Raw genomic sequence first — 68317 nt, forward strand, 5'->3', positions numbered from 1 at the left:
TATTTAAAAGTGTTGGGAACCTACACATTTTGTACCCTACACCAAAACATTGTTTTCTTGGTGTAGGAAACGTTGTTATTATGGTGTAGAAAACGTTGAATATGTAGGATCATGTGCATGAATGTTTTTATTGTGTAAGGTGCACAATAGGATATACTCATTAAATGATTAATATTTATTAATTTAAATAGCAAAATAAAGGGTAGACTAATTAAATGATTGGTTTAAATTACCTTTGTACCCTTTTATTCTTTTTATTCTTAATTTGTGATTCTTCTCATTTGAACTCTCCACTGTACTATCATTTCTTCTTTTTCACACAGTGATAACTCATTTTTTATTTTTATATATTTATTATGTTTTTGATTTTTTTTAATGTTTTTGTATTTTTTGATTTTTAAGAAAAGCAGTAAACTATTTACAAAAATTCTTATGAAAAAACAGTTATTCAGGATTCCTCATCCCGTTGAGTTCGACTAAGTGTTCAAAGAGAGCCCTGTCAAATGCTTTAGTATAAAGATCTGCCAGGTTATCTTCTGTGTCGACTCGATGTAATTCAATTAGTCTCTTTTCAGCACAATCCCGTATAAAATGATGACGTATGTCAATATGTTTTGTGCGATTGTGTTTCACGGGATTATTAGTTATTGAAATTGTGGCATTATTGTCTATCATAATAGGAGTACGAGTGAAATCCAAACCGTAATCGTGCATCTGCTGTTGTATCCAGAGAACCTGAGAGCAGCAACTTCCAGCAGCAATATATTCAGCTTCACACGTAGAGGTAGACACACAAGATTGCTTCTTGCATTGCCAAGACACAATCCTGCCTCCTAAGAACTGACAACCACCTGTTGTAGACTTTCTGTTTGACTTGCATCCTCCAAAGTCTGAGTCAGTGTAGGCAACAAAATTCAGATCACTATCAGTTGGATACCACAACCCAAGTTTAGGTTTCCCCTTCAAGTAACGGAGAATCCGCTTCACTGCTTTCATATGTGACTCTTTTGGATTCGCCTGATATCTGGCACACAAGCATACGGCAAACATGATGTCGGGTCTTGAAGCAGTCAAGTACATTAGAGAACCAATCATTGCCCTGTATTGAGTAGGATCAACGTCTTCAGTGCTTTTGTGATCTGGGCCAAGATTGTGATTTTTACATATGGGTGTGTTGAAAGTAGAGCAATCATTCATTTTGAACCGACTCAAAATGTCATACACATACTTTGTTTGATGAATAAACATCCCATCCTCCTTCTGTTCAACTTGTAATCCTAGAAAGTAAGACAGCTCACCCATAGCGCTCATTTCGAACTTGCTCTTCATCACCTGCTCGAACTCTTTACACATGTTTTCATCAGATGACCCAAAGATGATGTCATCCACGTACACCTGTACCAGCAGAAAATCTTCCTTCTTCCTCTTGATGAACAGTGTACTGTCGATCTGACCTCTTTCAAAACCATTCTTGATCAGATGTGTAGACAGTGTCTCGTACCACGCCCTGGGAGCTTGATGTAATCCATACAATGCCTTATCAAGTTTGTACACCCGATCTGGATAATCTGGATCAACGAACCCATCTGGTTGTGAGACATACACCACTTCTTGGACTTTCCCATAAAGAAACGCACTCTTCACGTCTAGTTGGTAAACTTTAAAGCCGTTGAATGTTGCGAAAGCTAGAAATAAATGAATTGCCTCCAACCTTGCCACTGGTGCAAACACTTCATTGTAATCAATCCCTTCTTGCTGATTGAAACCTTTGACAACCAATCGAGCCTTGTTTCGTGTGACTATTCCTCTTTCATCCTTCTTGCACCTAAATACCCATTTAGTGCCAATCTCTTTTTCACCTTTAGGAAGGTCAACCAACTCCCAAACTTTCAACTTCGCAAACTGGGCCAATTCCTCTTGCATAGCTTCAACCCATGAATTGTCTTTAAGAGCCATATGAATGTTCTTCGGCTCTACTTGGGAAATAAAGCAACTATACAAGCACTCGTTCACAATCCCAGTCTTCTCAAACGACACAAATAAACAAGAATTCGCTGCTATGCTTCTTCTCGTCTGAACACCTGCAGTAGGATATCCAAGTATCATGTCAATTGGATGATCTCTATTTGCTCGTGTAGTTAGGGGTGTTCAAGATCGGATTATCCGGTTTTCGGATATCCGAAAACCGGATATCCGAAAATTTCGGATAGTGAATATTGATATCCGAATCCGTATCCGAAATTTCGGATATCCGATTTTCGGATATCCGCAATTTCGGATACGGATTCGGATATCCAAACGGATATCCGAATGTATAAAAAAAATCAAAAAATCCGTTTCGTGTATAGATTAAAACTAAACTTATATTCGATTTTATAAATTTCCAACCTTTAAAACTAAAAACAATCATAAATTGACACGAATACAATTATTTACTACTTTTTTACTAACTTTTACAATACTTCAAACAAAATATAATGCTCATATACTATATATATTTATAAAAAAATAATTAGTTTTCGGATATCGGATAATCGGATTATCCGAAATTTTTGAAATTCATATCCGAATCCGAATCCGAAAATTCGGATTATCCGATTTTCGGATATCCGAATTTTCGGATATCCGAAATTTCGGATATTTCGGATACGGATTTTCGGATATTTCGAATTCGGTTTCGGATCCGGATTTTTTTGAACACCCCTACGTGTAGTAGCAACGACATCGACTTCCAGATTGTCACCCAGGTTTGATCCAACCTCCCCCTGAATGTTCTGATTTGCAAACGGATTAATGAAATCGTCCCCCTGATTGGGTTCAGGTTCACTATCGCTTGAATCAGTATCAGCAGCATCTTGGGAAGTATCCGGAGCATCTGTCATATCAACATTTGATCTAGGCATGAACTCGCCTTCATCATCTCCATTTATCACTGTTTAAATCAGCTGAGACTCATCTTCATTGGAAAACTCAGGAATATTAAATGATTTAAAAACACTTTCATAATCATATAATATAGCAGGTCCACTCGTTGGTTGTTGAGGTTTGTATGAAGTAATTTCCACATTAAACACAACCTCAATTTTACCAGTTTTTAGATTAAAAACCCTTTTATTCGGTGCGCCAGGTACGTAACCTAGAAAGTAGCCTTCGTCAGTCACCTCACCGAATTTTTGTTTATCTTTATTACGCACAATGGTGCAGGGTAATCCAAATGGTTCAAAGCCTTCTAAGTTTGGTTTCTTGTTAAACATCAACTCATGACAAGTTTTGTTAAAACGTTTAACAGTTAAAACTTTGTTTAGGACGTAGCAGGCTGTATTCACAGCTTCTCCCCAGAAAAGAACTGGTAGCTTAGAATCTGAAAGCATCGTCCTAGCGGCTTCAATCAACGTCCTGTTTTTCCTCTCAGCGACTCCATTCTGTTGAGGCGTATAAGCAGCAGAATATTGATGTTCAATTCCCTTGCGAAGACAATAGAGATCCAAAATACGATTCTTGAACTCCGTGCCATTATCACTCCTTATCCTCTTGATCTTTGCATCATGGACGTTTTCCAATTTTGTAAAAAGATCTATCAACATCTCTGCTGTCTCATCTTTTGTACCTAAAAAGAAAACCCATGAATAACGTGAGTAATCATCAGTGACAACAAGACAATAGTACTTTCCACCTATGCTCCTCACATTCACTGGACCGAATAAATCCATGTGAAGTAATTCATAAGGGGCATCTATGGAATTTACGGTTTTAGACTTATGAGGTTTCTTGTGTTGTTTTCCCTTTTGACATGGAAGACATTTATCTTCCACTTGAAACCTCTGCATTGGAACCCCTTTCACTAGCTCATGTTTAACAAGGTAATTCATTTTTCGATAGTGAATATGGGCCATGCGTCTGTGCCACAACATCGATTCAGCTTCAGATGCTTTTGATAGTAAACACGCCACTACAGCAGTCGGATCCTTAGCACCCATGTCCATGACATAAGTGTCATTTCTCCTTGGCGCTCGCATCACTATCCAATCGTCCGGTATCTCCAAACCTGGTTTCAACACTAATGCTTCATTCTTGGTAAAATGGACCGAGTGACCCTTGTCGCAAACTTGTGACACGCTCATCAGATTGTGTTTAAGCTGCTCAACATAATTCACTTTGTCCAGTGTGATTTTCCCATTGGTCACTTTTCCTCGTCCAGTTATTCTACCACCTTTAGCACCCGCAAAATTCACATGTCCACCATCATAATCTTCAAACTCAGTCAACAATCTCGCATCCCCCGTCATGTGCCTGGAGCAGCCACTATCAACATACCATAAGTTGATAATCCTCCTTAGCAGCTCCTGCACACACCAACCAAAAAATTAGTTAGATTGGGGGACCCAAGCCTTAATGGTCTTGGGTCGTCCAAATTCACCAACCACTGGAACTTCCATCCAATATCCATTACTCCTAACTGGAGTCTTGGATCTCAGACCTATTATGGAATTTGATTTTGATTTCCACTAGGTCTTTGGTCCTAAGGGTTCCTAAATGCGTTTGGACTATTTGACCTTTGAAAATTTTGATTTTGGTACCTTGAATTTTGATTCCAAGAAGCATTATTAGGGCTGTAAACGAACCGAACGTTCAGCGAACAGTTCGTGAACCGTTCGGCGGGAAGTTCGTTTATGTTCGTTCGTTTAATAAACGAACGAACATGAACAAGAAATTCCGTTTTATTAGTTAAATGAACGAACATGAACAAAGGTCTCGTTCGTTCAATTGTGTTCGTGAACGTTCGGTAAGGTGTTCGTGAACATTCGTTCATTTGCGTTCGTTTGTGTTCGTATGTTCGTGTTTTAATTAAAGATTTTTATACTTTCATATATTTTATCTATACTTTTTATACTATTAAACTAGGAAATCCTCTTTCACCTTGTTTATACACCATTTCTATTTCTTTTCTCATTATTTACATCTACGAATATGATCTACCTCCGTTCCACAATAAGGGATTCAAGTTCTAGTGATACTCTCTAGGCCATCCACCTTTATCCTTCATCGCGTTCGCCAAATTTATTTGTGTTCGCTTGTGTTCGTGAACACGCTTATTTCCTTAATGAACGAACACGAACATAAAATCTCGTTCGGTAAGTGTTCACGAACCGTTCGTGAACACATTTATTTCCTTAACGAACGAACACGAACAAGACCTCGTTCGTGTTCGTTCGGTTCGTTTACAGCCCTAAGCATTATTGTTGTAATTTCTAAAGCCATTGTTATAAAAAGTTCAACCACCATCATTTTGCTATCGATTTTGATATTGACTTTGACTTCTGAAATTATTAGAATTATAATTGTTCATTCTTGGTGAACTGTTTCTAGGTCTCTCATTTCTGCCTGGTGGAGATCTAGGCTGAAATCTTGGTTAATTTCTTTGAAAACGAGGAACTTGTGGAGTTCCTTTTTCAGCCTTATCTACACCAACAACAACATTCTCTGGTTGCTTAGGAGCAGACTTATTTGGAGAGTTGGACTCTCTCATTTGCTTATCACCACTCTTCTCTGGTGACTTCTCTCTCTTCCTTTCACTCACCTGTGCTTCACTCTTTTTATTAGGACAGCAGCTTGCTACATGTCCTTTGGTGTGACATTTGAAGCACGATCTCTTTTTCGAAGACTTCTTATCTGAAGCCTTTGAACTAGATTCAGGTTGTGATGATGATGCCTTAGAAGAATTTGGTTCAGTTTGCTTAGTTTCAGAATTTTTTGTGTTCTTGTTTTTAGCAAACTCTACATTAGATTCATTTTCAATAACAGCTGTTTCGTTTTTCATGTCACTTCCTTGAACAAAATTAATCTGTTTAACAACAGTTGGATTCTTATTCTTAGGATGTGAAGTTTTCTTTTTCAAAACAGGTGTGCTGTTATTATCCTTCTTAGCATCATCACATGCAGACTCGTCACCTTGTCTTGATGTGGAACTACTTGGTGCTGTTTACATAAATTTGGTTAGCTCATCTTCATCAGGTAGGAATGAATAATCATGACTAAGAGGAGGTGGGACTTCATTATAGCCTTTGAATCCCAAACTACTCTTGTCATTACTCTTCTTGAACCCACCCATCATGTGTTTCATAACAAAAGTAGAGTCCCTGAATTGACTTAATTTCTTTTCAAGTTCAACAATTTTGAGTTGTGCATCTGACAACTCTTTGCATTTTTCAGAAACCTCTTTTGTTTTCTCAGCCATCATGTCATGAGCTAAGTCTATGACTTGAAGCTTTTCTTTTATTTTGCATGCTAAAGCTTCAATTTCACTTTCATACCCTTTTATCTTCTTCAAGTATGAAGTTACGTTTCTTTTAGCAAAAAAAATTGATTCTTTAATGTTAGACATTTCGCTTACCAAACTTTGGTTGTGTGTGGACAACCTGTCAACCTCACCCTGTAATTCACGGCATTTTATACACACAAAATTAGACTTTACCTCTCCTGTTTGTTTGTCAAGGTTGGCCATTAGAGCCGCAAACTGAGCTTCCATTCTCTTGTCTTTAGCATCTTTTTCTTCAGCTTCCCTTTCATGGTCAGACTTCTGCTTTTCTTCTTCAGCATCTGTTGTCTGATAACTCTTCTCTTCTTCAGCTTTACTCTCCGTATTCACCTCAGCATCCACTTTCACTTCAGCATCTCCCAAAGTAACTTCAACATCTTCAACTGGCACTATCTCTGCCATGAATGCCTGAGTGGCATTTTCATTATCTTCTAGATGAATACTCCAATCATAAGAACCTTCTCGTGCTGTAGAGATCAAAGCCTTTGAGCTAGAATTGTTTGATGCATTCCTGTTGTTTGAACTTTGACTTGAAGTCTCTTGTTTTTTGTTTCTGACATTCCCTAGCAAAATGCCCATAACTTTGACAGTTAAAGCACCTCACTTTGGTCTTGTCAAAACCAACACTCCTCCCTACAAACTTCCTTCCTGTTCTATTCATAAACCTCTTCACTCGTCTAGAAATCATGGCCATTTGCCATTGCAAATCCATCTCTTCAAGATCATCAGGGTCAATCTGATCATAGTCTTCATCTAAAGTAGCAGGATCAGATATCTTCCCCTGAATGTAGTTCTCATAAGAAGCAACAAAGGAAGCAAGTAGAGCCAAATGTTCTTCAGCAGACTTCACACTCATAGGCATTGACTTAGCACTACTACTCTGTTAGAAGCTGATGTTCTTTTGGCTCCTATTGATCCTCCCGAAGCAGCTACAAAACACACATCACCATCCTCATTTACTGTAACCTGCTCATTCTCACATGATAGAAACGCAGTAGCAGAGTCGCTAGAAGCGTTGTGAGATGAAGAAGATGTAAGCCCATTGTAAACCCCTGGATCTTGAACCTGATCATATCCAGTGTCTTTCTTCTTCATACTGAGCTCATAAGCTCTCAGCTTGCCAATGACTTCTTCAAGCTCTATTGTCTCATAATCAGCTTCTCCCTTGATCATGAGAGTGTAGAGATCCCACTTGGTAGGTAAGGCATCGAGCAGCTTGTTATTCTTCTCTATGTCAGTATAGCAATCGATCTCATAATTTTCCATTTCTGACATCAGATGGTAGTAACGAGTGATGATGTCCTCAAGTGACTCATGTTTCATGTACTTGAAAACAGCAAACTGCTTCCTCAGTAGGTCAATCTTGTTCTTCTTGACATCAGCATTTCCCGCGTATCTTTTCTCTAATGCATCCCACATATCCTTTGAATTTGTGTACTTCTTGAAGGTATGCTTGATGCTATCAGGTAAGGACATTTTGATTGCAGCCAAGGCTCTCTTTTCAGCCTCATACATCTTCTTATCATTTTCTTGCATGTTCACATAGGATGTTATACGTGGTCTGCCATCAAAGTCGTGTGTAGGGTTTGTGTACCCATCTTCGATACATATCCACATGCGAGTATCCTGATATTCAATGAAGGATTGAAAACGATCCTTTCATGTCAGATAATTTTCCACCTTCATCATCTTAGGCGGTTTGTTGGTAGTGCCAACCTCATGCTCCATTCTCAACAACTCATTCAAACTAGACATGTTCGACATTTTTAATGTAATAGACTGATAAAACCATACAAAATTTTTCCGAAAACAGTGGTTACCAAAATTTTTTTTTCCTAAAAATACAAGGAATTCAATGGTGCAGACGGTTTCTTCAGATGAGTTACGGTTCACTTTCTATTTGCAAAACACTGAAATTTTATCGACGCTTGCCAACTGAAATTCCACCTTTTTAAATTTGCTGATAATTTCGCTGGTCTTGAAAATTTTACGCTGGTCCTGTTAATTTCGCTGGTTCTGTTAATTAATTATGCTGATCTATTTCGCTGAAAGGTTAAATTTGCTGACAAGTTCGCGGATCAATTTCGCGATTACGACGACTGGTAAATTCGCCGAAAACCGTAGTAATTTCGCTGAGGATAATTACACGGTTACCAAAGTCGCCTTTGGATTTAACTTCACCGATAAGTATGCTGGTTAATTTTGCAGATCAGTCAATTTCGCCAGATCAATCAATTTCGCCAGATCAGTCAATTTCGCCAGCCAGTAATTTAGGAAATTCAATCTTTTTTCAAACTTCTGAGATTTTCAAGATTCTATCAACACTTTCCTGCAGAATCGAAACACCAAAAATATCAGTAATTTCCAAAAAACAATAAGAAACAGAACGAAGAACGTGAAGAACACGAAGAACAATCTTCGAATCTTTAAGTCTGTCAGCCGAAAACTTTTCCAGAATCAACAAAATCTTTCCAGAAAACCTGAAAAACACCAAACAAACAAACCAGAAGATCAAAACAGCCAAAAATTTTGAAAATTTTATCAAACCAACAGAAAAATTCGAAAATTTTAAAACCCTAATTTTCAAAAATTCGAAAAACTCCCTGGTTCTGCAGAACACAATTCTGAACTGAGCCTTCAAGAGCCTAATGCTCTGATACCAATTGTAGGTCCCCTTGTCGTATGGATCGTCACAGAATTGTCAATCCAATCAAGAGTGCGGAATCCTCTTGATCAGAATATAGCAGAAAACGTGTAGAAACAGAAATCAGCAATTCACTTTCAAACCGGGTTTCTATTGATTATCAATCAAACTGAATTACAATCAACTAAACCCTAACAACCTTCAAATTCGTCCAAGCCTAGAGACTCTCACGAAATTCCTCACACACACTGTATTGCCTAATTTACCTAAACCCTAAAGCCTAACCTTGTTTATATAACACAAGGTTTACAACTTGGACTAGGGTTTCCTACATGGGCAAGGCCCAAATCGTCCCCCCTAGATCCAATGTGGGTTTTGTTTAGCCCAAACTCTATTATCTCACTAATACAAAGCTAAACCCGCTAACCGTTTATCGTTTAACTAATTACAAGATATCCAAAGACCAAATCTAAGCTGTTGTCACAGAATATGCACCAACATCACGATAAGAAAAAAATATCAAATCATCAGACATGGTGTCGCAACCCCCGACCCCTGCCCGGGAGCGGGTGCCGCGAGACTCAAAGCTGGTGGTATCAGTGTTTATTAATTTGGCAGCGGAATACATCAGGACCGTAGTTAGAAAATATTTTTTTTATCAGAGTTAAACACCAAACTTTTTATAACAAATCATTGGGGTAAAACCCAAGTTCATTTGACAATACATTTGTAGGGATAAACCCTAATTATTAAAAACAAAAGCTCCTTTTTATTTAGGTAACTTTTATAACCACTTTTCCAAGCCTTCAGTGCTCTCCAGCTGGCTTCTATTGGCTTTCACATTTTGTTACAGTATTGAGGGCATCCGCAATTACATTTGCTTATATCTACTCAATTACTCATTTAGTACTGTCAACACCTGACTTGTGGTCATATTACTCATTGGCTAACTCTTTGTCCAATGGTAACGTCTTTCACATTTTGTATACAAAACCCCAACATACCGACAGTAATTGTAGAATCACAAATACTCAATTACTGTTAACTGTAATTTAAAACATTTGAGGTTTTGGTAAAACATTTTGACTCACAAAAAGATTTACAAAAAGAGAATGTACTCACATTGTTTACTAAGGTAAAACTAAAGCTTCCCAGTGTATCTCCTGGTTATTAAATTAAAACCTTATAAAGAAGCAACTTATATGTGCATATATATCTTGTAACTTTAGCTTTGGGAGGCTTTCAAAAAAAAATGGAAATTTTTCTTTCTAACCCTAAACTTTTAATTTTTTGACAATTTAAGTTTAAAGTTTTAATTTTTGTTTTCTTTTAAACCCTAAGGTTTTAATCTTTGACAATTTACCCTAAAGTTTTAATATTTGGCAATTTAAGTTTAAAATTTTAATCTTTGTTTCCTTTTTAACCCTAAAGTTTTAATCTCTGACAATTTAAGTTTAAAGTTTTAATCTTTGGTAATTTAACCCCTTTGATTAATTTGATTTTTTCACTTCTAATTCAAAAGTTTCCATCTTTTGCGATTTAACCACTTTGATTTTTTTTTACTTATGTGTTGTAATATTGGCTTTGGGGGGTTTTCAAAGAAAAAATGGTTATGCATATGGTTGTTGTAACCTTGGCTTTGGGGGTTTTTCAAAAAAAAAAATTGATTTTTTACTTTTCACCCAAAAGTATTTTATAAATTACTTTTAACCCAAAACTATTTGTTTTTTTTTTTACTTTTAACACAAAACTTTTAATCTGTTGCAATTTATCCTTACAACTTTTTTTACTTTCAACTTTGGTCCTTTATATTTTTCATTTTCCGTAAACTTTTAGCTTTATCATTCGTTCTAAATTTTGTGACTTAACACACCACAACGTGCGTCTTTGGTTTAACGTTTTTACGTTTCGTTCTAAATTTTGCGGGTGAACGTTTTTACATCGTCTATTTTTTCCTGTTTGATAGGTTCAACATAACGTGCGCACACTAAATCGACTTAGTTATCACTAAAGAATCCCCGCCGCATTGCGGCGGATCTTAATTCTAGTTATCTATTAAAATTAAACAATGCACATGTGTTAGTAAAATAACCCAAATCACATTAACCGTACAACTCGAGACAGAACTCCAATGACTGAGTCAGGCAGAGCCTTGACATGCATTACAGAGTCCTAGATCAATCGGGTGTAACACGAGACAGAACTCCAACGACTGAGTCAGGCAGAGCCTTGACATGTGTTACAGAGCCCTAGATCGATCGTGTAGGGTAACAGTAGGGTTATAATACTTACAACGAGGCAGAGCTTTGCTTTAAAGGGGTATAATACCCGTGTATTATAATTGCTACAGAAATTTTGAGAGAGAATCTGAATTTGACCGAATTGCAAATGAAGTCGATCGCCTCTATTTATAGGCTGGTCGAAGGTCGGCTTGCGGCCCGTGAAGCCTTCTTCTAACTCTCTCGCGGCCCGCGAGGGAGTAGACTAGGTCTTAGGCTTGGCTAGTCAGCGAACCTATCCTTGCCACGTTTCGACACGTGGAGGCATGGGTGTCCGGCAAGCAACCAGGACTCGCGCCCCGTGAGAGACCAAGGGGGTCCGGGTCGCGGCCCGCGACAACCCCATTGATTTTATTTTTCTTGATTTTTATAAATATAAGGGTGTTTCGGGCTCGTTTCTTTCATACGGGTTATATTAGGAACGTTTAGGGTCACGTTAAGGGTTCTATGAGGGTTGTTATACATGGTAGCTCTAAATACTCATTTTTTCAGTGTTGTTTAGTCATGCTAAAAGGTAAGTGGTGACAATGATAACAATAAATAATTGAACATAAAAATAAGAGTAAACTTCCGTTTTGCTCCCTATGGTTTGGTCACTTTAACGGTTTTGCCCCAAACCTTTAAAAATAGCCATTTTACTCCTTGATGTTTTGATTTTGTCGCCAGTTTGCTCCCCGGCTCTAACTCAGTTAAAACAGTCAGTTAAAAGTAGGGGTATTTCAGTAATTTTACTTGTAATCAGTAGGGTATTTTAGTAATTTTACACATAAGCATTTAATTATTTATTTTAATATTAAAAAATAAAAGTTTAATTATTTATTTATTATGTTATATATATACATGTATACAGAGATATTCATCAAGCTTGACTTACAGTCTCTCTCACCACCAACATCGGCTGCCGCCACCAACCTCCACCACCCACCACCTCACCACTATCGGCCACCACCCAATATCACTGCTTCACCCACCACCCGACATCATCACCATAAGCCACCGCCTCAACACCACTATATCTCCACAATCAGTTACCGCCTCACCCACCACCCAACATCATCACCGCAAGCCACCGCCTCACCAATACCCGACATCACCACCATCAACCGCCACCACGCCTTCCATCTGTCACCGCCTCTCCAACAGCCACCATACATCACCGATGTTTTTCTCCCGATCTATTTTTCCAGATCTGGTTATCAAACGCCGCATCTTCACCAGCAACCACCACCACCCACCACCAACCACCAAATCCCAACAACCATCAACACCAACAATCACCAACATTATCAGGCACTATAACCGCATAAACACTAACAACCACCACATTTTCCATACCTAATTTGAAAATTTTGAAAACAGCACCCTTGCACTCCCTTCTTGAAATCTTGATGAAGACGAAGGTGGGCTCGGTAAACCACATAAATGATGAAAACGAACGGGTAACGGTGAACATATGGTGGCGGTTGAGTGGAGTCGGGATTTCCGGCAACCTAGGGTTCCGGTAACAGATGGTGTAGATGATTAATAACCATAGCCGACTCCACCTTTCTCCCCCTAATCCACTATTGTATACTCCTCATTCAGACCCTAGGTGATTGTTTCTTTGGATTCTTCTCCTAAGGTGGGAGAATCTCCACCATCGACCTCCAATTTGGAGGAATTAGTCATAAATCCATCTAATCTGGTTGCAAGCGAGACCCTAGATTTACCATTGCCCCAACATTTCACCGGAAAATGGGAACACAGTGGTGGTCGGCAAGTGGTGGTAGTGTGGCAGTTGGTGGTGGTGATGGTCTGCTAGTGTTGGAGGGTAGAGAGAAGTTAAAGAGAGGGAGTAGAGAGAGAGGCTAGCGTTAGAGAGGTGTAAATAATGAATATATATTTATATATTTTATTAATTATAATTAATTAAATACTTATCATTAAAGTTACCAAAATACCCTTCTAGTTAACAATGGAAATGGATGGCGTTTGGTGCCGGGAGTGAAATAGAGATATGTTACATAGATCAGGGAGTAAAATGGCTATTTTTAAAGGTTTGAGGCAAAACCGTTAAAGTGACCAAACCACAGGGAGCAAAACGGAAGTTTACTCTAAAAATAAATAAAACAAGAGATCGAGAAGCAATCAATCCAAGATATATATCACTTTGTCTTCGAATCCCCTTGATGTATAAAATGACATCTAAAATTGACAAATGGTGTGGTAAAGAAAAATCCAGTTACAAATTTATACCTTTTTCAATAAAAGAGAAAGACTCCTAATAAGGATATCAAGTCCCACAACTTGTTGGAAAGCTAGAATGGTAAAACACGTTAGTCACCTCAAAATCAGAATTTAAAACATCTTAAACATGAAGAAACTTTAACCGTAAAACTTATCTTCAAGCTTAATATATCCCGAGGCCTAGTTCCACGATTAGTATGAGTTCTTAGTAATATATCAATAAAGACCAGAGTTACCAATTAATTCATTGAAACTCAAATGAATCGAAATAATGTTTTAAACCAGACAACTATATGTTCTCAAAGCTTTGCCCAATATTTATAGTGCGATAATCGGGTTTTTGTATATAGAGCGTACAAAACTGAAATGCTTGTCATGACCTACAGTCTCTAAACTCACACATGTTCGAAACTTTTTAAATAACGCATAAGCACTCATATTCATAAAGAACAATCATTGCTTAAGAACTTCAAAAGCATAAAAACACCACTTAACTAAAATTTAAATATCGTAAATAAACACAAAGTTCATCTTCATCAAAGTGATACTAGAAGATTAGTCATTAATGACCATATACAAAAACATGTTACTACTTGGTGATACAATCATGGTGTGATCACAAGTAATCAACCAAAGCCAAGTGAAAGCTAAAAAAAACTGCTATTTGATCCCAGTCGACTAACCGTTCTCTTGATTTTGGGGGTAGAATTGAATAGAGGTGGGGCTAAAACAGGTATGATTCATTCTCGAGATGTTGCAAGTGGTGGGCGTTGATTGTTGTGGCTTGGACTCCTTTTTATAGGCAGGATATGGTGAAGCATTGTTATGCATACCGAGGCATGGTAATGCCATGTCCCCAACAACGTGCTCCACTTGTTTGGACAATATGGTTGTTAGAGTTTTGTCATGCACAATTGTGCTTCATTCAGGAGTTACTTTTTGGGGCTCTTTGAGTTGGCACGATCGTTTCCTTTAGCATACCCGTGTTTCCTATAGTACACCCATATCTCTTCCAGCGCACCCATATTTCCTCCAACACACCTATGCTTCCTTCAACATGGGTATACTTTCCTTTCAACTTGCCATTCTATGATGATTTATTCAATTTTTTTTCTTGTTTATCATTGGGAAGCTAAATACTCTTACAAATTCACAAATAAGGTGATTAAGTACCGAACTAAATAAATTTGCCCAAGAAGGGCTAATATGCATGCCAAGTATGTATAAATGATAACATATTAGTCACATTAGCAATTCATTGTATGACTATATTAATGCATAAATGGTCAATTGCAAATTACCTGTAACAGGTAATAAATCAATATCTATTTACTCATCGTATCATATATATAAATAAATAAAGAATAAGCTTCGTTAATTTATATTACTCTATATATTGTTTCACCAAATAATAAATGTGTGTATAACTAATCTTGACATAGTTTACCGTTTAATTATAATAAGTGTATGTTGGATTATGTTGCTTAATGTGTGACCATCAAAGTATTTAACATGCATGGATGTATATAAGGACTTGTAAATTATATGATCAATTCCAAATAAATGAAAATTTTGTGTTGCCCTCTTATCCAAAATCTTGTTTTCACATTCTAATTGTCTCTTGCCATCAACCAGGTCCCAATAATCTGACCAGATCCCTCGTTTGGAGTCCTTTAGTGATTGTTGATCTTCACAGTGCTAAAATGATTGTTGGTTTTCCAATTATAGAGTGTTCACCGGTAATCAACGACGACATTTTTACGTCATTTTACTCGAACCTGTTGGTAATCACCGACTGCTTTAGTCTGTCAGTGATGCTCGTTCGGTGATACTACTTGTGTAGTAGTGAATTTGGGTTGTTAGTATATTAATGCATATAGAAACAAGATTTATTAGAGGAAAAAAAATTAATTAGTGTGGATAGGTGTATATAACGAGGGTTGTAAAATTAATATGATTAACTATAAACGGCTGAAAAGCTTGAGTGAGAATCTTATCCAAAATCATATCTTCACATTTTGACATATTGTTGTTAGCAATCAGGTCCCAATAAATCCAACTAGGTCACTCTTTAGGAGGTTGTCTGTCACACCCTGATTACCCGGTGGGCCCGGACTTGGGGTTTATGTGTGATGATTTATATCAATAATTCACATAGCACAACAGAAGTTGGGATTATAAATTAAATATTACAAAGTACAAGTGTCCGAAAAGTTCAAAAGAATTATACAAACGGAAATGTACTAAAAGATCCACAGGCGGATCGAATGTTAATAAAAGGAAACTTGAGACTAATAGGTCTTTGGTGGAGGTGCAAATTCCATAACGCCTAGACCGAGCAGCTCCAGCCTATTCTGTATTTGCTATTTAACGTGCGCTTGTTCTTTTGAAAGTACGTCAGTTTTCACTAGTAAATACAATTAACCGACACATTTTGAAAATCTTTCAAAATCATTTTTAGACCATTTGGTGTATCATTTTATAAATAACTTGGGACAAGATAATGTTTCTTGTTACCAGTTTTACATGCTTGTCAATACATATAGGGACCAAAGATGAAAATCGATACGTGATTAACCGACATGCCACATTTTCAATAAAATATATAATAGCATTAGCGTATATCAGGTGTATGCCTACACCACGCGCTTAGGTCGTGACCACTTGCAATTAAGTGAGCCGAGGATATTCAGGACACGGTCGTATTAACCCCCGATGTTTAAGTTATCAAGCAAAATGATTTAAAACAAATTATTTAAATTTTGGACATCATTCGTCATTGATTTAATACCCGACCAAGAAGCTAGTGTCGTATCCCAAGCCCTATAGGGAAAATAGGTTAAGAGTATTTACCTGCGCTTATCTTTACAAATCAAAGATGCTTAAGCACAACTGTAATCAAAACAACCTAAACTCAAGCGCAATTTACTGGAGGCTCCAAGTCTGGAATGGACGGAACTATCATCCGTTAGAATGTTAATGTGACAATTGTGCTCTGTAATCGACGTAGAATGTAAATCAATGTTAATTATCAATAAAACAATGTGTTTTGGTGTTATTATATGTGTTTTGGTGTTATTATGTGTGTATTTGTGTTTGATGATTTTACGATTTAATTCGAGTTCGATTTCAAGCTTTAAATCGCTTTCTGGAAGGTTATACGCAAACTGGTGCGTAAACGCAGTCAGTTTAACGCGAAATACTCCGGAATAGTGACATAGGATTAACATACCTTAAATAACCTTTACATAACTTAGAAATAAGTTTTGGATGGTTTGGTGTGTTGAAATCAAGTTTGTTCGATCGCAACGACTATTTGTGTCAAACTGCGAAACTATACCGATTTGTATGGTAACGAACATTCCGGGACTTGATCATAAGTTAAACATGCCCTAAATATCCTTTGCATAGCTTAGAAATAGGCTTTAAGGTGTTTGGTGCGCAAAAATAAACTTATTTGATCAGTAGGGACTAAAAGCGTCAAAAAGTGCATAAGTTTGTATTTTCGCGCATATCTTTCGTTCTGAATACATCCGGACATCCAAAAAATTATGTAATCATTAAAATATTTTATTTTAGTGATTGGCATGATAAAATTCCATTCGTCGCTTAGTATGGATCATTTTTGGGTCCGTTACGACTTCCGTCGTAATTCACCGAATAACGCAACCGTACGACCAAACGAACCGACATCCGAAATGTTTTTGAGCATATTTTAAGTTCCCTATACTTTAACTTCATTTTCGAGCCTTGAAATGAGATTAACGGGGCTTAAACGTGTCAAAAATGCATCAAATATCAAGTTTTGGACCTGCAGGGGCTAAATTGTAATTCTGCCAAACTTGGCTAGGCGAGCCGCGTAAGCTGAGAGCTATTCTTACGCGGGGCGCGACAGCAGCCCAGGTCAGAAACATTGAATCTAGACTTTGAGCTGGTTTTGATGGTTTTTAACCACTGATTTGGGATACTTTGGGCTAGATTTTGATGGTTTTAAGTGTTCCCATGGTTTTGAATACCATGTGCCCACTTGTAAGGCCAAGATCAAAGCACGAAATGCGAGAAACGATCCTAACGGTTTACCGAAAACTATATAAACCCACCATTTCATTTCATTTCTGCTCACACTTTGGTTCAACCTGCTCTAAGTTGAAGTTATTACTTCATACCTGAGTTGTTTGAATCAAAACTTCCTAGCTTGGACCCTTTGTAAGTATTCTTTCGTGCTTTTATTGCTTTTCAAGCGTAAAAGTCAAACAGTGTTTGAGTTTCTGCTTTGACCAGGTTATGGTCAACACAAAGTTCGTTTGAACTTTACAACGTGAGCGTAATCACGATGGTTATAGTCCCGTGTGACTATACCTACTGATTACCACGTTGATTAGGCGTAGTGACGAGTCATAGTTTCGGTCAAAATGCGTATTTATGCGTATTTTGCAACCAAACTATCCTAGGGTATCAAAACACTTTGTTTTGATATCAAAACCTGTTTTCTAACTTAACTAAACATGTTTTAACATGTTTAGCTCGTCACTTTTAGTTTAGTGCTTGTATAGAGTCGTAAGTCAAGCGGTCTAAACCACCGCTTAGACTTTCGAACTAGACCCGTTTGGTCGATCTTTAGGATCCGAGCAAGCATGTTTAGTGACCATAGTTGTATAGGGAATAACCTTCTGAGGTTATACTTATGGTCACTTAGTTTAAGTAGTTGTATGATAGGTAGTTTATATGCCTTAGGAAAATGACCAAAATGCCCTTTTCATGCATAATTGGATTTTAAGCATATGTAACTTAAAATTTTGTCACTTAACTGATTATGCAACATATTTAAACATGTTAAGGCATATAATACTTGTCATAGGACTAGTTAGACGTCTCGAACGCGCGTTTGCGCGAACGACGCGTTAAAGTAGCATAAGCTACCTTAATGGGTCGTAACGGGTCGAAAGCACTTAGGATAGGTTTCGATTTAGAATGTAGGCTTTGTTAAACCATATCATATGAGTTCCAATACTCATTTGGTTTACGAAACCTCATTCTGTCCGATCTTCCGATTTAGGTGTCGATTTATTTGACTAGTGATTTAATTACTAGGTGCTATTTGAATTTCTTTGTTTTGTTTGAGCTTGTTGAATTCTTTGGATTGAGGATACTTTGCACTTCGATGTGAGTACATAGTCCCCTCTTTTTACATGTTTTGTGGTAACTATGTGAGTACATAGTTCCCCTATTTTACTGTTTTCAATTGTTTTGGGGTGATTCATATGTGTTAAATGATTTCGAGGTTTTAACGATGGTTTCAAAAACGATTAAAATGGTTTATATTAAACTAATAACGATTTCGATAATGTGAACAAACTTGTTGGTTTTAGTTACATAACGAATAACATTCATTAACATTGATCAAGTCGACCAGTATTAGGTTATGGTACCATAGGATCTGACAAATCCCGTTATCAGACTACACCCATGGTTATGTGTGGGGGTTATGGGTAACGACCGAATCTGTGATTGTTAACTTACCCTTTGGTGGTTTGTTAATTCGAGTTGAACGAGGGACGAGTTGCGAAGGTTTGGATGTTATTAGTGAGACGACCAAAAGTAGTTTCATAATTAAAACAAGAACGATTTGGGACGAGTTAAACGATTTGAAACAATTTTGGAAACGATTGGTACAAGTTAAACGATTTGAACAAACGATTGGTTTTGGGTGGTGATTAGGTAATGGGACGGATGTAACATGATAAAAGCATGGTAGATACGCCGCTGGTACTTCTTATATATAAGTGTTTTTATCATATTACATTCCGTGTCATTATTTAGCTCACTTGGGCAAACGATTTTGAAACGATGTCACATAACGATGTTTTCTAAATGATATAAACCATACGAGTTTTATAACGAGAACAACTTACGATTTGGATTATTTAAACAAATGTTTTTGGGTTAAGAATCATGGCTATGGGATTTTATAAACTATAACCCACTTAATTTGAGTTGGTTAATTATGTTGCAATACTATACACTTTTCAAAACAAGGTTTTTAATGAGGTACTGCAACATGTAAACGAGCCATGAATCCGATACTCTTATAAAACCTATGTGCTCGCCAGCATTTCTTTGCTGACTTTGTTTTACATATGTTTCAGGTGGTGTTATGATGTTGATTGCTAGGATGCATGTTCACATAGGATCTAGACGAGGCCTTAGTGACATAATAACAATGATAGACGATGTGTAACTTGTTTGTTTGTTTTAAGACAATGTAAATTATTAAATGAATCACTAAAACGAAACTTTTGTATCCATGGTTGTGAAACAATAATTCTGTTACAACACTCCCCGACGTTTCCGCCGTGGTTTCGTTGTTTTGACGCGGTCGGGGTGTGACAGTTAACGGGTCTTATTCAAGTCATTTGACTTGGACCGGTTAACCTTAATAAATAGGTACAGTTAGCTAGATTAAGCGAAGATCGGATAGAATGTGGTTTATACCCTTACGAGTACAATGACTCGTATAATACGGGTCAAATAACCATACATTCTGATTAGAACTGATTTGGAAATGTTTTGACCCGATTCAGCTAACTTATATAATTTATACTATATAAGTCAATCGTACGTGCATATGCGGCACCGGGTGGTCGGATGGGTCTATGATAACTTCAATATGCCAAAATATGTTTCATTATGTTACCATATCAATTTCAAACTCAGATTACAAGTTCATTATGTTCCAAACCCATTCTTTGCACAAACAGGGTATTTTAGGCATTTTCAGGCATATTATATGAACTTTTCATAAAGCCCGATAAATGATTGATCAGAAGGTATAACTCTTAGGGGTTATTCCTTACAATAATATGATCATACTACAACCCTTAACCAGTATCTAAACTATCTCAAGCGGGTTAGAATCGAAAGTCAAAGAAGAAGTCAAACTGCTTAACTTTCGGTTGCGAACCGAGCTATAATCAGGAAATGACAAGTTGAACATGATCTGACATGTCCTAATATGTTATATAAACTGTTGTAATGTCAAAAATTAAGGTTTCGATACTTAGAAGTTCATTTAACGTAATTTACGAAAATATGCATTTTTTACTTTTATTCAATAAAACTTTGACATGTCATTTCACTAACTTAACGTGATCTTCAGAAGGTGCCCTCACAGGGGATTAACACCTTCATTTTACTATCACGTAGCCATGTTCGATTCGAACTTTGATTTGACCAAAATGGTCATAACCGAAAGTCAAAGCAAAAGTCAATCTGCTTGACTTTCGGCTAATAACTAGCCTATAAATGAAACAAGACTGAGTCAGAACAGCTACAAGTGTTCAAGGGAGTGTTATAACTCCAGGAGGGAAGCCTCTATGGACCAGAAGCTATCCAAGAAGATTTAGAGTGAAAGAAATGAAGGTACAAGTTGGAATGGCAATTGAAGGCTATTTATACTTGCACAAGTGTTATGAGATCATGCCAAGTGTTCATAAAGCTTTTTTGATGTAGATTAGTGTCCACATAGGTGAAAGAAGCAGAGAAATGGTGGCATTTCGCGAGCTAGGTGTCAAGATTTGCAGGATGCTACGCCAGCAGGAGAATTTGCCAGCGACAACCCTTACGGACCGTAAGGGGTTGGTTATGGTCCGTAAGGGACCCTGCGCGCCCACAGTATGTTTAAATGTCTTACGGATCGTAAGGCTAAATCTTACGGTCCGTAAGGAACCGTCTGAGGCCAAAACTTTGGCATTTATAATGTTTGATCCCTCCATTATCCATCTTCCATATTTTGTACAATTTGGTCCCTCTCGTCCAAATTACCGGGATTATTTGAGAGTTGTCGGACACATGTTGTAATTATTTGCCATAATTTCCGAGGTGTCACATTATGTTCATCTTTCTCGTGCTAGGGTGTCTGCCAAAATCAATGACAAATTATAGACGACTCTTATGAAAAAATTGGATTTTCACTCGAAACAAAACTTATAGAAAATAGGGGCAAGTATGATTTTGGTTACATCATAGTTTATTTAGATAGCAAGAAACGATATGGTGTTTAACAACATTTAAAAAAGACCAGAGAAAAATTCATGGAAGATATAAATGAGGGTTTTTTTCTTTGATTAAAAAATAGAGCCAAATTCATTCGATCGATTGGTGTGTTTTGTGTAATTTTGATCTTGTCTTCGTAATTGTCAACATCTTAGCTAGTTGCTAACTTGGGTCTTTGTTAATTAATAATATTATGTTACTTTGTTGTTATGGACGCAGGTTAGAAGGGGGGGCGTTCGATCCTCCGAATTTTTCGCTCAGCAGTGTTATATATGTAGCTTTCGTATAGAAATTTTTGGGTTTCGACCCCCATCGGAAATCTCAAGCTTCGCCACTGTTTGTTTGTTGTTAAAATATATTTTCTTTCATATTTGATTTTTATATATTTTCTGTAATGTAATAATGTGTATCACATACGGAAATATTTTTGAATATTATTTACCCGTGAATGTACTATGTTTTATAATGATTACTAAATAGTTTGTTTGAACTTTGAATAGAATGATAATCTAAACTCACCCCATGTATCTTCATTTTGTATTTGTTTTACCAATTTTAATTCACGATTATTGTTTATAAACTGCATTTTCTTTACAAAAGATACTCACCCTAACAACACTTTCTTCTTTACTTTTGCATAAATTGGTTGACAGATCATAGCAAAGGATATACTTTTCTTCTAAAGTTTTATTGGTGTGGTCTATTAATTTTCTTGATTTTAAGTGGACCCCATAAACACTTTATTATCCTTGTTATATGACTTATGACTCATCTACTCGTGTATTCTCGAACACATTAGCTTTCGAGATTATCGCAAAATGTTTTTCCTTCATATGAATTATATAGTATTTGAATGTATTTTAACATGCAAGGAAAACATTTTACAATGGGACTCTTTGGGTGTGATTATAAATTATATTTGATCTTAATAGTTTATTGTGTCCATCATAGTGATTGATGGCTAGAATAATGTGTCACCATTTATATGATTTGTCTACAAGGAATATGTTAGAATAGGTTAGTCAAAATAAAAATAATTATAATCAAATCAAACAAATGGCACTAATCAAAAGGATCATAAGTTATATTTGAATTAGATTTTGTTAATTGATGTGGTAATAAAAGGTATAAGAAAACGGTAGTAGAAACTTTTTAAAAGTTAAGATACGGTACAAACCTTATATTATCTAAAAACAGTAAGAAAAGATTTTGATTGTTGATTAATTAAATTAGGGGTTAAGATTGATTAGAATTTATCATTAACAATTACTATATTATATAATAAGATCTATGCGTATTTTAGTCATTTTTCATTAAATACTAATTTCACCAAGTTTTTTTAAAATAAAATAATTTTTATATACTTCATAATTTAAAAATATATATATATACCATAGATCTATGCGTATTTTAGGCATTATGTCGAGGCCGTTTTCTTTAAATCTGTCTAATTACTCGGAAGAGTTAAATGCTTGGTTGGTCCATGTGGTTTTTAAATATTACAAACTTGGTCCTAGTGGTTTAATAATTACAAAGTTGGTCCTAGTAGTTGTAATTTTTGCACTCGGGTGGTCTTTATCACTAACCCATGTTAGATTTTTCAGTTAAATATGTGTAAAATGACATAAATGCCCCTTAACAACTAAGAAAACTAAAAATATATAAATTATAATTATTAATAAATTAAAGTGGGTCCTATTTCCTACCCCTACCCCTCCCCCCACCTTCTTTTTCACCCCACCTCTCTCCCTTTAAAAAAAAAAAAACTCAGCCATCACCACCACCTCCTCCACCCTCACAACCTGCAACAACCTCCACCACCACCTCCGCCATCTGATCACCACCACTTTCACAAACTACCTCCACATCTCCACCTTCACAAACGACTCAATTTTGATAATCAGGGAACAAAATAGATCCAATTTTTATGAAAAACCCCACAAAAAAAAAATCAATTTTGATGACCTGGCAACAAAAACAAGATTCAAATGTCAGCCTTAATCAATTTTAATCATTAGATATTATATCATATTTTCCTCGAAAGCATTCTGTATTTCGCTTTGCATAAATTCAAACAAAATAAAATCAAAATCGTTGCAACATCTACCCTAGCTCAGAGCTTGAGAAATCTGGCCAAAGATTGTTCAAAATTGAGGTCGTTGCCGAGCTTCAGCAAGACTAACTCTGATACTTCTACCATCAACATTAAGGTCGTTGCAACCTTAATCAATGGGAAATGGGTTTCTTGAAACCCCCTTAAAGATTCAATTTTTGTAACAAACCCACAAACAAGATTCAATATTGATGATCTGGGAACTAAAAAGATTGAAATATTAGCCGTAATTAATGGGCAGTTTCCAAAGAAAAGATGGTGGTGAGTGGGTGAAAAGTGGTGGTCGGAGAATGAACAAGTGGTGGTTCCGACGGCCCTTTTGGAAGAATAAAGAGGGTGCACCACCGTGACAATGGGTAAATAGAGCTTCTGTGGAGAAGCTTGATGCCAGCTGCGGTGGTGGTTGGTTGTGTTCGTTAAGAGAGAGGGCGGATGAAACTATGAGGGACAGTTATCATTTATGGAGGACCAAATATATAAGTTTATTTGTGAAGGTGGAGATGTGGAGGTGGTTTGTGAAAGTGGTGGTGATCAGATGGCAGAGGTGGTGTGGTGGTGGTGGTGGAGGTGGTTGGATGTTGTGAGGGTGGAGGAGGTGGTGATGGCTGAGTTTTTTTTTAAGGGAGAGAGATGGGGTGAAGAAGAAGAATGTGGGGGAGGGGTAGGGTAGGAAATGTGACCCACTTTAATTTATCAATAATTATAATTTATATATTTTTAGTTTTCTTAATTGTTCAGGGGCATTTATGTCATTTTACACATATTAACTAAAAAATTTAACATGGGTTAGTGATAAGGACCACCCAAGTGCAAAAATTACAACTACTAGGACCAACTTTGTAATTATTAAACCACTAGGACCAATTTTGCAATATTTACAAACCACAAGGACCAACCAAGCATTTAACTCTACTCGGAATCACACAAAGATGGTTAATCTAGGCCATAATCGGATTCAGTCACTTAAAAACGTAATTTCTATATCTATAATATTAATGTATGGATTTCAGTTTTTGAAATACTAGTATTTGAACATGTATCTTTCTTATTTTATTGATATTCACGTATTTTATTTTAAATATTAGTAAAGTACTATATTTGACATATACATAATTTCCCGAAAATTAATTTCTTTATAGTTTATCATGTTCGAGTACTCGCAACTTCCCAGACGTCCGACCTCGGAGCACTTAACGACTTCTGCAACTATGCATGTAAGAACCTAAATGGTGGGTGAATATGTTATTTTTAAATTTTATAATCACAATCGTCCATTGCTACGAATATATTTCTTTCGTACTAAACATGTATGTTGAAAAACTATTTTAACAAGTTAAAAGAAAAAGACAAATTCACACACAAAACACAAAGATTTATAGTGGTTTGGTTAAGTGTTAAATAACTCACCTCAAATTCTCTCCTTGGTTTCCACCAAGAATTTATCTTTACTAATATCTCACTAATTAGATAGTGATTGTTTTGGTAAAAAAAATCGGTTTAAGGATAATGTAATCAAATTTGTATTGTGAGGTAGAGTGCTTGTATGAACAAAATGATTGCAAGGCTTGAAATGTAAGTTGAACACAAGAATTTATACGAGGAAAAGCCCTTGATAACTAGTAGATCGCCGGCATAAAAACCTCGGATGGTGAAAACTATCTACCACCGATTTCTATTAAGCAACAATGTATAATACAACTTCGGAAATCGATCAAGCTTGATACAATGTTTTAGCAGAGCTCGTATGACAGTAGTGTGTGTGTTAGCCAGCTGTTGTGTTGTGTATATGTGTGTGGTTATAACTTGATGGATCCCTCTAATAAAAGATAGATAACACAAATAACTAAGTATGTGATAAATATGCTAAGCCCACGTCCTCGCCCCATGACCGTCGTTGAATGAGCACATGCAACTCCTCAACCATTTCCAGCGAGATTATAACTTAGACTCAGTCCACCACTCAGTTTATCTGCATATAAACACAATAAAATATCGAGAACAATCAATAGAAAACATAGCAAACATTAAGGATCCTTAATCCTTAATCCTCTGAGGTCTCGTAATACACATCAAGGATATTTGATCCAGAATATGTCTCAGGATATCGGATCCATAACAAGTTAAAACTAGTCCCTAACAGTGATCAAATTTGCAAACATCTCTCTAAGAGGGTAGAGATCACCACAATTTTTTGTAACAATGCAAAAGAAATTACTACAATCGTCTCACTAAGGGGACTAGGGGTGGAATCACTAGTGATGGATTCCATCACTCCCACTATCCAATCAACTAATGCCATGTCATCAATCCAATTTCCATCACTAGTGATAGAAATTGACTAGGGGTGGAATCACTAGTGATGGAATTCCATCACTCCCTCCCAATTTTTTTAATTTTCATTTTAAATTTAGAAAATAAAAATAAAACACTAAATTAAAAATTTCATTAATTTTAAAACATACTACTTCAATTTCACATACTAGAAACATACAATTTGTAAAAAAAAAAAAAAAAAAAAAAACCTAATCGAATTTAACATACTAGAAACATACAATTTAAAAAAAAAAACCTACTCCTCGTCCGAATCCGGAAACTCCAAACCTAGAGAACCTACTAGTTCGATTAAATCGTATCTCAACCGAAAGTGAGTTTCTTCGTTACGCAATTGTAAATTGATATCTTGTGGGACTTGAACTTGTGTAGGAGGATCCGGTACCCAATCCGGGGATATTGCACGTCCGTCGTGTTTGATCAACATATTGTGCAATATGATACACGCATACACTATGCTATGTATTGCTTTCTTGGTCATCGAACGAACCGGTCGGTGTAGTATACCCCATCTACCCTTTAAAACACCAAACGCCCTCTCAACATCTTTTCTTGCCGATTCTTGTAATTTTTTGAACGCCTTTTCTTTTGCCTCGACGGGAAATGATGGAGCTTTCACAAAAACAGGCCAAGACGGGTAGATACCATCCACAAGATAAAAGCCTCGTATGTAATGTCGACCGTTAACATAGAAAGGAGAGGAAGGTGCGGTACCATCCGTTACGGTTTGGAACAACGGCGACGTGTGCAACACATTGATGTCGTTGTTTGAACCTGGAACACCGAAGTACGAATGCCAAATCCATAAATCATTCGACGCCACCGCTTCTAGTATGATGGTTGGTCTTTTGATGTCTCCCCTCACATACGCCCCTCGCAACTCTCTTGGACAATTTTTCCACTCGATATGTGTACAATCGATGCTGCCGAGCATCCCGGGAAAATGCCATCTAGCCTCGTGTGCGGCATAAATACGAGAGATGTCGTGGCTCGTCGGCTTCCGTAAAAACTCGTTAGAATACAACTTAATGACCGCATTGCAAAAAAATTGCAAACACTCACGTGAAGTTCCTTCAGACATAGCTAGGTATTCATCATATTGATCGGGTGGGTTACCCGTCGCTAGTTGGCGAATGGCGGACGTGCATTTTTGAATCGGCGTGAAACTTGGTTTGCCCCTCGCATCGTAACCTTCTTGAAACCATCCCTCGCTTGCCTCGATGTCTCCAACAATCTTTAAAAATAATTCTTTGGGTAAACGAAAACGATCTCTAAACGTTTCGGAATTGTATAGCGGGTTTTCCACAAAATAATCGTTCATCAAAACTTCGTTGGCACGTATACGATCACGGCCGACCATCTTCTTCTTTGGGCGGGACGACTCGGCATCAAGCTCGTTATACACCGACACAAAATAGTTTAGTGTGTCGTTGTCGGAAGACGACTCGGAATCGCTAGACATCGGAAACGTCGAATCGGTAGGGAATTCCATTTGAGAAAGATATAAAAAATTGGGTGAAATGGGTGTAAAATGGTTATAGTTTGGTGTATGAAAAAATGGTTAAAATGTGGGTATATATATAGATAAAATGGATTATTATTATTTTTTTTTTTTAAAGTTACCGTTGCTTTCAACGGTCATCATCAAACGGTCGGATTTTTGATTTTTCAACGCGTGATACACTTGACGCGTTAATAATATAACGCGTGCTTCTTTGGGCGGCGGCGGTGTTGTGGTTGTTGATAACGCGTGCTCGGGGGGCCATAACGGACCGCCCCGAGTCCCCTAATAAGGTAGTGGTCAGCGCTATATCTTCTCACTAATAAGGAAGTGATCACCTCTTCTTGTTTCACTAATCTAGGCGATCACATTTACTAATTCTCTTTCATTTTGGTTGAGGTCAGCACTCACACAACATAAAGTGTTTGGATGTAGATGTTACAACGAGACCGACAAACACTCCTCTTTTGCTAATCCATTATCTTTCAATTGGGTAATAGATGGAGCTTAAAGATGACTAAGACATGGCTTAAAAGGTTAGGGTTTAAGTGTGAAAGAGAGAAACTGATATGTGTGAAAATACTTGCTTAAATATTGTGAAAAGGAGGTGTTGACAACACACCGAAACTTTTCATGTCTTTTTCTTTGAATTTTCCAAGCAATTTCCTCTGCCAAATGAAAAACTAGTATGGTACTGAAAGTATTGATACTGAAAATCGTTAAAATTGGGTACCGGTGCCGAAAATGTTCGGTATGGTATGGTATTTAAAGGTAAAAGCCGGTAACACACCAAAATGAAGGTACCGATCTCGAAAACGCCAAAAAGTAGGCACCGAATTAGTTAAAAAAATGATTCGGTACGATAAATTCGGTATCGGTTCAGTTTCAGTATTTTGTACCATTTGTTCATTCCTAAAAACCAACTATCTTATAAATATCAAAGTTGACAACTTCTGTAGAAGATCTTTTAAAAATACTGTTCTGTGAATTTCTAATGGTTTGATATGGAGATTCGTTTCAGGTAAAAAAAAGTATACTACTTGTAAATGCCAAAAAGAAAAAGTCAAAAATACCCAAATGGTGATTATTATACAAAAATGCAATTTTAAAACTTTCAAAGGCTTTAAACCATGTTGTAAATTATCTTCTCATGGAAGATTCTTCCAATATTTTTCGTCTAATATTTCCATATTATAAAACATGTCATCTTTTAATTAATAGGTTTTATAAATTAGAATCTACAGATTTTATTCGTTTGATAATTATTCTATGAGAATTCCCACTATCTTAATTATTTTAAGAGCCTTTGATTGTTACTTTGGTTTAGTATATAATTATTACAAAACGATTTTAAAGCCTAACTTAAACAGTTATCACGTTAATGTGTCTTTTCTATCAATGGATGTGTAGGCACATTGTGGGCTTAAGAATTTGAAGTTTAACTTGATAATTTAGCTTTGACATTCAATGGTCATTTCATTTGTTCTTGTTCAACTTTTGACAACGTTTTTATGTCCACATTGGACATTGATACACACCACAACCGTTAGGTAGTGTTCCTTTTATGGATTGTAATGGCATTGGAATGGAATGAGAATTCGCACAAAAAATTGAAATTTGATTTGTAACTTAGGAGTATTTGTTTTGCAAAATGGAATGAAATTTGGATGGAATTGGAATGTAGATTCCATTCCTTATGTTTTTGTTCAGTTCCAATTCATTTTCTTATTGAAACCAACAAAATAAGGAGTAATATCAATATTCCATTCCAATATGTGAAAAAATCTCGATCGCATTTCTTGAAATTTTTGTTGAACCCCTCGTTCGTAATTCTAAAAAAAATAATTCATAGGTTTGACACTCATTAATGTTTACGATGATGGAATGAAAATATAAACATACGAATAAGAAGTGTATTTTATAATATTTTATTATGTACACAACAAGAGTGAATATTACATGGTTACACACATATTTATTTATTTTATCACAGTGATAATATATTTTGGGTGGACTTTCGAGTAAAAAAGTCTGATAAAGAGAAAAAAGAATGTTACTCATGAAATTAGTTATGTGTGTAAGTGTGTGAGAGAAAATAAAAAGGATGAAAGTGTGTACCAAAGTACCAAACACATTAGTTATGTGTGTGATTGTAAAACCGACACTTTAGTCTTTAGGTGAGAATTTAATTTTTTATTTCATATATATTGACATGTACCAAAGTACCAAACACGTATTTTGAAATATTTTCCACCTTCTCACTTATTATAAATCCGTGCTTGTAAATTGTAAAGAACACATAAACTACATTATAAGCCATTTAAATTTGATTAGACCGAAATATTGCAAAATGATAAAAACCACATTTCTTTTTTAAATCGAGATGTTGCTTTTATGCATCCGTAACATTAGTTGTGTAAATAGACACCCACTCATATGTTATCATATTATGAATATACTCGGCATTTAGTTAACCCTATTAGCGTTATAAATATAGATTGGTTATGTGTTAAATTTTTTTCATCACTTTTTGTATTATATGCATGACGCATGATTATACAAACATTAATGGTTAGATACCTAAGTAGGTTTGATATTCTCTTTTCTCGCTAATTCGTCTTTTTTTTTTAAAAAAAAAAAAAATTCCCCTAACCACCTTTTTCTTTACTTTTGTGTCTATAAGGTGCCGTTTGTTTTTTAAGAATTAAAATGTACGTAGTCTGCGAACCACATCTATAAATATCTGTAGAAGAAGAGATGGACTAAACATCTGTAGTCTGCAAGAAGAAGTTTGTTTGTTTTCTAACGTATGTAGACTTATAAAATAAACTGGTACTAGTGTACGGACGGTGGTGGTAGTGGGTGGTGGACGGTGGTGGTGGTGATGGACGATGGACGATGGTGGGTGGTGGACGGTGGTGTTGATGGACGATGGTGGGTGGTGGGTGGTGGACGGTGGTGTTGATGGACGGTGGTGGGTGGTGGACGATGGTAGTGGTAGTGGACGGTGGTGGTGGTGTTTAACCGTCTGCAGACCTTAGGGGAGGGGGGGTGGTCACTAGTGGTAGAATTATATCACTCACATTATCCAATCAATTCATGCCATGTCATCAACCATTTTTCCATCACTCACAACCTTTTTTGGTGGCAATGGTCATCACTCACCACCACACCCAATAATTTCCCCCAACCAACAATTACCCTCACAATAAAACCCATCACGGCGTTGAAAAAATAACGAAATCAACTTTCGTTATGCTATAACGCGTTATAGCAAGAGGTGGCGGTGGAAAAACCAATGTTCCACGCATTGAAGTTGGGTCTCGTGATGCTATCACTGACCGCCCCCTCCCCCCTTAGAATATCTTAGAAGTGGCTGGGTCAAGTCTTCACCAAGAAAAGCTCGTGCAAACGTTTTTTAATGAAACCCGTCTTTAAAAAAACAAACAGTTTGTAGATGACAATGTTTGCGCGTGATCTGCACGGCGCACACAGAAGAGCCTGCACAGATCTTTAAAAAAAACAAACACCACCTAAATCTTTCCTCTATTTCAAATTCTCTTCCTACAAATGGGTTTAACCATGGCCGGCCCTGGGGGTGGGCGGGGAGAACCACCGGCCAGGGCCCGATATTTCGAGGGGCATGTTTTTTTATGAAAAAAACCGATATGTATATGTAAAATATTTTTTTAATAGGGTACACTCATACAAACACCAAGATAGGCCCCCTTACAAAACTATTTTTATGGTTCAGATTAGTTATTAACCTCATTGGCATTAGGTTTAGACCTTTAGTGGGCACAATACCCAATTTCGTTAAGGCCTAAGGGCATATTTTTTCGAGCTCAAACAGGGTAAACGAATTCTCAGGGCCGGCCCTGGGTTTAACCAACACCCTCATTGCATTTATAACATCTGTCTAGGGATGAGCGTGTTACCAGTACCGTACTGAACATACCGGTACCAAAATTCGTCAAAACTGGGTACCGGTACCGAAATATTCGGTACAGTACGGTATCGATACCAGTATTTGAAGTTAAAATTCGGTATTTTACCGGTATCGTACCAAGCCGGTACCAATACAAAAAATACCAAAAAGTGGGTACCGATGTCAAAAAATTCGATAACAGTACCCAGTATAAAATGTTCATCCCGACATCTTTCTAACCAAACTCAACTATTTTCATTATTACCGGAGCGGGGTGTTAAAGTGTAATATTGATACTGTAGCTAATACACATCTAAATTCAGACACATGTAAGCTAAATTCCCTTTTTAATATTCAAACAATCAAACTATTTAACTTGTTCACGTTGGTGATGGATTCATCATACCAGTTGCATATAGAAATAAACAAACTTGTATGGTATTAGAGTCAAATTGGCTTAGTATATTTTTTTCCCTCTCTAACCCCCTCTTATTTGCTCGTGATCGGTCCTTTCCCCACACCTTATCTCTCATAATAATAATAAAAAAAAAACTTCCTTTTGTTTCCAATCTCTCTTACTACAAGTTAACCATCACTACTTTGAGAACATCTTTAAAAAACAGGTCTACTGAATTTCATTATTGTCGAAACGGGGACGCACCACCACATGCCATTGGCAGAATCTCGCTTGTCATCAGCTTGAGTCGGGAGTTAGTTGTCGTCGCCAACACCCGATCCTAGGTTTTCATAGTAAGGGCTAACGTACGTCACTCCTTGTCTCTTGTTTGCGGCACATATAGATAACCTTCAACAAATATATTTTTGTCTCTTTAAAGAGTTTAAAAGAAAGGTTTTTATCATTAAACATGTTTTTATCAAATAATACCCATTTTCAGACCTACAATCTATATCTATACTATATAATAAAAGAAACCAATAAAAATACACATGTCATTCATTGAAGCATCTATTTTTATAGATAATTAATATCAATTAAAAGATAAGTATACAATTAAATGTAATATAAATTTAAACAACTCATATAGGAGATAATATTTTAAAATACTTATCAGATTTCAAAATTATTTATCCTGAAATTAATGTAAATGATTTATTTATTTTATTAAACTAAAGTAGTTAAGGGTAGAACCTATTTCAAAAATGTTTAAGAGGGTAAATAAAAATATTAATCAATGTTTATTGGTTCTATACTTTTATTTTCATGTTCAATTCTCAACTCAAATATGGTAATCACTATGTTTACGTGACATTTATAAGAACCATCACCGCAATCACCCTATCCATCGTATATCGAGTATATCCGTTAGTTTTTTAAAGATATAAATTTTTATTAGATTCACTCAACCCGTGTAATAAACGAGGTATTAAAGAGCGTGATTTGTTTCTGTTCTCGGGAACTGAGTTTTTTTCTTCACATTCAACGCACACATCAGATACTTTCTCTCACATCATTGTTCATCTCTAGTTGTTTCTCTCACTTAGGGTTTTGATTGTTTTGTTCGTCGATTAGATCAGTTGTGAGAGAGTACAGTTCATCGAGTTGATGATCTGCTGGTGAGATTTTGAGAGATTCACGTTGAGTATTCATTTGTTTGTGTCTGTTGAAGTTTTATCAGAAGAAACCAATAAAAGGACACATGTCATTTATTGAAGCCATCCATTTTTATAGATAATTAATATCAATTAAACGATAATTATACAATTAAATTTAATATAAATTTAAACAACTCATATAGGAGATAATATAATATTTTAAAATACTTATCAGATTTCAAAATTATTTATCCTGAAATTAATGAAATTAATGTAAATGATTTATTTATTTTATTAAACTAAAGTAGTTAAGGGTATAACCTATTTCAAAAATGTTTAAAAGGGGTAAACAAAAATATTAATCAATGTTTATTGGTTCTATACTTTTATTTTCATGTTTACGTGACATTGATAAGAACCATCACCGCAATCACCCCATCCATTGTATATCGAGTATATCAGTTAGTTTTTTAAAAATATAAATTTTTATTAGATTCATTCAACCCGTGTAATAAACGAGGTTTTTTAAAGATATAACATTTTTATTTTTTTCCTATACAAAATTACATTTATGCAACTCTTGTGATACACAGGGTTTTAAAAATATAACTTTTTTTATTATGTAGTATATAAAATTAGATTTATTCGATCCATATAATACATAGGGTTTATAAAGATACAACTTTTTATTGTTTGGTATATAAAATTACATGTGCTCAACCCGTATGACACGTGAGGTTCTTAAAAATGTAACTTTTTTCATTATTTAATATATAAAATTAAATTTACCAACCGGTACAATACACGGGGTTCTTAAAGATATAACTTTTTTATTATTTAAGATATAAAATTACATTTATTCAACCAATCTAATAAACGAGATTTTTAAATATATATTGTTTTATTATTTGGTATATAAAATTGCATTTATTCAACCCGTGCAATAAACGAGATTTTTAAAGATATATATATTTTTATATCATTTGGTATATAAAATTATATTTATTCAACCCGTGTAATACACGGGGTTCTAACCTAGTGTAATACATAAATATTCCAACATACATTAACTAGTACTCACATAACCTTTAAATTGAGGCCCATCCCCCATACCCTAGGTCCATCATCTTTAGGGTGAACGGGTTGCATGCGGCAAAGAGGGCGGTGAACCCCTTCACCGCGCGGGGTGGGTGGAAATCGGTGATTCTTTACCGCATGCATAATATTTCCGTTGGAGGGATAATATGACCGTTGGAGGGTAATGGCATAGCCGTTTCATTTAAAAAAACAAATAAACATATTATAAATATTATCATTTTACATTCCATTTTTCACCGAATTCACATACTCTCTAAACATACTATGGATTGACAAAACAAGGGTGATGACAAGAAAAAAATTTCGGGTTCCGGTTTGAAGGCGAGGGGCGCGGCTTGCAAAGTAGACGAGGCGGATCGAGTGGTTCAAGTGTGTCATTTCAATCACAACATGATTATTCCCCACACTCTCAACCTCCATACTTTTACGCCCAAAATACACAACCGAGTTTTTACAACACCCAACCCCAACCCAATTATCCACCACAATTTTTTTCATTACCACAAGGTCCCATGATGGTTGCATCGGGTGTGTACGAGTATCCTACGGATGTGCAAAACGCTTTTGACCCTTTTGCTTATCGGAGTCCACCGACTCAATCTCCAAGAGATAATGTTGAACACATGCTTCCAATATACGATGATGACGAAGATGAATAATTTGTAACCGAGACTCAAGACTTAGATGAAGACGAAAATGAAGAAGCCGAATATGAGGAAGAACTTGAAGTCAAAGAAGAAGCCGAAGATGAACCGAAAGGAAAGAGGGGGTAAGGCGGATCCACAAAGATGGACGAAGAAACAAGAAGAGGCGTTAGCGATGGCGTATGTGCATTGTAGTGTAAACAAGAAAAAAGGCAATCAACAAAAATCGGAAGGTTTTTGGAAAAAAGTTCTCGCACATTACAATGCAACCGTTGGAGGAAGTTCCCGGACCGTTCATCAAGTCCGTCCAAAATGGAAAGCTATGCAAGGGAAGTTGAACTTATTCAACGACTTTTGGCATCAAACGATATACTTTTTTACATTTACATACTTTTTATTTTTTATTTCCTTTATATATTGTTATTTTTTACCATGTATATTTTTATTATAGGATCGTTTACGTCCTGGCGGGAGTGACGATGCTCATGTTATGAAACAAACGCTAAAAGATTGCAAAAAAAAAAACATTAGGGTAGCTTTCCTCATATTGAGGCATGGGAGGTGGTTAGAAAACATGAGAAATGGGCCCCAGTACCATTGTTGGGTGAGGAAAGTGGTAGTTCAGCGCAAAAAGAAAGTCATCGGATTCGAATAACTACCAAGCGGGTACACCGAATACCGAATTCACTAGTGATATACCCGACATAAATGTAGACCCCTCTCCAAGAAGGCAAAAAAAGAAAGAGAAAAAAACATAAAAGACCTGCAACGTCGACCCAAAGGCCAATTGGTATGTCCGACAAGCTCCAAGAATACAAATTTATGAAACAAGAGTTGGTGGACATTAAAAAGAAATGAGAGGAAAAAGGTGTTGGCAGATGAACATCAAGAGGCGTTGAGATTGATTAGGTTTGATAAGGATCTGGAGACGTTTAACAAACCACACGACAATATTCCACCAGAGATGTTGGGAATTACACTAGCCTGAAAACGCGAGATCGCAAAAAAATATAATTGGTCATGTAGTTTCTAAATTTTTTATGGTTTTATTTTTTTAGTAGGTTTAATTTTATGTATTGTCTTTTTTTATTTAGTTTAATGTAATTTTAGTTTGTTTAATTTAATGTAATGTTTTTTTTTAATTTAATATAATTTTATTTTGTTAAAAATATGTTTTATTTATTAATTAATAGTTTATAAAAAAAGAAAAAAAATAGTTTACCTCTTTCCATAAGTGGTGACCACCCCTTATGCTTTTTTAGGGAAGAGGGAAGTTAGAGAGAGGAATTGACATGAGGGTGAAGGGAGTGGTTAAATACTTGGAATAGGTAAACTCTCAAATCACTTAATCAAATAGCGCCATGTCAATTGTTTACCTAATGTTAAAAAGCGTTGGCTGTGATTTACCTAATGGGGTTTAGGTAAACTATTTAAAAAAAGGGAAAAATGTGTGATTGGTTGAGAAGAAATGGACCCCACCACACACCCTCTCACTCCCCCTTTCCCTCCCTTCATCGAGTCGGTGAACCTTCACCGAAATTCCCTCCAATTTCGGTAAACACTTGAGCGGTAAAAGGGTGGCTGTGGTCACCGAATCAGTAAACACAAGTTTACCGCCCCCACTCCGGAGGGTCTGACAATAGATGATTGGATGGTAGGGGTGTTCAAAAAAATCCGAATCCGAAACCGAATCCGAAAACCCGTATCCGAAATATCCGAATTTTCGGATATCCGAATTTTCAGATATCCGAAAAGTTAATTTTTATTTTTTTCGGATATCCGAATATCCGAAAATATCCGAAGTATAAGAAAAATATCCGAAGTATCCGAAAAATATCCGAAATATCCGAAATATCCGAAAAATATCCGAAGTATCCGAAAAATATCCGAAATATCCGAAAAAATATCCGAAACTTATATTCGGATATCCGAACCTATCCGAAAAATCTGGTTCCAAATATTAAAAAATAAAAGTTAAATAAAAAATTGGATATTCGGATATCCGAACCCGAATCCGAAATTTCGGATATCCGAAATTTCGGATTCGGGTTCGGATGTCAATATTTCACTATTCGAAATTTCGGATATCCGATTTTCGGATATCCGAAAACCGGATTATCCGATTTTGAACACCCCTATTGGATGGATAGAAAGTTTACCCATCTCATGAGGGGAGCACCCTTTTCACTCTTAGGCTCATCCCTATACCTGCTGATATGAACGCCTATGTAACGGATCATCTTTTAAGGACTACATTCCTCTACACCGTATAATTCAATCAATGCCTCGTGGTCCACCCACTTGATTTTGCTTCATCAGTAAAAAAAAATAATATTATAATATGAAATGTAGCTTTCTTGGTAGTAAATCAAGGTCGGTTTGAATACAAGAAAACAATAATTACAATTCAGTCACAGCAAACATACAAAACAAACTACAAAAATTCTCTTTTTCCAATTCAATTCAATTCAATTGGGTTGGGTTGGGTTGCACAGGTTAGTCAATTACTCCTGCATTTGATTCACAACAAACACCCCATTATTTACCCCCTTTGTCGTTACTCAAATTTCAACAAATCACACATCTGTAGTGGGTGTCTCCATTACTATTACTACTATACTCCATGTGAGTGGTTTGCTCAATGCTCTTGTGTTCTTTATAAAAAAAAATAAAAAATTATACACTTACACCTTTTAGCTTCTTTAGTACTACTCCCACCACCATTTTGTTGTTCACTGTTCTTACACAAAAATCTTTAAAAATTAAACCATTTTCCATCTGGGTTTTCTTCCTTTTGCAGATTTAAGGGTTTTATAGTAATTTCACAACTTCGCCGGAAAACAACAAGATGGCCGGAGGTGGTGGCGGAGGAAAGTCCGATGAACCGGCCCCACACCCACCAAAAGATCAGCTGCTTGGTGTCACTTACTGCATTACTAGTCCACCCCCTTGGCGTGAGTATATTCTTGTAGTTATTGATATTCTTCATGTTTTTTGTTTAAATAACTTTTTTATGTTTTTTTGTGAGAAGGGTAAGTTTAGATTGTTTATATGGCAAGTGGGTTGTTCTAAATTAGGTTGTTTTCTAGGGTTTTGTAAAATTTCATTCTGATTCTTGTTTATATATTGTTTGAAATATACATATTATTTGTGTTCTTGGTATCTAGTTTACAAAATTAAGATAATGTTTATATATATTTTGACCAATTTCTTCAACTTTTGTTTGGTTTGTTGTAGAATCTGATTTTGGGTTCTTAAAAGTAGCTTTCATGATTCTTGTTTATATATAGTTTGAAATTTGAATATACTTTTGTTTATTGCTACACATGTTCTTTGTGTTCTTAGAATCTAGTTTTCAATTCCTTTAGCATTTATGGTTAAAATAAGAACCTTGAGTTCTGAGAACTTGGAGAACTTTTTGATTTAAAGGTCTTTTGTAAAAAAAAAAAATTTGACCGATTTTTTTTTTAATGAAACTTAAAAGAAAAAAAAATCGTATACGAATTCTTAGTTCTTACGTCGGTGTAAAACCAATTTACACCGACGTAACGCTCTGAGGCTGATGACGTCAGCATCCATTTACACCGGTGAATATCAAACTTACACGTCGAATAAATGCCGGCTCGTCAATTTTTTTTAGATGTCTTATTTATTTAATTTAAACATGTGCATATTTGCAGCTGAGGCTATTCTACTTGGTTTTCAGCATTACTTGGTAATGCTTGGCACGACGGTTATCATTCCGACGGCACTCGTTCCTCAAATGGGTGGCGGAGATGTAAGACATTAAAATTGAAGCAAACGTTTGATGTTTCTTAAATCTTGAATAATTGTAATTTGATGGTAATTACGGTTTAATGACTCTTATCAGACCGAAAAAGCAGAAGTCATCCAAACTCTACTGTTTGTGGCGGGTTGGAACACTTTGCTACAAAGTTTGTTTGGTACTAGGTTGCCAGCTGTGATTGGGGGCTCGTATACTTTTGTTGCACCCACGATTTCAATCATCTTGAATAACCGATGGAATGATACTGATCCTATCGAGGTTAGTCAAAATCTTGAAAAATATCGCGTTAAGTTTGTGCTAATTCTTTTATTTATTGTTACAGAAATTCAAGAAGACAATGCGTGCAATTCAGGGTGCGATGATTGTTGCTTCGACAATTCAAATTGTTTTAGGGTTCAGTGGTCTTTGGAGAAATGTTGCAAGGTTGGTTTAAATAATTATTAATTATTAACATATCGGAATAATCAGTTCTCTTGCAGTAATATGCCAAACGATACTTACCTTTTGTTTTGTGAATTTCATTGTAGATTCTTGAGTCCCCTTTCGGCTACTCCGTTAATCGCTCTTGCTGGTTTTGGGCTCTATGAATTTGGATTCCCTGGGGTAAGTATAATAATTACATATATATATATATATATATATATAGAAAAAGTATATCGTACATTACGGCTTAACGTACTTCACGTACGACAACGTGCGTGATTTGTTCTATAACATGCGTGATTAATGTTTTCAATATGCGTGATTATTGTGTTTCAACATGCGTGATTTTGGATTTTTGAGTTATAACGTGCGTGATTTTAAAATGAACGTGCGTAATTACCTGTCGTACGTGATGTACGTTAAGCCGTAATGTACGTTAACCTTCCTCTCTCTCTCTATATATATATATATATATATATATATATATATATATGACTATATGTATATCAACTTAAACTAAAAAAAAAGTAAAATGCCATTTTCGTCCCAGAGGTTTGGCTAGTTTTGCGACTTTCGTCCAAAGGTTTGTTTTTCCACATCTGGATCCAAAAGGTTTGAAATGTTGCCATTTTCATCTGGCTCGTTAACTCTATCCATTTTTCTCCGTTAAGTCAGACGCATTTCCGGCGTTTTTTGCTGACTTAAAGGGAAATTCGGTCTTTTCCACTTTATGTAAAAAGACTGGATTGCCCTTTAAGTTAACAAATAGATGGAAATACCCCTGACTTAATGGAGAAAAATGGACGGAGTTAACAAGCTGGATGAAAATGGCAAGATTTCAAACCTTTTGGATCCAGATGCGGGAAAAACAAACCTTTGGACGAAAGTCGCAAAACAGACGAAAATGGCATTTTACTCTAAAATTTATTCAAATTCTCATGGGAGTGTGTTTGCTTGTTTTATATAGGTTGCAAGATGTGTTGAAATCGGGCTGCCTCAACTAATCATTGTAGTTATCTTGTCGCAGGTGATATTGAGTTATTAACCCTTCATTAATAAAATACTTTCATCTTGTGGGTCCCACAATTATGTCTTAATTTCTATTAATAAAATATCTACTTCAAGATTTTGGTTTCTTTAAATTATGTGCAGTATGTAGCTCACATGGTACATTCAGGAAAGCCGGTCTTTGAGAAATTTTCGGTTTTAATATCAGTTGCAATTGTTTGGATTTACGCTCACTTGCTTACTGTTGGTGGGGCCTACAATCATACGCCACCTAAGACACAAACAAGTTGTCGTACTGACCGTTCTGGATTAATCGATGGTGCACCATGGTTAGTAGATATTGACCTTTTATTTCAATACATTTATATCTTAATGAAGACTGACAACTATCTTGTATCGTGATTTTTATAAATAATTTCAGGATAAGAGTTCCGTATCCATTTCAATGGGGAGCACCTTCGTTTGACGCTGGTGAAGCCTTTGCCATGATGATGACTGCTTTTGTTGCGCTAGTGGAGGTCCGTTTTTGGTTTTTAACAATTCTTATTATTGGTCGACTAAAACATATAGCTCCGTTTGTTTTTTTAGTTATATATATTTGCTCTAAAACATTTTTACATGTTGTAATTATAACATCAGTCAACTGGTGGCTTCATGGCGGTTTCGAGATATGCTAGTGCCACCCCCTTGCCTCCGTCTGTTCTAAGCCGTGGTGTCGGTTGGCAGGTAATTATCACTGTTCAAAACCTGCATTTATAGAATGGTTAATTACCATTTTGACCCTTAAGAAGTATATGTTTTGTCTTTTGTTTATAGGGGATTGGCATATTGTTGTCTGGCTTGTTTGGGACGGTGAATGGGTCATCCGTATCTATGTGAGTAACACGATTTTTAGATTTTTGCTTGAAAATAATAACGTTTTTTCTTTATTAAAAAACCTCCTTTGACATTAAGTTACCGGTGTGTAATGTCAGTGAGAACGCTGGTCTCTTGGCTGTGACTCGTGTTGGTAGTCGCAGAGTCGTACAGATCTCCGCTGGCTTCATGATTTTCTTCTCGGTTCTTGGTATGCTTTTTTCATATATGACGTAACCTGTATCGACCCGATTGTAAATAAACGGGTCAAAATTGCGAGTTCTAATTTCAAACAACGATGCAGGTAAATTTGGTGCGGTCTTTGCTTCAATCCCCGCACCCATTGTTGCGGCTCTGTATTGCCTTTTCTTTGCTTACGTCGGTAAGTTTACATGATTACCCTTACATCAGCCTTTTCGTCATTTTATTTGGTGGTAAATTCAAGGGTGATGATGTCTTTTCATGTTCGTGTAGGTTCATCTGGTTTGAGTCTCCTTCAATTTTGCAACCTTAACAGCTTCCGAACAAAGTTCATACTGGGCTTTTCACTCTTTTTGGGCCTGTCTATTCCCCAGTATTTTAACGAATATGAAGCTATCAATGGTTACGGGCCTGTCCACACTTCTGGAAGATGGGTATGTCCGGAAAAATAAACCGTTTGGGCCGGGTAACGGGTCAACACAGTTCACAGTTCGAGTCGAAATGGGTCATTTATAGTATGGGTTGAAAGAGACCGCGTTGGGGTTGAGATGACCCGCGTACTTTCTCCATTTTTAAATAGTTAATGTGCCTATTATGATTAGTAAAAATAAAATAGCATCATTACAAAATAAGCTATATCTCTAAATAGAAACAGTTTAGGAGCATAGTCAATGGTGAATAGCGACAAATAGCGATAAGGTGCGTATATGCTACATAGAGAATAACGATGAATAGCGGACGCTATTTTATAAATAGCGATGCACCAGAAAACAAATTTTAAAAAAAAATTATACGTATATTATATCAAAATACCCTAGTATATACGCTATTTTACATATATATTTAACAAAAACCTAAAATCCAGCTATCTTATAGCTATTTTTAATCGCTATATCTATTTAAAAAAAAACTGAAATCCCGCTATTCACAATAGCGACCATAGCAACCGCTATCGACAACTATGTTTAGGAGGTATATTATTAATCCCATTTTTTGTTGCTATTTTGTAGTTCAACAACATGGTGACGGTTCCATTTTCATCGGAAGCTTTTGTGGCTGGAATTGTTGCATATTTTCTGGATAACACACTTCACAGGCACGATGGAACGGTAAGAAAAGACAGAGGTAAACATTGGTGGGACAAATTCCGTTCGTTCCACACCGACACAAGAAGTGAAGAATTCTACTCGTTGCCATTTAACCTCAACAAATATTTCCCCGCTGTTTGAGGTGAAGTAGCAACATACAACTGTTGTTCGTTTTGGTTCCAACTATGTATTTAATTATTTCTCACTCGAGTGATCTATTAATAGTCGTTTTTTGCTGTAAATCTAATGGGTAAGAATTATGGAAGTGAAGCAGAAAGGATCAGTTTTGTTGCTTTCAACTTTAAGAATATTGTTTCCCTCTTTTGTAATAGAAATCTTGATTTCTAAATGTCCACTTTTGTTTAGATAATGTTCTCGTGAATATCTATGCAGTTAATATCGCTGATATATTGGTGGTATATCGGTTATCGCTCCTCTGGTGAGATACCGGTACAAAATATCAGTCTGAATATTGGTGCCGATATTATCAGCTATATTGACCGATATATCACCGATTCCCGATATTAGTCCATTTCTTCTTATTTCTACCGTTTTTCTTTTTTCTTATTGCTATTATTAGTGTTTCAAAGTCATAATTGTTGATTGTTGGTGTTAAATGTTAGTGTTTAAAGTCTTAATCAGTTTCTACTTGTTCTACTTGTTACAATTGTTAGTGTTTTGCAAGTTGTAAAAGGTTAATTTGTTAATGGTAAGAGAGTATACTGATATTAAATTACCGATATCCCACTGTGATTATCGATATCTCAAATATCGGTCCTTGACCGATATCCGATTTACATGCACTTTTGTTTAAATAATGTTTTCATAGAGTTCTCATATCATCTCCATCTAAGCTTATTCTCTTCATAACCTCATTTAACTTCCGAGTTATCTCTCTAATCCGCGGATGCAGCTTATCCGCCGCAAGAAACTCATGAACAACACCGTCTATTTCAATATAACTACAACCCGGAGTCGAATCATCCTCTTTGTGAATCTTCGATTCCCTTATTCGTCTTACATTGTCCCATTGCCCAAAAGACGCGTGCAAATTCGAAAGCAGCAAACGCCCTCCGCCACCTGTCTTCTTAACATGTTCTATAACTCTCTCCGCAAGACCTACATTTCCATGTATTCTACAAGCACTTAAAAGCGCTCTCCAGATGACATCATCGGGCTCCATTTGCATCGTTTTCACAGCTTTGAATGCGTCTTCAAGTCTACCCGCACGGCTCAGAAGATCTACCAAGCATCCAAAATGTTCAATCTTCGGTGAAATCCCCCATTCTCGCTCCATATTGTTGAAGATGGAAAGCCCTTCGTTAACTTGACCCGAATGGCTACAAGCATTAAGAACGCCGACAAGCGTGATGTTATCTGGTTTGATTCCTTGTTCTAGCATTTCATCGAACACCTTGAGTGCTTCTTTACCTAGCCCATGCATAGATAATCCCGAAATCATGCTTGTCCACGTCAAAAGATCTCGGTTTCCAGCTCCGTTAAAAACCTGTTTCGCGTAATCGATTTTCCCACACTTAGCGTACATATCGATTAAAGCAGTTGATACGTTTGAGCTTTTCGGAAACCGGTTTTTCTCTATGTAAAAATGTATCCATTCACCTTGATTAATCTGACCAAGATGAGCACAAGCTGATAGAACACTAACAAGAATGGCTTCATTAGGCTTAACATTATCATCATCCAACATATCATTAAAACGCCTCAAAGCATCATTATACATCTTATGCCCAACATAACCGGCGATCATCACCGCCCACGAAACCTCATTCCTTTCAGGCATTTCCACAAACACTTGTTCCGCTTCTAAAATCTTCCCACCCGTCACACACCCTTTAAGCATACTCGTCCAGGTTATTATATCTTGTTGAGGCATTTCATCAAACACCTTACGCGCATACACCATTTCCGAATACACCACATACATACTAACCAACGCATTGCCCACACAAACATCCGAATCATACCCGAGTTTAACCGCCATTGTATGACAGTTCTGACCATAACCAAACACTGTTCGCTGGCGCGAACAAGCCGTAATGGCGAACGTAAACGTGTAATCATCTGGAACTGCTAAAGAATGACACCCACCAACCAGAAGCATCTGTTTGAACAGATGGAGTGATTGTTCAGTGAATGATGTTTTTGAATAAGCTTGAATAAGGAGGTTCCATAGAAATGTGGGTTGCAGAGTTGGGTATTTGTTGAATACATTTCGAGCAGATTTGAGTTTTTTATGGGCACTGTATGATTGGATTAATGCTCCAATGAGATTGTTGGTTGCACCTAATGATTGAAGTATAATTTGGGCGTGAATTTGCTTAATTTGATTCAATGATTGTACGTGTTTTAATAGTTGGTAGAGACGAATCTTTAGCTGGCTCATAGGTTGTGCCAAACGTGTTTGATGAAATGCGTGAAAGAAAGAATTAACTTGTCCACCATCATATTATATTGAGTTGCCATTTTTGTCTCTTGTGTATTTGTGGAAAATGGCACTTCATTCAAAAAAAAAAAAAAAAAAAAAAAAAGAAAAAAAATTACGTGAGTTCCGTCCTCAACATTTTTGAAATGTGCCACTTCAGTCCAAAAAGATAACGCCCGTTAAAAACGTTGAGGACGGAACTGGCGCAAGACGTTATCTTCTTGGACTGAAATGACGCGTTTCAAAAATGTTGAGGACGGAACTGACGCAAATTTTTTTTTGGACTAAAGTGACATTTTCCACCAAACCACGGGGACGAAAATGATAGTTAACTCTATTATATTATTATGGGGTGTAACCATGGTTGAAAAAGTCGTTAGGCGCTCCCTAGTCGGTCGACCGGGGAGTTGAGAGTACTCGGTCCAGGCGGAGAGTACTCGGGGAGTACTCGGACATGTTAAATTATAAAGAAATTACTTTTTGGAGATTAAATATATGTCAAATAACCTAAATTTACTAATATGTATAACAAAATATGTGAAAATGATATTCATTCCTTAATATGATAGGTATAGAAGTTATGTTTTATTATTATTTAAGTTAAACTAGGCCCGAGTTGACCTACTAAATCCAATTCTGGCCAAGGTTGACCGCGTTTGACCGACTCCAAGTAATTAGGCGGAGTCAAAGAAAGTCGCCTCGGCATCCTACCTTGTAGCGACTACTCGAGGAGTACTCGGCCTTGGAAACCTTGTTTTACAACCATGGGTGTAACTGAGCCAAACGGCTCGTAATTAGTGGTAAAGGACTCAAGATCGGCTCGTTATTAGCTCGAATAAGCCAAGCTTAAACGGGCCCTTGGCATGAGCTTCACTTGTTGAACTCGAGCCGAGTCACAAACCTATTATTAATATAATCATGTTTAAAAAAATTGATAATGATTATTGATTTATTTGTTATGTATAAAGTTGTACAAAATAACAAGATAATATATATTATGTTATATAAAAATTATAATTTTGAATATATAAAAAGTTAAATATAATGTTTATAAATGACCTAAAAGATAACAAATAAGCCGAGATCGAGGGTGAAAAACTACTCACGAGCCAAACTCGAGTTTTAGAAATAAACTCGAAATGAAATGAGGCAGGCCCGAGCTCGAGTTATCGCGAGTTAAACGAGCCTGGGCGAGCCAAACTTGGCTCGTTTACATCCTAAGATTATTATAAGCTCTTCCAGCAGGACATGCCAATAAATGGTATTTTGATTTTCCAGATTATACATGAATGGAAAAACAAGGAGATAACAGAAGAAATCACTCCAAAGCCTCAAATAATCACAAGAACCAAACATCCTCAAACGTTTATATAACTGGTTACAACTCAAAAACACACTTATTCAGAAATAACAAGTTATTCACTCAACACGCGCAGACAAAAAGTACACATCTTCTTTCAACAACATAACAAAACGACTGCCAAAACCTCTGCTCTGCATACTTTCAAGATTTCCAGAAATCCCACGTCGAATCTGACCTCAAATTATCAATCTTCTGTTGTGTTCTCAGTCACCCCGTTCTCCGGTTCATGTTGCTTATCAAATTTGCTAAAATCTCCCTTAGCCATAAAGAGCTGCGCGTGATGATGCTTACAGTAAAGTTGATGTTCATGTGTCACATAGTTTGACGGGCTTATGTGGCACCCGCCATAGCTGCATCGGAAACAGGCCTTGTGGTATGCACCTCCGTCAACACCCACCTGAAAAACAACCATCAAGATCACTAAACGTTAGAACTTTTGTGTATAAACGCACGTTTATGCACATTTTAAGGTGTCTAAGTGTTTGAATCTTTGAATTACTGATACTTTGTTGATTTTTCTTTACCTTTTCAAGCGGGTAGACGGTTTTCTTGCAAGTTATACACTTGTCTTGGGTCCCACCAAACATACTCGATACTTTGCTGTTAGACTGGCCCTGATGTTACACTTCAAGTATTAGCATCCCAATAATAAAAAAACATGTTGATAATTTACGTGTGTATATCCATAATCGTTACATGGTTAGTTGCAGGGGCGCAGCTTAGGCTACCCCCGAGGGGGCGCCCGCCCACCCCGAACTTATCAATGTGTAGTGTGTTATGAATAGTACTTTCGTATAGGTATATACGTTGCCGCCTCCCCGGTTTCGGAAAAATTAGGGGGGGGGGGTCGCCAATGGTTAGTTGGTCACCACTAATAATTCTAAAAATCAGAAACTAATATATACGTCTACTATGATCTTAATTGTGCGGTACCTCATATGATCTAGCAGTTTTGGGGGCACCTACATGAAAAACAAAAAAATGAATTATATCAATCTCGGTATACAAAATAATCTTATTTTGTCATTATCAAAGGGTGTTTAATACATTTGGTTGATAATCAAATGCTACGATTGTTCATGGGGATAAAAGTTAAAACTAACCTTCGAAACTCTTGTCCAAACTGCCGGTCATTTTGAAGAGTTGATCAAAGTGCGGTTGGCAATACAACACTCCTTCAAAAGAGCTGTAATTACTCAACTGCAATTGAAATACATGAACTAAATAAAGTAATAAACCCTCAAATATTTAAAAAAAAACTACATTAGATGAATTAATATATTCATTTGTTCGAAAACACAGATTATAATTGTCAAAACAAATCATTAAAGCCAACAAAAGAACTCTAGCTTATTAAGAAATCTTTAACTTTGTTGCCTTAAATCAAGAATCATACAAAACCAGAACATAACATGGCAAAAAGATTCATTAAAAGTAACAAAAAACCTCAAATTGTTACTAGATTTATAACAGACAAAGATACAGATCAATTGTGGTTACTTCAAACCAAGAATCACAGATCATAAACAGCATAAAAAAGAAGATTTATTAACTAACAACCAAAATATCAACTTTGGTCACTTTAAATCAATAGTACACCAAACCCAGATCAAAAACCTCATAAAGAATCTTCAAAACTCAAAAACTAGATCAAGAAAACAATAATTCAACAAATACAAATGAAATTAAACTAATCAAAACATCAACTCTGGTGACTTCAAACAAATAATCACACAAAACCCAGATCAAAAACATCATAAAGAATCTATATAACTCAAGAATCAGATCAAGAAACCAACATCTAATATACTAAACAGCATAATTCAACACATAAAGATGAATTAAAGTTGGATCACAACAAAAAACAGTCAAAAGAAAAGAGAAAAACCTTAAGGGTACCCTTGCAATGGTGGCATCTGAAACAAGCCCTGTGATAAACCTTATTATCAACAGTGAGTTCATCAACCAAGTACACAGTCTTCTCACAAGCCTTACACTTTTGTGTTGTTCCACCATATGAAGCCATTTTTATGATCTTTTTGTATGTGATCCTTCAAAGATTCAACAGAACTCCACACCCAGAACAGAGATCGAATCAAGAAACACAAAAATGATCAGAAATATGTGATTGATCAAAAAAAGTAGACTGCTTTTTTTTTGTGTGTGTGTTGGTGGAGGTGTGGGTGTCCTTATGAGAGGGTTGTGGGTTTACAACAAGACGGTCAGAAGAGGGGAGTCAAAGACTGTTCTGTAGCTGTCATTTGGGAGGGTATGTTTGTAAATATGTGAGGTTTTATGGGTGATTATTAGGTGTTGTTTTACCGTATTGCCCTTGTAGTGTAGAGTTGTATACTTGTCTTTAGAGTTGTTTTAGGAGGGAATCACGTATTCCTTCCGACCAAAAAGTTGCGCGTATTACTAAAGCAATCCAGATTCGGATGTTCAAGCGTTTCTCACTATAAACTAATGTTATTGTTAGGGATATTGGTCTTATGACTTTTGTTATGTTTTGGAAATGATTGTCGGTATGCCCGAAAAATATGAGGGTTTGGTCGGGTTAGATAACGTGTCATACCGGGTTGATGAAATTAAAATATTACCTATGATTACAATTTATTCTAGTTTTGTTAGTTTTTTAGACCTGACACGTTGAAGATTACAATTCTTATTAATTGGCGTTCGTTCAAATGTGTTCGTTTATGTTTGTGAACTGTTTGTTTATAGCTTTAGCGGACAAACATAAGGGGACATGAACATGTTCATAACTTAACAAAGGAACATGAACAAGAAAACCATGTTCGTTTAATTGTTTGTGTTCAATCACATATTTGCTTAAAGTTTTGTGTTTGTTTGGTTTATTTATAGTCCTAAATGCCACCAGTTTTACTGATGATTGTATGCGACTACTATGTGCTCTACAGAGAGAGATTATGAACGCCTCTAACAATGGAGAGATTAAGAACGCCATTGGGAGATTTTTGTACTATGTTGCAACAACATTGGGGGGGGGGGGGTGGACATCTGTGGTTACAACAATGATGATGGTTGCAATGGCATTAATTTATGGTGGTTGTGCGGCGTTGGTTGGTGGTGGCTAAAGTAGCTGATGGTTAGCAATGGTGTGTTTGTAGAGGTAGTTTGGTTGATGGTGCTCTATCGAAGGTGGAGTTGAGGTGGTGGTTCATCTACGGTGGTAGTTATCATTAACATATAATCAAGAATCTTTGGTGATTTTCTCATCAAATTGGTTAACCCGCTCTTACTTGTTTGAACCCATTCTAAATACATATGGTGTTTAGTTTGTCCATTTTAACCCATCGATGTGTTATAATGTTGCCTCATTTAACTCAATACATAAATTCTTTACCTAAACCATCCAATTTCCGCAACTCTTGACCAAGATTGCGGGTGACTAACACACGCTGTGACACTCAGTGTATCCCAATCAACCCTAGTAGTGACACGTGTCTTGGTACTTTCCTCGTGAAAATTGGTCAAAATTGAGGGGTTAAAGACACTATTTGATCAAAGATGGAAGTAGAAGGACTAAACTTGAAAAAATGAAAATATTTTGCTTCATGGACCATGAAGCAACTCTTGGTAATCTTTCTCAATCCATGAAAGCCTCCAGTTGACGACATCTAATTACAGGCCGTCACGGACCATGAGAAAAATCTTATCAAGCCTTCACGGTCCATGAAGGCCCTCTGTCACATATTGTGCGTGGAAGCCACTGCCAAAAGAAATGAATGAACTTGAATAAGAATACATAGAAGAAATCGACAAACTTAAATTGGAAGCTAATCACCTTCCATGAAATTAGGCGGGTCATAGATGGTGGTGGTAGTGGTAGGGTTCTTGCATTCGCCGACGATTGAGAACCTGAACTACGACTTCAATGTGTGAAGTAGGGCGGACCTGGATTAATGAAATGGGGGATAATATGGTTACTATTATTTAGATTTCTTTACTGGTTAAATGTTTACTTTTTAAAGAAATGGCATATTGGTCTTTTTTAGAAATGTACCTGAAAAGTTTAATGTTTATCCACGTTAGGTTCTAACATAGTTATAATTAATATACATACCACCAGGAGCATCCATGTAATTTTGAAAAGTTGAGAACAAAAGTTGCAATCTATACAAATCACATGGACCATCCGAGTATTTAACTCAATAATAATAACAATAACAATAATAATAATAGTAGTAATGATAATATTAATAATAAAATAATGTAATATTAACTTTCAATAATTAGTATTTAATCTAAAGTATACTTATTTCCTCACATATCGTATATTTTGAATAAATGTTATATTTGTTCGTGTTCATTCATTTTACTCTTTCAATGGTTGCAATTAAGGGTGGCAAAATGGGTGGGTTGGGCAGGTTTGGGTAATGGGTTAGAATGGGTATGGGTTAGAATGAGTTTGGGTTAGAATGAGTTTACTTGTAACACCTCAAAAATTTTCGTCAAATGAAATAATGACGCGTGTCATGTACAACAAAAGTATTATAAACCCGGATTTAGTTAAAGATGTATGGCAGGATTTTTGAACATGTCGACATGTTAATTTATACCTCTGAATGACTTCGTTATAAATCCCAAGACCCTAACATGATTAATAAACATCTAGTATACCTTTAATCCGGTGATTACTAATAGTAAAGGATGTCCAAATTTGCAAGTATGGATCCTATGAAATAATGCTCAATAAAAACTTTCGTGTATATGTTCCATCATAATGCAAACCAATGATACATTGAGATAGGTAGACACAACTGATTAAGCATGGGTAAAAAGGGCCTCATACTGACATTTCCCTGGCTCAAAATAATGCTTTACAAGTTGCCTGTTCAATACATGAAAGGTTAATTTTTTTGCTTTCTGGCAAGGGCTAACGGACCGTAAAGGTCCTGCCTTACGGTCCGTAATACGTGAAAGGTTAATTTTTGCCTTATGTCAAAAGCTTACGGACCGTAAAGGTCCTGCCTTACGGTCCGTAAGGGGTGCCCAACGACAGTAGCTTGGCTGTTGGCTGTTATAAACGTTTAACCGACTTAGTAAGATATTATCAGCAACATGGGTGACCCCTAACAGTTCCTAGGCACTAGGAAACACTTGTAAATGATCTGGGATCAATGATAGACCTAGTTGTCATGATCTCAATGGATTAAGAACACTATATAAAGCCACATTGTTGCAACATTGTGTTCATTCCTTCCTTCTTCATTTGTGGAGCTTTCTGGAGCACAAGTGTCTTCCCTAAGCCTTCCTAATCGTGCATAGGACTTCAGTAAGTATGCTTGACCTTTCTTTGTTAAGTTTTTGCTTAGTTTTAGCTTAAAAGTCAAACCGTCGTAATTAACGGTTGACTTAACGATTAATCATTAATGGTCCAGTGATTAATCGAATCAAAGGTAGTTATAAGTTGGTAATCATGTGGGCATTAAACCCTTAGAAGGGCACCCCCTGGTTCCCAATCTAACTAGTTCAAATGTCGGGTCAAAGTCGCTTAGAAAAAGTCAACAGAATGCTAATTTTCGATTTAACGCATAATTAACAATGTAGAAGGCATGTAACATATTTTATCACTCATATAACTTGATAATACGTATAAGAACTGGTCTAAGCTTGTTTGATCCGACCATTTACTGTTTTGACCCGGTTCGGAACCGAAAGTCGCAAAACTTTGACTTTTGCTTTGACTTCAGTTCTGACCCGTTTTAACATGACTTGGATATGCCTTAGGACTCCCTTAGGACCAGGTTACATCATGGTATGACCCTCTGTGACTCCGTTCGTTGTTTGTCCGAGTCATTTGCACGTTTCCGTTATATGCCTAAAAGTTGACCATAATGCCCTTTTGACCTTAAAACGAGAATTTTGGATATGTGAAAGAACAATAACCTTAGTTACTGATTTCTAAACATGTCCCTAAAATTTCATGTCAATTCGAGGTCTAGAATAGGAGTTATGCTAAATAGCGCAATTAAGAAAACTTTTGTTAATTAAACGGCGCACTTAGCATAAAGCCTATCTAAACCCAAATTTCGACACCAAACCTTTTACACACTGATGTAATATAATATTTTGAGATTTTTAAAGATTTTTAATTATTTTTAACCTGCTCATAACCTAAAGTTATGACCTTGATTCGGTAAATACCGAATATACCTTTTCGGACATAAAACGAGTTCTACATAGTATTTTGATGCCAATCCAATTGCTACTGATGTTAAATAATAAATAAAGTATTTTGAACTTTATAACCTGATCAGAAAACTCAGATTTCCTGTATAACCCGGAAATCGCTTAAAACGACTTTATACGCGTATTAAACGCATAGTTTGGGTTTAAAACCATTTTTGTCATAAAGACTTATTACCTACTGAGGTAACTTGTTAAAATAAGTGGTTTTAATGTTTACTTCACACCCGAACATCAGAAGTATAAATAATCTCTTTTATAATCTTTAAAATGACCAAAATACCCCTACAGGGCGTATTATGGGATTAAACTCGTTATGGGCATAATGGAAGGTATCCTACTGATATCACAACATATTTAGAGCATATTGACTTAGGAAACCTGTATAAGACTCTTACGGTTACCCGTTACGCCATTTACGCGTTCGGTTCGGTTTATGTAACTAGTTTACATAAATTAGCCGAAACGGGTCAAACCTTGTCGTTTTTATCTCAAAATCCAGAATGTGGTTGGATTACCCATATTATACAAGTCTTAAAAATTGTTGGGTCTAAATCACATTCTATTCCGGTCTTCGCTTATTCGTGCGTTCGAACCGTATCCTTCGTTAAAACTAACCGGTCTAAGTTTAGGCTTAACTAAAGACCCGTTAGGATTCTAATAGGTTATTATAAACCTTCGTTCCAGAATAGGAGACCCGGTAAAAGCTACTTGCAATTGCTGATTGTGAAATATACTTTGCAAAGGTAAATACTTTTAACTTATTTCCCTATACGGGCTTGGGGTACGGTATATAAAATACCGCTTGATCCAGCATTGAATTTTTAATCGATTAGAGGTTAAATTATTGATATGCTTTGTTTTAAAATGTTTTGTTTGCTTAAAGCCTTTGGGGGGTTAATGACCATGTCCCGGATATCCTTGGCATCATTCATGAAATGGCCACGACCTGAGCACGGGGTGTAGGCGTACACCTGACAGCTGCATATGTAAAAATGGTATCCCACTTAAAGGAATAACCTTATGGGCATTATACCTGTGGCGTGTCTATTAGTCTTTACCCGGTCTACGAAACGGGCTACTGAACGCATAAGAAACATGTAATTCGTTTAAAAGTATTATATTCAAAATAATTATCTCAAGTTATAAAAGTTTGTGCCACGTGCATTCAAATCAATTTTTATTAAACTTTTCAAATGAGTCGGTTGAATGTATTTACCAGTGTAAACTGACGTATTTTCCCAAAAAGGTTAAGTGCAGGTACTATGCGAACTAGGCTGGCTTTCTCCTAGCGTCCACAATAAGTCTCGCAAGCTTGGATGTCAACTGTTGAATAATAATTCCTATTTATTTTTGATCCCCCTGTGGATTATTTTCGACTGATTGTGATACATGATATTACAATAACATTCGGTTGAAATATATCTATCTTTTGCTTCCGCTGTGCATTTAAATATTGTGTTGTTTGACTGTAATGTTACCAACTACGTCAGGGTAATCCCCCACCGGGCCCACCGGTGAAACGTGTGAATATCGGGGTGTGACAGGTTGGTAGCAGAGCCAACGTTGAGTGAATTAAACACTATCCTTTTGTGTTTAATCTCAATGACACAATTGCACATACTCGAGTCTAGACAAGAACTTAGGACGAATTCGAATTGTTGCATTAGCTTGTCCTTTATTGTTTGTTGTTGATTTCAATTGTTTAAGCAGGAAATATGCCACCAGCAATCAGAAGAGGAGGAAGAGGCAAAGGGCCAATCACTACCCACAATGATCACGAGGCCGTGCCTTCACAAATGCGAGCTCCTGCCAGCACAATGAGTGCCGATCCTCAGAGAAACAGAAGGAACCTTTTTGAGCCCGCTAGACGGTCTATCTCGCACAGTTCAACACCTTCTTACCGTCACTCTTTTGGGCCGAACTCGGAAAACGAGCCTGATAACCCTCAACCTTCATTCATACCCCTCCAGCGTTCCATTTCGCACCGTTCATTTGGCGACCCTACTCCTGTCTTTCAGGGCCGGTTCAACCCGGCAAACTTTATCCAAGAACCAGTAGGTTTTAACCCTCTAGGACCATAGGACCATTTCTCAGAAGACAATGCAATGGACATGGACGAGGACACAGATCCCGTCGAGCCTGCACGCGGTACTCCCACGCACCCTATCGAAGTCTCTGATGGATCATCTTTCCACGGAACACCCTATCAGGGTCCAGACAGTTATCAAGCAAGGTTCAACCAGTGTGAGTGGTACTTTACACCCTCTCACCATTTATCGCCTCATGAGCAACAACAACAGCAGCAGTAGGATCCCTCCGAGGATTCGCGTTTCATGGCACTCACGCCACCGCCAGTTCATCAAGCACCTCCGGATCCTCCAAGACATAGGAGAACAGGCGCGCGGATATCCGCATGAATAGGGGATTTTCACTTTAGCACCCCTCGACACTCCAGTGGCAGTCATTATCCGCCACTGCATGAAGACCCACAAATGGGTGGACCTTCTAACCCAGCTGCAGAGGTGAATTCTGCACCAGTTGCACCACCTCCGCCACCATTTGGTTATGATAACCCGATACCTACATGCGCCGGTTCCACAGCATACAACCCGTTTGAGCAGCCAGCTCACACTCACTACAACTATATTGGTGTCGACCCATACATAGAAGCGGCGGCAAACTACCACGCCCTTCATCCTGAAGTACCTTATGAAACACCTTGGGGAATGGGATACTCAACTCATGGGTATCCAATACCTGCTAGACCTCCGGCTCAACACCTATCGCAGCAGCCACATTTTTCCCCACCGGAGCAGGAAGAAATCCTCCACCGTTTAAACAGGGTAGAACGAGATTTTGAAGAAGAACGTAAGAACAACCGTGGATTCCTCGAAGGTTTGGCAAACCTGTTTAAAGGAAAGAAGAAGCGAGATCATTAGTCTCTATATGTACTATTGTATTTCTTATTTCAATCAAGTCCCTGCGTGGACATTTATTTGTGTATTTAAGTCCCTGTGTGGACATTTATCTGTCTTTCAGTCCCTGCGTGGACTTGTCTTTCAGTCCCTGCGTGGACTTATCTTTCAGTCCCTGCGTGGACTTGCCTTTTCAGTCCCTGCGAGGACACCTATCATAGTAATTGGTCCCTGCGAGGACTTGTTTTTCTGTTTAACCTCTGCGTAGGTAATTCGTCTATTAAAAGTCCCATTTAGGGCAGTGTGTAATCCTTTTTATGTTTAATGGAATGTTAAGTTTATGAAATTCAATTTTGTCATTATGTACATTATATATGAAATACATAAATCAAAATCATTCCTTTTAAAAATTGCTGCCTATTCAAATATTAATAAAGAATCTCAAGGTGTAACCTAGCCTTCGTGTCACTATAAGACCTGGACAAGATGGTAAGACCTGGTTAAAAGATTCAAATTCCTGTTAACCTCTGTAAACATGTTAACACTCCTGGCAGACGTGATTCGTTATAAATCACACACATCATTTTGTACAAGGATCCTTCGAGGGATTCCTAACCCTAACTTAATGATCTATAAATCATGGGTTTAAATCATCAATTAAGATGATCATATGTTAGTAGTATAGTGCCTACGGGCCATACTCATTGTCATATAAGACAAGAGATAGTAGTAGTCTATGACTCCCTGTCAAGAAAAGGTAAAGAACTATGTTTAAACCTTCATGCCTTGATTCTCTGAAATCATGGCTTATAATTTAGAACGTCCCTGTGACTAGGCTTTTGTGCCACTAATAATATTGTTTATAATTAGGATAAGTTACCTTAAAGTCCTAAATAAATGTGAGTAACAAATTAACCAAATATGGTGTAATACCCCGAATCTTAATGTGCTGGTTATAAACGTGTGAAATATGTAATTTATATTTCATATATTGTTAAACGAGTAAGATGATTGTGTGAAAGGTGAAATATCTTGAAAAACCTTGGCTAATATAGAAAACCGTTAATATTAACAATTAAATATATTATTTTATTTACCTTACTCCGTTTTTAATGAAACTTAGGTTAAAACGTAGATAAAAATATGCTCGTTCTAATGACATATTCGTCGTTTTATAAAACGTCATATTTTAAACGTTATACAAGAAAAACGAGTTAAGCAGCTGAATTAATATATATAAGCAAGCAAGCTAGCAGGTCAAGCAGGTAGGTAGGCACGTCAATTGAATTCGAGATTTGAGGTGCCTGCTTGCTTGCTTTAAATAAGAGTCTCAGTAGGTTGTTTAGGTACCAGTTTTTTAACGGGAATGCTCTAGTATAGAGAATCCTGAGTATACGATACCCCGTTGGGTGTTGTAATAGTCGTTTTTGGAGCGCGAGTAGGAGCAGGAGTAGGGAAACTCTACATCAACGTGTCGTAGATAGTTTTGAGGTATACTCTCGTTTAAGTTTATGTTTAGTTATTTATTATTTATTTTTAGTAGTTAATATTAGTTTTATTATTAGTAATAATATATTAGTAGTAGTAGTGTTAGTATTATTTTTAGGTACTAGGGTTATTGTCAGGGGCGGGTATCGGGTAGCCTAGCCTTAGTTAGCATGGACTGATCACCCATGCTTAAACAAGGTATGGTTAACCAATATCCAACCATGATAATGACTAGTTAGGTGTACCATTACCTAACCTAGGATTATGTAATTGTGTCAGGACCTTGAGACATAACCTAGTATTACTAGCGGCTGTTAAGCAATTGCTAATCAGGTGAGTCATCATACTTGTCTTTTAAACTGTGATAGTATACTCGTCCATAACTGGTAATAATGAGAATGCTGCAGTATGCATGTGTCAGTAGGAGTATATGGGATCCTATTATGCTTAATGAGGTGTGTCACTCTGGGAAGGGTAATAAGGTGTTGTATTGTACCCACAGGCACTTCGTGCTTATAAGGTCCAGCGACACACACTCATACCTATGTGACGGCCGTAGGGGGGCACAGCTGGAGGACCAGTATGTCTCTTGTACGGTGGTTTGTGACAAGTCAAATGTGACCTATAAGGTTCAATGAGGCCCAACCTGACTATAATGTGGTCACATACCCATATTGTGTATTCATATAATGTAAACTGTGGTCTGTCTTTATAAAAATTGTATAGTATGAGCTCACCAGTATATATCTGACGTCGTTTTGAGTATACTTATCTCAGGTGAGTCATGAGGAAAGCTATAGGAACTACTTGACAGTTGTGGAGTTTTAGAAGATCAAGGAGTTCTTAGTTGCCAAAAGTTTGTAGATAAATAAAGTGTTGTACTCAGACTATTATAAGTTTTAATGAAAGTTTAGTTTGTTTCCGCTGTAAGTGTATCAATTGTGCACAATCACTCGGGTTACGGGGTGGGTGTTACAGTTGGTATCAGAGCCCGAGGTTTTAGCGAATTAGGTATTGCAGGAATGCCTAAGCTTTAACCAGTAGTTCTCTAAAGATTAAATAGCACACTCATACTAGGCCAAATAACATGTTCTCAGGAAAAGTACTTGCATAGTCAGTTGAGTGACGCTAGAAGAAGTAAACTATGTTGTGCCTTTCTATGTGCTATATATATACACGTATATATATATATATATATATATATCTATGTGATGTATATAGTTGTTATATGATAATGATGTATCATACATACTAGAAACTCTTTATACTCATATTCCTATAGGTAGGAGACAATGTCTGAACATAGAGATGAACAAGGGTCTAGAAATAATCAGAATAACAGAAGGAAAGAGGAAGATTCTTATAGGACTCGAACTCCCTCTCATAGTGTCAGGTCCCAGTCTAGTACAAACATGCGTCTAAATACTGAGGATATCCACAATATAGCTGTGGAAGTGGCTAAGGTAATGAAGAATGCACAAACTGGTAATGTTAACCAATCTGGAGAACGACATGAAGAAAGCTCAGCAGCCTCCACGCCAGTTCAAAGGGAAGGAATGGGCGAAAGGAAAAACACTATTGCAACAATGCCACTAGAAGGAAAAGGTGAATATTCCAAATCAAAGGAATGTACTTATAAGCACTTCATGTCCTGTAAACCTCAGTCCTTTGATGAAAGAAAGGGAGCACTAGAAGCTCAAAACTGACTCAACAGAATGGAGTCAATATTAGACATATGTGAGTGTGATGACCGCAACAAAGTACGGTTCGCCGTACATATGTTTGAAGCTGAAGCCCTTCACTGGTGGAACATTGTGGTCCGAACAGAGGGAAAAGAAAAGGTTAAGGAGATGAAGTGGGAGGAGTTTGTTCATAAGTTTCTTGCTAAGTATTGTCCTCCCAGTGAGATTGGGCAACTGGAAGTGGAATTCTTTCAGTTAAAAATGGGAAATAAAACCTATCGAGAATATGTTTCTCGTTTCAACGACATATCTCGACTGGTTTCTTATTTAGCATTGACCGAGGAACAACTGATCAACAGGTTTATTTGGGGTCTACCCTCTGAAATGAGGGTGTTTATCAAATCCAAATCCCCCAAGACTTTTGCAGAAACTGTTGAGGCTGGCGACGTCATGGCTGCCGAGATGATTCTGCGGCAGGCTGAATCTCTCGCACCAAAAAGAAAGTGGGAAGAAATAAAGGGGGACACCCGGAATAACAACTTTAAAAGGCCTAAAACATTTCCTCAATGTCAAATTTGCAAACGCTTTCATACGGGGGAATGTCGTTTTCCTTGTCCAAATTGTAAAAAGACGGGTCATGCTCTTCAAGAATGCAAGGAAAAGAAGAAGTGTTTCAAATGTGGAGACCCTAACCACATGAGATCTGAATGTCCCGAACTTAAAAGAAATGATAGGACACAACCAAATCAGCCAAAAGGGCGGGCATTTGTACTCACCACGGAAGAAGCCAAGACCAATACAGACGTTATCACGGGTACGTATCTCGTAAATGATGTATATGCGCATGTGTTATTTGATACCCGTGCAAATAGAAGTCTAGTGTCGACTACCTTTAGACCTTACTTGAACCAGGCGTCCCAAACCCTAGATCATACCTTTACAGTAGAAATGGCTGATGGAAGTCAAAGAGAGATAGTTGACATAGTTAAGAATTGTAAAATAAGCTTGAACAACCATGTTATCCCTATAGACCTAATGCCTATGGAACTTGGAGAATTCGACATAGTCATAGGAATGGACTGGTTGACACCGTATCATGCGGAAGTTATATGTGACAAAAGGATCGTCCGACTCCGATTACCCAACGGCAAACAGATAACAGTATCGGGAGACCGCACTGACAAGACTAAGAACCTTATCACGATAGCACAAGCACATAAATGCCTAAGGAAAGGGTATGTTGCCTTTTTAGCATACGTCGTAAACACTACAGAAAAGCAAAAGGTCGAGGACGTGCCAGTAGTACGAGAATACCCCGAAGTGTTTCCCGATGAGCTCCCGGGACTACCATCGGATAGACATGTTGAGTTTCGCATTGACCTAGTTCCCGGTACATCACCGATTGCTAAGTCGCCGTACAGACTAGCCCCGACAGAAATGCAAGAACTCAAGAAGCAACTACAAGAGTTGCTTGACAAGGGGTTTATCCAACCTAGTTCGTCACCATGGGGAGCACCCATCTTGTTTGTCAAGAAGAAAGATGGGACGATGCGCCTGTGCATTGATTATAGAGACTTGAATAAAGCCACTATAAAGAATAAATACCCTTTGCCCAGGATCGACGACTTGTTTGATCAATTACAAGGGGCAAGCTATTTCTCTAAAATAGACTTGAGGTCTGGATACCACCAAGTGAAAGTTGCACCAGAAGACATACCTAAGACTGCCTTCAGGACTAGGTATGGTCATTATGAATTTTTGGTAATGCCATTTGGATTAACCAACGCACCTGTAGTGTTCATGGACCTCATGAACAGGGTTTGTAAACCTTACCTCGATAAGTTTGTGATCGTTTTTATTGACGATATCCTTATCTACTCTAAGAACGAGGTAGAACATGAACAACACCTGAGAGCAGTCCTTGAATTGCTCAAGAAAGAAAAACTCTATGCAAAGTTCTCTAAGTGTGAATTTTGGATACGTGAGGTGCAATTCCTAGGCCACGTGATAAATGAATGTGGAATACAAGTTGACCCTGCAAAGATCGAGGCCATTAAGAAATGGGAAGTACCGAAGAATCCCACTGAAATCAGAAGATTTCTGGGGTTAGCAGGATACTATAGAAGGTTTATTCAAGACTTCTCAAAGATTGCAACACCATTAACCACACTAACCCAGAAAGCCTCTAAGTTTAATTGGGGACCTAAACAAGAAGAAGCCTTTAACACGTTAAAGCATAAGTTATGTAGCGCCCCAATACTGTCACTTCCTGAAGGAACGGAAGATTTTGCCGTCTACTGTGATGCATCTCACTATGGTATGGGATGTGTGCTCATGCAAAGAGGCAAAGTGATTGCCTACGCCTCTAGACAGTTAAAGATTCATGAACGGAACTACACAACCCATGATTTAGAACTTGGTGCCATAGTGTTCGCATTGAAAATTTGGAGGCACTATCTTTACGGTACAAAGTGCACTATCTATAGTGACCATAAAAGTTTAAAACACATATTTGAGCAGAAGGAGCTCAATATGCGTCAGAGACGATGGATGGAGTTATTAAGTGATTACGACTGTGAGATCCAATACCATCCAGGTAAGGCAAACATAGTAGCAGATGCTCTAAGTGGAAAAGAGAAACCTCAACCAATAAGAATTCGTGCAACCAGAATAGAGGTTAAAACTAGTCTCTTAGATCAAGTTAAGAATATACAACAAGAAGCCTTAAAAGAGAATCATATTGTAAAAGAAAGAATGATTGGGAGACTGAAGCTACTGACAATGGGAAATGATAATATCCTTAGGTTCAACAATAGGATATGGGTTCCTAATTTTGGAGGACTGCAGGATACAATCTTAGAGGAAGCTCATAAGTCTAAGTATTCCATTCACCCTGGCAGTGACAAGATGTATAAGGATTTAAGGAGAGATTATTGGTGGCCAGGAGTGAAGCGATCTATTGCCAATTATGTGGAAAAGTGCCTTACATGCCTTAAGGTGAAGGCAGAACATCAAAAACCCTCTGGATACTTGCAACAACCAGAGATCCTAGAATGGAAATGGGAGAAAATCACCATGGATTTTATCACGAAGCTCCCAAGGTCAAGTCACGGTTATGACACTATTTGGGTAATAGTGGACAGATTGACCAAGTCTGCACACTTCGTGCCAATTCGTGAGGACTATAAGATAAACAAGCTAGCTCAAATTTACATCAAAGAAATAGTCTCGCGACATGGGGTGCCTGTATCGATCATATCAGACAGAGATAGTCGTTTCACATCTAAATTCTGGCAAAGTTTCCAACAAGAGTTGGGAACCAAGCTTAATCTAAGCACTGCATATCATCCTCAGACGGATGGGCAGAGTGAACAGACTATTCAGACATTAGAAGATATGCTTCGGGCTTGTGTAATTGATTTTGGTGGAAGTTGGGACACTCATCTACCACTCATCGAATTTGCCTACAATAATAGCTATCACGCCAGCATCAAAGCTGCACCTTATGAAGCTTTATACGGAAGAAGGTGCCGAACTCCTATCTGTTGGACGGAAGTAGGGGAAAGTCAACTATCAGGACCAGAAATCATTGTGGAGACCACAGAAAAGATCCAGCAAATCAAAGAAAGGATGAAAAGTGCTCAAGATCGACAAAAGAGTTATGCAGATCAGAGGCGTAAACCCCTAGAGTTCCAACTAGGGGATAAAGTAATGCTTAAGGTATCACCTCTGAAAGGAGTGATTCGGTTTGGAAAGAAGGGAAAGTTGAAACCCCGATACATTGGGCCGTTAGAAGTAACAAGCAAAGTAGGACCAGTGACTTATCGGCTAAAACTTCCTGAACAACTGGCAGGAATACATAATACTTTCCATGTATCAAATTTAAGGAAGTGCCTAGTGGACGAAGCCCAACAAATACCCCTGGAAGACGTACAGGTTGACGAAAAACTCAACTTCATTGAAGAACCACTACAAATCGAAGATAGGAAGGTTAAAAAGTTACGCAAGAAGGAAATCCCGTTAGTCAAAGTCAAGTGGAACGCACATCATGGACCCAACTTTACATGGGAACTAGAAAACATAATGAAAGATAAGTACCCTCATCTTTTTAAGTAATGACAAATTTCGAGGACAAAATTTTTGTAAGGAGGGAAGGATGTAATACCCCGAATCTTAATGTGCTGGTTATAAACGTGTGAAATATGTAATTTATATTTCATATATTGTTAAACGAGTAAGATGATTGTGTGAAAGGTGAAATATCTTGAAAAACCTTGGCTAATATAGAAAACCGTTAATATTAATAATTAAATATATTATTTTATTTACCTTACTCCGTTTTTAATGAAACTTAGGTTAAAACGTAGATAAAAATATGCTCGTTCTAATGACATATTCGTCGTTTTATAAAACGTCATATTTTAAAAGTTATACAAGAAAAACGAGTTAAGCAGCTGAATTAATATATATAAGCAAGCAAGCTAGCAGGTCAAGCAGGTAGGTAGGCACGTCAATTGAATTCGACCAGAAAAGGATTTGAGGTGCCTGCTTGCTTGCTTTAAATAAGAGTCTCAGTAGGTTGTTTAGGTACCAGTTTTTTAACGGGAATGCTCTAGTATAGAGAATCCTGAGTATACGATACCCCGTTGGGTGTTGTAATAGTCGTTTTTGGAGCGCGAGTAGGAGCAGGAGTAGGGAAACTCTACATCAACGTGCCGTAGATAGTTTTGAGGTATACTCTCGTTTAAGTTTATGTTTAGTTACTTATTATTTATTTTTAGTAGTTAATATTAGTTTTATTATTAGTAATAATATATTAGTAGTAGTAGTGTTAGTATTATTTTTAGGTACTAGGGTTATTGTCAAGGGCGGGTATTGGGTAGCCTAGCCTTAGTTAGCATGGACTGATCACCCATGCTTAAACAAGGTATGGTTAACCAATATCCAACCATGATAATGACTAGTTAGGTGTACCATTACCTAACCTAGGATTATGTAATTGTGTCAGGACCTTGAGACATAACCCAGTATTACTAGCGGCTGTTAAGCAATTGCTAATCAGGTGAGTCATCATACTTGTCTTTTAAACTGTGATAGTATACTCGTCCATAACTGGTAATAATGAGAATGTTGCAGTATGCATGTGTCAGTAGGGGTATATGGGATCCTATTATGCTTAGTGAGGTGTGTCACTCTGGGAAGGGTAATAAGGTGTTGTACCCACAGGCATTTCGTGCTTATAAGGTCCAGCGACACACACTCATACCTATGTGACGGCCGTAGGGGGGCACAGCTGGAGGACCAGTATGTCTCTTGTACGGTGGTTTGTGACAAGTCAAATGTGACCTATAAGGTTCAATGAGGCCCAACCTGACTATAATGTGGTCACATACCCATATTGTGTATGCATATAATGTAAACTATGGTCTGTCTTTATAAAAATTGTATAGTATGAGCTCACCAGTATATATCTGACGTCGTTTTGAGTATACTTATCTCAGGTGAGTCATGAGGAAAGCTATAGGAACTACTTGACAGTTGCGGAGTTTTAGAAGATCAAGGAGTTCTTAGTTGCCAAAAGTTTGTAGATAAATAAAGTGTTGTACTCAGACTATTATAAGTTTTAATGAAAGTTTAGTTTGTTTCCGCTGTAAGTGTATCAATTGTGCACAATCACCCGGGTTACGGGGTGGGTGTTACATATGGTCTATGTTTACCATGGTTAATGAATTACCCAATAAGGGCAATTCCATAATAAACTCCCAAATAAATTTTTGTCATTATCTTATGTGACAGTTCAAGATACAATGGCTGACTTGGATGAAATAAATAGTCACCCACTGGAGAATCAGAATGATGCTCGGATTAATATAACGAGTGCTGAACTGCAAGTTTTAATTGATAATGCTGTTGCAAAAGCCTTGGATAGGCAGTATAGCGAATCAAGCGGTACTCGGAGTAGGACTCTATTCGCACCGCATTCTAAGCCCAAGACTCATTCTGAGGCGCATAGCAAGCCTCCCTCCAAGAAGGAAGAACCAAAGAAAGATGATGACGATCGTCACTCTTCAAACCATCGTAGTGTCCCATCTCAAGGTAACGTGCTGAAACAAGGACCCCGTGATAAGGGTTGCTCCTACAAATACTTCGTGTCATGCAAACCCAGGGATTTCACTGGGGAAAAAGGGGCTATAGACTGCATGACTTGGTTGGATGAGATGGACACAGTGGTTGATATCAGCGGGTGCGCTGAAAAGGATGTGTTAAAGTTTGTGTCGCAATCGTTCAAGGGTGAGGCCTTGGCCTGGTGGAGATCATTGATTCAGGCTACTGGGAAGGTTCCACTGTACAGTATGTCATGGGAACAATTTGTTGCCCTCATCCGAGAGAACTACTGCCCTCAGCATGAGGTAGAAAAGATTGATTCGGATTTTTTGTCGTTAGTGATGAAGAATCTGGATTGCCAAGCTTACCTTACGGGCTTTAATACAATGTCAAGGTTGGTTCCCTATCTGGTGACCCCGGAACCCAAAAGAATAGCTCGTTTCATAGGGGGCTTAGCTCCGGAGATTAAGGCAAGTGAGAAAGCCTCTCGGCCAGCTACATTCAGGTCAGTAGCTGATATATCCTTATCCCTCACACTGGACGCGGTCAGGCAGAGATCGCTGAGGAACTAGGATGCCGAGAAGAGGAAGCATGATGATGATGACAACTCGCGTCGATCAAATAAGAAGCACCGAGGAAACAATGACCACGGGAAGGGGTTTAGTTCAAAGAAAGATGGGCATCAGTCTGGAGATAAGCCCAAGTGTAAGACTTGTCAGAAATACCATTTTGGGAAGTGCAAACTTGACACAAAATCCCAATATCAGTTAAGACCTTGTGGGATTTGCAAATCCACGGAACATAAGACCCTGGAGTGCAAGAAACTGAAAGACGCAACATGCTACAGTTGCAACGAAAAGGGGCACATTAAGACAAACTGCCCAAAGTATGCAAAGAAAGCGGATGAAGGAAAGAAGACTAATGCTAGGGTCTTCAGGATGGATGCAAAGGAAGCAGTGCAAGATGACAATGTGATCACAGGTACCTTCCTTATAAATGATGTGTATGCAAGAGTACTATTTGATTCAGGAGCTGATAAATCTTTTGTAGACAATAAGTTTTGCAAATTGCTGAATTTACCTGTTAAAACCTTAAGTGTGAAGTATGACGTGGAATTAGCAGATGGCACCTTAGAAACCGCCTCAACCATATTAGATGGATGTTTTATATCCATTAAGAACTACTCTTTTCCCTTGTCCCTACTTCCTTTGAAGTTAGCTGGATTCGACATAGTTTTGGGTATGGACTGGTTATCTCATAACCAGGCCCAGATTGTCTGTAATAAGAAGCAAGTGGTGATCAAGACTCCGTCTGGAGAGTCACTTACCATTCAGGGAGATACCTGATATGGACTGCCGGAGCAAGTATCTATGCTCAAGGCCTCTCAGTGTCTGAAGAAGGGTTGTGTCATCTACATGGCACAAGTAACTATCGATGAGCCGAAACCCAAGATTGAAGATATCCCTGTCATTTCTGAATACCCTGAAGTTTTTCCCGAAGAACTGCCTGGGTTGCCCCCAGATAGGCAAGTGGAGTTCAGGATTGACATTATCCCTAGAGCAGCACCTGTTGCTAGAGCGCCCTACAGATTGGCACCAACAGAGATGAAGGAATTGAGAACCCAACTGGATGAATTACTAGCTAAAGGTTTTATTAGACCTAGTTCGTCTCCTTGGGGAGTACCAATCTTATTTGTTAAGAAGAAGGATGGATTGATGCGTCTGTGCATCGATTACCGTGAGCTTAACAAGGTCACTATCAAGAATAGATATCCATTACCCAGGATGGACGATCTGTTCGATCAACTTCAAGGGGCAAGCTACTTCTCTAAGATCGATCTGAGGTCAGGTTATCACCAACTGAAGGTTAGAGATGAAGACGTACACAAGACTGCATTTAGGACTCGTTATGGTCATTACGAGTTCCTAGTGATGCCTTTTGGGCTCACTAATGCACCAGCGGCATTGATGGATCTCATGAACCGTGTCTGTAAGCCATACTTGGACAAATTTGTTATCGTCTTCATAGACGACATTCTGATTTACTCAAAGAGCCAAGCTGATCATGAGAAGCACCTTCGATGTATTCTTTCACTACTTCAACAGGAGAAGCTTTATGCCAAATTCTCTAAATGTAAATTCTGGCTTCGAGAAGTCCAATTCCTTGGACATATGGTTAGTGAGCGTGGTATCCAAGTGGATCCCGCTAAGGTGGAAGCTGTCATGAATTGGCAAGAGCCGAAGACGCCCACAGAAATTCGCAGCTTCTTGGGATTGGCAGGTTATTACAGGCACTTTATTGAAATTTTTTCAAGGATTGTTGCACCCCTAACTTCTTTGACTAGAAAGAATATTAAGTTTAACTGGGGCCCTAAGTAGCAAGAAGCTTTCGATATCCTTAAGCAGAAGCTAAGCAATGCACCCGTGTTGACATTGCCTGATGGAATAGAAGAGTTTGTAGTATATTGTGATGCATCACACACCGGGATGGGGTGTGTGCTTATGCAGAAAGGCAAGGTTATCGCCTATGCTTCACGTCAGTTAAAGGTGCATGAAAAGAATTACACCACCCATGACTTGGAGTTGGGTGCCTTGTATTTGCACTGAAGCTATGGAGGCACTATTTATATGGCATCAAATGTGTGATCTATTCTGATCACAAGAGCCTCCAACATCTGTTCAACCAAAAGGATTTGAACATGAGGCAGCGACGATGGATGGAAACTTTGAATGATTATGATTGCGAGATAAGATACCATCCTGGCAAGGCGAATGTAGTCGCTGATGCCTTGAGTCGAAAGGAAAGAGTGAAGCCTATTAGAATCAATGCCAAGAGCATTGAGATAAAGAATAGTTTGAATGAAAGATTGTTAGCTGCACAAAAGGAAGCTGTGCTAGAAGCTAACTATCCTAATGAAAAGCTAGGAGTAACTGAAGAACAGTTATCCTACGGAAAGGACGGAATTTTAAGGTTAAATGGACGCATATGGGTTCCAGTTTATGGAGGACCACGAGAAGTTATCCTCCAGGAAGCCCACAGTTCCAAATACTCCGTTCATCCTGGAGCTGACAAGATGTACCAGGATTTGAAGGCAAACTTTTGGTGGATAGGCTTGAAGAAGTCTATAGCTACCTATGTAGCTAAATGTTTGACTTGTGCGCAAGTCAAAGCTGAACATCAAAAGCCGTCAGGTTTGCTACAACAGCCTGAACTTCCCACATGGAAGTGGGAAATGGTTACGATGGATTTCATCACCAAGTTACCAAAGATGAGGAAAGGAAATGATACGATATGGGTGATAGTTGATAGGTTGACGAAGTCAGCACATTCCCTACCCATTAAGGAGACTTATAGCTCCGACATGTTAGCCCAATTGTACGTAGATAAGATTGTATCTCTACATGGCGTACCTGTGTCTATTATCTCTAACAGAGATACTAGGTACACATCTCATTTTTGGAAAAGTTTCCAACAATCTTTGGGCACGCGCTTAAACTTCAGTACGGCTTACCATCCTCAGACGGACGGGCAGAGTGAGCGTACAATCCAAATTTTGGAAGACATGCTTCGTGCATGTGCGATTGATTTAGGTGGTAATTGGGATAACCACCTGCCATTAATCGAGTTCTCGTACAACAATAGCTACCATACCAGCATTAAGGCTACGCCTTTCGAGGCCTTGTACGGTAGGAAGTGCAGGATGCCCGTGTGTTGGGCGGAAGTTGGAGATGTCCAGTTGACAGGACCTGAAATAATCTTTGAAACGACGGACAAGATTGTCCAGATTCGTGACGGTCTGAAAGCTGCCCGAGATAGGCAGAAAAGCTACGCACACTTGAAGCGTAAACCTTTTAACTTCGAGGTAGGTGACAAGGTATTGCTTAAGGTATCACCCTGGAAGGGGGTGATGCGATTTGGTAAGAAAGGCAAGTTAAGCCCGAGATACATTGGACCATTCGAGATCATCGAACGTGTCGGATCAGTTGCCTATAAGTTAAACTTACTGGAAGAGCTCAGTGGTATTCACAATGTATTCCACATTTGCAATCTGAAGAAG

The 68317-nt window shown here is 37.4% G+C and overlaps 4 protein-coding genes across 5 annotated transcripts; 2 read left to right on the forward strand and 2 right to left on the reverse strand.

Annotated features, from left to right (window-relative positions):
* Positions 1-12079: 12079 nt before the first annotated feature.
* Positions 12080-12538, forward strand: LOC110943888 (extensin-2-like). The gene has a single exon (XM_022185619.1). The coding sequence runs from the start codon at positions 12080-12082 to the stop codon at positions 12536-12538; it is 459 nt and encodes a 152-aa protein (XP_022041311.1).
* A 24544-nt stretch (positions 12539-37082) lies between these two features.
* Positions 37083-42399, forward strand: LOC110941756 (nucleobase-ascorbate transporter 6). 2 transcript variants are annotated; one of them, XM_022183419.2, is made up of 15 exons: positions 37083-37181; positions 37487-37640; positions 38367-38464; positions 38558-38731; positions 38796-38896; positions 39001-39076; positions 39864-39923; positions 40049-40233; positions 40326-40422; positions 40544-40630; positions 40721-40779; positions 40879-40970; positions 41064-41141; positions 41234-41394; positions 41971-42399. In XM_022183419.2, the coding sequence occupies exons 2-15, from the start codon at positions 37535-37537 to the stop codon at positions 42187-42189; spliced, it is 1593 nt and encodes a 530-aa protein (XP_022039111.1). In that variant the 5' UTR covers positions 37083-37181; positions 37487-37534; the 3' UTR covers positions 42190-42399. The 2 variants fall into 2 exon arrangements, with proteins under 2 accessions (XP_022039111.1, XP_022039110.1); XM_022183418.2 differs by having other exon boundaries at positions 37165-37311.
* A 368-nt stretch (positions 42400-42767) lies between these two features.
* LOC110941754 (pentatricopeptide repeat-containing protein At5g66520) lies at positions 42768-44493 on the reverse strand. Its single transcript, XM_022183416.2, has one exon. It carries the CDS (start codon positions 44450-44452, stop codon positions 42872-42874), a length of 1581 nt encoding a protein of 526 aa, XP_022039108.1. The 5' UTR covers positions 44453-44493; the 3' UTR covers positions 42768-42871.
* A 1304-nt stretch (positions 44494-45797) lies between these two features.
* LOC110941755 (LIM domain-containing protein WLIM1) lies at positions 45798-48070 on the reverse strand. The gene is made up of 5 exons (XM_022183417.2): positions 47743-48070; positions 46958-47054; positions 46788-46816; positions 46379-46468; positions 45798-46251 (listed from the first exon to the last, which is right to left on the reverse strand). Exons 1-5 carry the CDS (start codon positions 47878-47880, stop codon positions 46039-46041), a joined length of 567 nt encoding a protein of 188 aa, XP_022039109.1. The 5' UTR covers positions 47881-48070; the 3' UTR covers positions 45798-46038.
* Positions 48071-68317: the final 20247 nt, after the last annotated feature.

This window comes from Helianthus annuus, chromosome 5 (assembly GCF_002127325.2).
Source record: "Helianthus annuus cultivar XRQ/B chromosome 5, HanXRQr2.0-SUNRISE, whole genome shotgun sequence".
Classification (NCBI taxonomy): Eukaryota; Viridiplantae; Streptophyta; class Magnoliopsida; order Asterales; family Asteraceae; genus Helianthus; species Helianthus annuus.

Excerpts from the sequence above, each read along its gene's own strand:
- LOC110941756 (XM_022183419.2), top strand. The coding sequence starts at position 37,535 with ATGGCCGGAGGTGGTGGCGGAGGAAAGTCCGATGAACCGGCCCCACAC. Across the intron at positions 38,465-38,557 it reads CTCAAATGGGTGGCGGAGAT|ACCGAAAAAGCAGAAGTCAT; the intron begins GTAAGACATTAA and ends GACTCTTATCAG. Across the intron at positions 39,077-39,863 it reads ATGAATTTGGATTCCCTGGG|GTTGCAAGATGTGTTGAAAT; the intron begins GTAAGTATAATA and ends TGTTTTATATAG.
- LOC110941754 (XM_022183416.2), bottom strand. The coding sequence starts at position 44,452 with ATGAGCCAGCTAAAGATTCGTCTCTACCAACTATTAAAACACGTACAA.
- LOC110943888 (XM_022185619.1), top strand. The coding sequence starts at position 12,080 with ATGTATACAGAGATATTCATCAAGCTTGACTTACAGTCTCTCTCACCA.
- LOC110941755 (XM_022183417.2), bottom strand. The coding sequence starts at position 47,880 with ATGGCTTCATATGGTGGAACAACACAAAAGTGTAAGGCTTGTGAGAAG. Across the intron at positions 47,055-47,742 it reads ATTGCAAGGGTACCCTTAAG|TTGAGTAATTACAGCTCTTT; the intron begins GTTTTTCTCTTT and ends TTTCAATTGCAG. Across the intron at positions 46,817-46,957 it reads TTTGGACAAGAGTTTCGAAG|GTGCCCCCAAAACTGCTAGA; the intron begins GTTAGTTTTAAC and ends TTTTTCATGTAG.